The sequence below is a fragment of the Haliotis cracherodii genome, unplaced genomic scaffold, assembly GCF_022045235.1.
Source record: "Haliotis cracherodii isolate W230 unplaced genomic scaffold, xgHalCrac1.p SCAF_8, whole genome shotgun sequence".
Taxonomy (NCBI): domain Eukaryota; kingdom Metazoa; phylum Mollusca; class Gastropoda; order Lepetellida; family Haliotidae; genus Haliotis; species Haliotis cracherodii.
In genome coordinates, this window is record NW_027266341.1 from 6,665,710 (window position 1) to 6,737,798 (window position 72,089).

The 72,089-nt window shown below is 39.7% G+C and overlaps 2 protein-coding genes across 3 annotated transcripts; one reads left to right on the forward strand and one right to left on the reverse strand.

Moving 5' to 3' along the window:
* The first annotated feature begins 17,094 nt into the window (after positions 1-17,094).
* Positions 17,095-45,181, forward strand: LOC139450461 (protocadherin gamma-B4-like). Of its 2 annotated transcripts, none has more exons than XM_071232171.1 (5): positions 17,095-17,173; positions 30,754-33,581; positions 41,757-41,870; positions 42,149-42,272; positions 43,848-45,181. In XM_071232171.1, exons 2-5 carry the CDS (start codon positions 30,918-30,920, stop codon positions 44,261-44,263), a joined length of 3,318 nt encoding a protein of 1,105 aa, XP_071088272.1. In that variant the 5' UTR covers positions 17,095-17,173; positions 30,754-30,917; the 3' UTR covers positions 44,264-45,181. The 2 variants fall into 2 exon arrangements, with proteins under 2 accessions (XP_071088272.1, XP_071088273.1); XM_071232172.1 differs by lacking the exon at positions 17,095-17,173 and adding an exon at positions 30,537-30,619.
* Positions 45,182-60,471: 15,290 nt separating this feature from the next.
* LOC139450333 (protocadherin-11 X-linked-like) lies at positions 60,472-71,364 on the reverse strand. Its single transcript, XM_071232012.1, has 3 exons — positions 68,632-71,364; positions 62,375-62,483; positions 60,472-60,938 (listed from the first exon to the last, which is right to left on the reverse strand). The coding sequence occupies exons 1-3, from the start codon at positions 71,362-71,364 to the stop codon at positions 60,472-60,474; spliced, it is 3,309 nt and encodes a 1,102-aa protein (XP_071088113.1).
* Between the last annotated feature and the right edge of the window lie 725 nt (positions 71,365-72,089).

A 72,089-nucleotide genomic window follows, 5' to 3' on the forward strand; every position in this document is an offset into this window, starting at 1 on the left:
AACATGTTACGCCTCTGACATTCAATCATGTGACCAACTGTCCATTTACCTCAGCCCGATATTTAAAAATCAGAGTGTTATCCTCTTATCAAACATGTGGTAAATACTTTTATGCATGTTTATTTTGTGTTTGTTCATGCATTCCTTCACAAGAGAACTATTAATATTATTTTGAAGATAACAAATAAGAAGGATATTAGGAAGTATCTGCGAGTTCTAAAATCAAGAAAACAACATACCCATGCTGTTCTTTTTTTCTTTGTGTTTAGATTCAGATTCTCACGAATCAAATGTTCTATTGACCAAAGTTCCAGCCCACCCCAAATGTCCAGAGGTTACATCTCATCACATCCTGATGGACATTTGACCATCTGAGATTGAGCTATGAACATATTCTATATCTGTTAATCCTTACATATTTCGCCTGATTTAACCACCTGAATACTCATCCGTCTTGAAAAAATATTACAATCTCATTTACGTTCATTTCAAACGAAATACACCTTTGTGGGGAAAAAAATATCAAAGATCAAAGATTGTATTTCATCAACCCTCCCAATAATTAGCAGTATCGTACCTCCCCCGCCACTCAGCCTTTCACCCAAACACTCCTCCCACCCTCACCCTGTCACCTCTCACCAGTACCCTGGCCACAGGATCTTATTGATTCAATGACATTAACCATGTCCAATGTCCTATGGAACACCATAGTGAAATGGTTATACGGTGATTACCATGAGGAGCCATGTCATCCTTCACGGCTCCATGGTTCTATTGAGGTCCTTCTAAATTTCCAGAGGCCAAAAACAAGTCTGGATTTCCATCTCGAAGGAGCCCCCCTGCTAGTGTGTAAATTCAATTAACTCTCAAGGAGGCTTCGAGTGCCTCGGGTATTGTGCGAAGCTTCTAATAACGCCACTCATGGAATCTTACACCTCTTGAAGGGGACACAACAGTGCATTTCTTTACATGTCGACGGGTTCTTTAAGGATGGAGGACCCAACGCCTCACCGTGACCTCTTTGTGTTACCCCTTTACACCGTGCCAGACCCTGTAATCCAGCAATTGAAGCGAAAATTACATGATTAAGGGACTTCGAACATGGTGTATTGTGGAGTTAGATGTCAAAATAGAATGATTTCAAATTTCAAAGTTTAAGGGTTGAATTAGAGGGTAGAGCAGTTAAGACATTACTACAAGAAACACAAACAGGCATGGTTTGACTTTCTATGTCAGTGTCGGATAGAGGCTTATAAAGGAATGCTTGTGTTAGGTTTATGTAAGTGAGGCTGGTAGTCATAGAGGTTCGGAAAAAACAAGGATGTGATCCTAGCAAACATTGGTCACACTACTTTCAATGTAACACGGAAAAGATACTATTGGGATTTTAATTGTTTTAACAATTTATCAATACATGTATTATAAAATATGGTTGAATTTCTTTCCATTTCATAAGAAATTTGAATTTTAACACCAACTGTATGAGTGTTTTAATTTTTTTATTCATAAAAAGCTGAGGTTTTCGAAAAGTCATTGCAAATTTGTTCCAATGTATGATAAATACAATACAATAAAGATTGATTGATTGATAAATGTATAATATACATTTTGGTTCACAGCACCGATGAAAATACGGCCCTTATTGCGGAATTGTCAAGTTGTTCTCGTAAGTTAGGTCACATGTCCTGTTTGAAAGCAGCTTGAAAATTTAAAAAGATGTACACATAAACACACAAAAACGAGGGTTTAAACACTGCGCCTTGCAGTACACACCTCTCCGCAGAGTCAGTATTTGAGTCTCCGCAGTTCCATCTGCCTCCAGCAGTTTCCGGGCCTTTGCCATTGGTATTGACCTGGCTAAGTGGCAGTCCAGTTCCCTTAAACACAACTCCGTGAACTGAAACATAACGAGGTAGTTGCGTAAACGTGTTCGTAAGTGACATGTGTGGGCGCTGTTGACTTGAACTCATCAATGAAGAAGCTACCGGGACCAAACAGTATGTGTCTTCCTCGATGCAGTGGCAAATGTTTGGTCCGTCTTTCAATTGGAAAGGATAACTATAGAGAACTAGGGGACATTGGACAACATGGGAATGTTTACAATGGCCATTACTTTGTTTCGTAGAGATACGTGAAACGGTACAAGTTGATATTTACTCATACGCACTACACTCAGCTCCATAGTGGGCATTCTTTTACATAAATATAATTATAATTATAGTATTTGTTTGTTTGTTGTTTAACGCCGAATTCAGCAATATTCCAGCTATATGACGTCGTGGTGTAAATAATCGAATCTGGACCAGACAATCCAGTAATTGACATCATGAGCATCGTTCCACGCAATTGGGATACGATCTCATGCATCAACCAAGTCCGTGAGCCCGACCACCCTCTCCCGTTAGTCGCCTCTTACGACAATTATAATACTAATGTACACTTGTCAATGAAAAAGTATAGTGATCGTGGTTTGGTCATTGCCGATCCCTTACAAACGACAAAATCGAATGATACTATAGAATGTAGAGGGGTAGACTTGCGTCCATCTGTTTCTCTGTCTACAGCTACTCCGAGTGCTTCATGTTGCCAGGCCTGTAACGACTGATCCAACTATAGATGCATCGCAATTTTCCATGGCCCGATTAACAAGTTACGATATCAATCGTTCACGTACAAGCTTATAAATAGTATCGATAGGTGTTAGTAAAAGCAACAAAAATCATTTCCATAATCATAGTGAGTGAGTATGATTTTACGCCGCTTTTACAATATTCCAGCAATATCACGGCGGAAGTGACAGAAATGGGTTTCACACATTGTACCCATGTGGGCAATCCAACCCGGATCTTCGGCGTGACGAGCGAACGCTTTAACCACCAGGCTACCACACCGCCCCCTCCATAATAATAGGAAATCTCCCTGCTAAAAGCAGAGTCCATTGTACGATTCCGACTACATTCATTAGCATGTGTTTGTGAATCACTATAAGATAAAGGTGGCATCAGGTGTTCGCCAAACGGTGAGCGTAACCTGCGCCACTGGTGACACCCGTCATAAACACATGCAACGTCAATTGTTCACCTGAAACAAACGCGAGAACACATGTACAAGTAAGACTAGAGAATGACATCAGCATTATTTTTTGTCACTATTGGTCAAGTTTGGAAATGCCCTGCACATGTCGATCATAAAACAATTTGGGAGCTTTACTTGGGCCTTGAAAGTTGTAACCCTGATCAAATACCTTTGACCAACGGTCCTGTGAGGGGTTTTGTCAAATCTTGGGAAAAAGAAATATATTCTGTCATTTTGAAAATCATTATTTTCTCCATTCGTTTGTATCCGAAATATACCTTGTGTGAACAGACTTGTGGGTATGAAGGTTCATGATGTATATCAGGCACTGTTCCACCCCCCACCCCCCCCACCCCCACCCCCACCCACCCCGATTTTTTGTTAATCAAATTTTCTTTATATAACCCCTAGTTTATCCGTACCTACCCCCAAGCTAATCTTAAATCTAATCCTTAATTTCTCTGTATCTGATGGAAGTTTTTCTGCGTATGATCCAGTCTTCTCTGTCCATGATTCCAGCTTGTCTGAACCTATTCCTAGTTCCTTTGTATATGATTTAAATGTCTCTGAACCAAATCGCTAGTTTCTCTGTATCTGATCCTAACTTCTCTGTATCTTATTCAAGTTTCTCTGAACCAAGTCGCTCATTTCTCGGTGATTGAGCCTTGTTTCTCTGAAACAGATCGCTCATTTCTCTGTGATTGAGCCTGATTTCTCCGAAACAAGTCGCTCATTTCTAAGTGGTTGAGCCTAGTTTCTCAGAACCAAATCGCTCATTTCTCTGTGATTGTGCCTAGTTTATATGAACCAAATCGCTCCATTCTCAGTGATTGAGCCTAGTTTCTCTGAACCAAATCGCTCATTTCTCAGTGATTGAGCCTAGTTTCTCAGAACCAAATCGCTCATTTCTCAGTGATTGAGCCTTGTTTCTCAGAACCAAATCGCTCCATTCTCAGTGATTGAGCCTAGTTTCTCTGAACCAAATCGCCCATTTCTCAGTGGTTGAACCTAGTTTCTATGATCCAAATCGCTCCATTCTCAGTGATTGTGTCTAGTTTCTCTGAACCAAATCGCTAGTTTCTCTGTATCTGATCCAAGTGTCTATGTATCTGAACCTAGTTTCTCTATATCTTATCCAAGTTACTCTGAACCGAGTTCCTCGGTTCCCCACGTCTGATCCTCGAGGTTGTGTACAAACTGCCTCCTTTCTTCAGTTGGTGTAATCAGCTGTCAGCTTACATAATTCTAAGAACAAAATGTGTCGGCTCAAAGTTTAGCTTCTGACAGATTCAAGATTCAATGAAACCCCGGATAATTTGACGTTTTCATTTGTCAAATGACAGTTGTGTAATCTATATATAATATATGTGTATATATTTACTCGTTTCAAAACATTGAAACTCGAGTTTCTCATTGTGAGGAAAATATTTATCAAGTCAATGTTTTACTGGATGAGAGGAAGGGATGGAAGGTAGTGATAGCCTGAAGAGCCATGTTCAACATTTTGCAACTATACATCAAACCTATCTCGGATAAATGTATCACATTCTCACATGCAGGAATACTTACAATATTTACGCTATATAAAATAATTCATTTACTGTTTGCTATTTTGTAGAGACAATTTCCCAGGTTGAAGATCCTTGAACAAGGTGAACGTTCAATGTCTTTACCTCCTCAGAGTACTCGGGACCTAAATGGCCTCAAATACCCTCATCTCTGTCGCCATAGTGACACGTTGTTTACATGTATCAGTTTATTGTCCCGCATCTTTACTACAATGAAGCATTCATTACCACGTTTCCCGCCTTTTCGTAATTTAAACACTCTCGCATTTTCTCATCTTGATGTTGTTTCAATATTCTAATTCTGAACCGTTTGACAAGCGTGATGGTCAACTCTTTGTCGGGACAACAAGGTTTAAGCGGTGTTTACCGTTTTAGCTCCCGGATAAAATAAGGTCCTGGTATGTGATAGTGTGAACTTACAATTTTGGAAGTGCTAATCTATTACCGTGCGTGCCTCGTATTTCTGTGGATCAACCGGGCTTTATGTTTAGAGCGGTGTTCATACAAACAAGTGCATTGTCTTTTTGAAATCTTGTTTGTCACTAAATTTAAGGTCGCGGTGATTTGAATATTTATTCGCCAAAGAAAATGCATCGCGACATTAAGAAACATTTCTATGCAACTGATGGAGATTTTCAAAAAGTTACTTGTATTTCCCATTTCTTCGAAGACAATACATTCTATTTCAAAATAAGCCTGATTTGGAATACACACAGTTCATAAAATTGCCAAATATGTATCTCAATATTAATTTGAATAAAACAATTTAAGTCACACAACAAGGAATATTGTTTAGATTTGAATCATTTGTGATTTGCTGTAGCTTTCAAATCAAAATTGTTTGTGTATTTTATTACGAAATCGACTTATACGACACCAATATGTACTGTATACGACATGCCGGACAGGTACAGGGCCGTTTCATGTCACTTCGTCATAACCGTAGTTCACTATTGACTCGAACAATATCTGGGTCAGTATTAGTCTCATGTGTGTCGCACATTTCACGTTGTTCCACTTCGCATATCCGACAATTTACCTTGTCGTCCTGCTGACGTCCATAGATACGTCATGATTTCACCAGGAAGGTATTATGTGGCCACGGGTAGCCTAAAGGGCTAGGACGCCGCAATGCATTGTGAGTTACATCCCCTAGCTGATTGGGTCCGCTCCTCGTGGGTTTGAATCCCGGATTTGCTCAAAATCAGAACCTTTGTTTGTCAGCACAGTTGTAAACATCTACATCCACGTTGTCCCCTCATATTAATGAGTGAGTAGGGTTTTACGCCGCGTTTGGTGCTATTTCAGCTATACAAATGTATGGCCTTCATATATTATACATATTCATACGTCAAAAGTTGTCAAATGTCGACATCGATGGCAAGAGCTTCTTGAAGAATTCTCGACATGAAGGGAAACTCTACTACGAAGGACTGTATAGCGTACATACCAGATCACGGATAACCTTCAAATCCTGTTCCGCGTTAATAACAACCCAATACCGAACTTTTTAGATTAAAATAATGTTTTCAGATAAACATATACCACCCTCCACCCTCCACCCTCCACCCTCCCCCAACATAGCAAATTCCTGGTAACAAACTTCCCGCTTAACGTCATTCCATCGCTTCGGAATGGTTCATTGTTTCCTAATTACATCGCTATTCGTCAGCAGCGTGGTGCACATACTTCACGTGAATCGACATGGCAGTGTTGACTATTTACTACCCCCCTTTTTCCAACAGCCGCTGTGTTGTCTTGTCAGTGTTGCCCCGGCGTTGTTTACCCCCAAAGACAAACAACGCCGAGTCTCCATTCCCAAGAATTGAAACAAGGATTGCCTTTGTTACCTGTGACACACTTTAATGTTTTCCGAGGCCCTGGATTTGATCTAGTAAAGCCAAGAGTTCATGCCACTCCTCCACTGTTTTACAGGTGGTGGCGGCGTCTCACAAGCAGAACTCTTTTGAAAGGAAGTCAGAAAACATCGATGGGGCTCTTCAACGGGGAAGTTAGATAATCCAGGTTTGTGAAGAGTTACCAAAGGCGTCTGACGATCCAAGACTTCGGCGGAGTGATTTCTGCTTTTCGCTTTAGATGTTCTCTCGAGTGGTTTCAGACTGTGTTTACGACTTTTGACTTTAAACTTCTTGCCTTTGGATTTATGTGACGGGACTTCTGTGTTTCAAACGGATTCTTTCAAGAAGGTGTTCACTCGTTTCGTTGTGAAGAAAACATTCAAGGATTCAGGTAATTATGATGCATGTGTTAACATTTAAGCACCATGTACTTGTTATGGAATTTGTCTAAAGCATATGTTTTCGCGAACACTTGGTTTCATCGCTGATTTTCAGTGATTCAGTCATATCATTTTCATCAATTGTTTGCTTTTTACGCCCAGTGGATTTTGTTTCGTCGTATAATAGAGTCTGATTATTCTCTGTCCTTGATGTTATATGGGTAGAAAGTTTAAGGTCACATTTTCTTTAAGGGATTGCTAAAACTAAGAGCGACAAAAACCTTTTAAAAAGTCCTAAGAAATCTAACAGTCCATTGCACGATTCCGAGTGTATCATAAAGAGCATATGTTTATGACTCACTATTGAACAGTGATGATACCTGGTGTTACATATGCTGCCTGTCTCATTATTTCTGAGAACCAATTTATTCTACTGACAATATGCCAATAGTAGTCGTTCTGATCTTCAGAGAAGGTAATCTCCTGTATTGTCGCACTGTGTTCAACAGCACACATTTCCATCGGGTAGTTTAAGTTCGAGAGTGATTGTCATCATGCTGCCTGTCAGTTCGGGTAAGTAGCATAGAGGTGAAACGATTGCTCGAGCTTTCCATGGTCCGATGGCAATATGTCGATGACATTTGAAATATCATTAGTCGTCATCGATATCAACTAGTAACTAGAAGTATCGATATCTGTAGTGGCACATACCGATACGTACACTCCTCGCCTGTAGTAACGGATGCAATATTATTGCACTTATATAGCGACGTGATTGCACGTGTATGTGTGTGGGTGTGCCTACTTGTACTAGTCCGGACTGGTGCTGATTTATAGTGCTAGCACACTGAGATACCATGCCGCAGTTTAACATGAATGCCCCACTCAGACACAGGATACTGACTCCGAGCCGACCAGTCCTTGTTTTAGCCCCTTAATGCCGAGCGCCAGACAGCGTAACAAAAATTACCATCTGTTAACGTCTTTTGGTATGACGCGGCTGGGGATCGAACCTCGGACCTTCGGCACTCCGGGCGGACGCTCTACCACTAGACCACGGAGGCGGTCAAGAGTTAATATGAACTCATCAGTCAACCCTAGTTGTACACCTTGTCATGTATTTCCCGTAATCCCGATAAACATGTCATGGTACATGAGAATCTCCACTCTCTTAAACATCTGTACTCCCTTTGTCGGTTCCGGGTCGGTTTTGGTCCCTAGCAAGTAATGCTTGTTGTAAAATGGATTGGATGGTCAGACTGGTGACTCGCTTGACTACGTGTCATCGTATCCCAACGGCTGGTCCATACCTGCTTATTAACTGGTGGCTGTCATATGATTGGAATATTGATGAAGAAAATTTTGTTTTTAGATATTGAATTACGAATGAAACACGCTTGTGATTGTTAAGTCCTTGTGTTTATGCATACTTTACTGCGTTAAAGAAATTACTTCATATGACGAAAAGTAACCGGAATTTTAAGTTGCAATGAGGTAATGACAGGAAAATATAATTTAGTAGACAGTGACTTGTTGTTATGGTTGTTTTCTGAGAGGTTAAAAGTAAGCTACCATGTACCAAGATGAGGGTGATGTTATCGTTAATCTGACAGGACCGTTTGTATAACCTTATTAATGTTGACTTTTTTAAATGGACGACACCTCTTGTGACAACATTTTAATCTTAATGCGGATGTGCAAATATTGAAATGTTCAATAAACACAAATCAAAATTTAATCCAGTAAAACAGATAGTTGTTTACATGGGTTATTCAGATGGCAGCAGTAGTAACAAGGAATCATTTAATATTTGTTCTGGGGTAAAGGGTGTTGTTTGTTAGAAGTGAGGTAAAATGGGGTTGAACGTCGCGTTCAAGGATATTGCTTTTATCGCGAGGTGCATGCACGTGTGTGCGTGCGTGCGTGAATGTGCGTGCGTGCACATGTGTGTGTGTGTGCGTGTGTGCGTGTGTGTGTGTGTGTGTGTGTGTGTGTGTGTGTGTGTGTGTGTGTGTGTGTGTGTGTGTGTGTGTGCGCGTCTGTGTGTGTGTGTGCGTGTGCGTATGTGTGTGTATGCGTGTGAGTGGCTGCTTGTACAAGTCCGGACTTTAAAGTGCAAGTCCACTGATACACCATGCCGCAGTTTAACATGGATACCCCACTCAGACACAGTATACCGACTCCGAGCCGACCTGTCCTTGTTTTAGCCCCACAATGCCGAGCGCCAGACAGTGTAGCAAGTACCTTCTTTTAATGTCTTGTAGATTGACGCGGCGGCTCCCCGGCAGATGCTCCTCTGTCTGTTAGATTAGTGACTGTGTCACTGCCTCAACAACACGTACAGCTGACATACATCTCGGACAGGATAAACCAAACAATTCGGGGGGACCACAACACTTGTTCTGTTCAGAACTCCCATCATGTTCAGTGAACAATATTTAGAAACCCGACAACCCCTCAGTACATTAGTACAGACCCCTGCTAAAAAAACGCCCACCTTCAAATAACTTTTGGATTTAATTCGTTAATCCGGAAACTTGTTAATCCAGATGTGACTTTAAATGGTACGGTCAGATATAACAGGTTTCGCTGGAGATTTACGATGTGTAGCAGACACACTGAAGTCGGATGTACACGACCCCGCAGCAGTCAGTTAGTTTGTGTTAGTTTGAGTTAGTTTGTGTTAGTTTGTGTCAGGTGACTATAGTTCTCCCTGACCTCACTCTCAGCCAGGCGAGAAGAAACACGAGCTGACGTAAGGCGCTGGGAACCTGGACGCTATTGCCAAACACGGGTGTAGCGCTGAATGCGAAAAGAAGATTTGAGTTTATTGATGAAAAATGACTTAGGACCTCTGGTACATATTTTTCCATTCATCTTTGGGTACAGGTCACCATGTGTAACCGTGTATCGTTTCGTATCGATACATGACCTCTCGATACGATACACCTATCGAGGCACATGCTTCTGTTCACTGTCTTTGATAATGGTAACCTTACTATCGATATATGTGTCGTCGTCCCAGCTCAACTACTCCCACGAATTCTGTAACACTTACAATGATTTGCACTCAATATTGACCTGAAAAGAGAAAGGGGGTACGAATCTATTTTGAAGTATTTTGATGTCTATATCGGGTCTCGTTACGAATATTGAACCTTTGTGAATAATACAAGAACCAACACTAAGAGGGTGCTAAGACTTAAGTTTATGTATTGGGAGTTTCGTTTCCGATATTAGTGTTAAAACGATCGAAAGTTTATCATTGACATGCGAAAGTCATGGAGCGCTAACATCAGTTTGTGGAACCCGGACCAGTCTGTGCAATTTAAGGGCTCTTAAACATCTGCATCACTTCACGCTTTCCTCCCACATCAAGTGGACACGTCGTGATGGAACTGAAACATTATTCCAAGTAGGCGTTAAACCAAATTACCTCACCGAGAGTTCGAATTCGTCTTACTCCCTTAACAAACGTTGCCAGTTAGTGGTCTGTGGGGGCGGTGGGGTAGCCTTATGGTTAAAGCCTTCGCTCGTCACGCCGAAGGCCCGGGTTCGATTCCATTGGCTACAATGTGTGAAGCTCATTTCTGGTGTCCCCCGCTGTGATATTGCTGGAATATTGCTACAAGTGGCGTAAAACCATACTTACTTGTTCACTAATGTTCTGTGGCAATGCAATATGATCAACCAAATGAAAGGTTAAAACGACGGGGTTGAAATACAAATTATAAGTAAAAATGGGTCATTGGACATTATTTTGAAAGAGAACCTACATTGCAAAATAGCAATCATGATAAGTCTTTCTATAACAGATCTAAAATACCAACAACTTCAAAAGATAAAGAAAAACAAAGCGGTGTTGTAAAGAGACTTGAACAAGTTACCAGTGTAAATATTTAATACCCCAGGCACAAAATGCCTTAGGTAGATGTATATTTTATACCATTTGCCTCAAGTGATTTGATTCACAGCGTCAAATGAAGCGTGTCTCCTTTAGGAGTCCAATCATTCGATTCTAACACTATGGTGATTTATTCAGAATGTCAAAATCAATATCCTGTGATCATTTTCGGATGTACGGAATAACATGCTCCGTTTGGTTTCCTGAATGGGAACAGGGTGAGAGTGCACTGAACACCAGAGTGGCAACTCATGGACATAATAGGCATGTATTGTTTCTAACTTCAGAGAACGATAAACAGCGGAATATATTAACTGTTATAATTACCACGAGGATTTGTTTGTTTGTTTGTTGTTTAACGCCGCACTCAGCAATATTCCAGCTATATGACGGCGGTCTGTAAATAATCGAGTATGGACCTGAGAATCCAGTGATTGACATCATGAGCATCGATCCACACAATTGGGATACGATGACATGCATCAACCAAGTCAGCGAGCCTGACCACCCTCTCCCGTTAGTCGCTTCTTACGACAAGCACAGTCGCCTTTTACGGCAAGCATGAGTTGCTGAAGACCTATTCTACCCCGGATCTTCACGGGTCATAAGACGTTACAACTATTCAGAGAGCAGTATTGGAAGATTGAACATAAAAGTCAACACAAGAGAATAATCAATCATCTGTCAAAACAGATGCAAAATAGTGATGAAGATATAATTACGTTTAAATTAATTCTTCTAGAAAGAAATATGATTTTTATGTCTTATACACAAAAAGGAATGTATGAGTGTTATATAACATTTGCCATGACATCAAATAATATTTGTCTTATGCGCCATTTTCTGTTCTACTCAGTACAACACCGCGATATAAAATACGGTAACCTTAAATCGCACATTTATTCATCTCATATTCATACAGCTTTTACACACAAATGTTAAAATGTTTTTATGCAATTTCCTAAGATAATAAAAAGACCCTTACTCGACGCAAAAATTCTAAAATAATTTTAAGACTAACTGTAAAGGATTCTAAATATGAACCCACATTGTGCGTAATTCTTTTCATTGACATTGTCTTTACATTGTGTTAACATTGCGTTGACAATGTCAATAGACATATCAATATTGTGTCATCGTTGAATCCTCTACATGACTTAGGCACCATTTCAACAACCTGCAATACTCTCGCAGTGACAAACACGTCCTTGCAACAGGAGAACAATGGGGCTTTGGGGATTAAGCATTCCAATACGAAGTGTATTTATTATGCACTTTATCTTATTGTGTTTTGTGGTGTTTGTAAGTGCTTGGAATTTGAGAGGCGAAAGAAAGAAATCCACTAAATCCCTTTGATTTTTTCGTCGTAATATTATTAAGGAATCGGAAACTCTTCGCAGTATACACGTAATATTTGGAAGGGACAAAACTGACATGCATTGCAATTCTATGGTACCCAATTATATATCTGTTTGCACTTTGATGTCCGATTGTCTTCACAAAAAGTTTGGTTTCAAACATTGAAATCTACATTTATAATACGCACAAGGCCCATTTTCATGTATGGGGCCTCCAAATATATGGACTGAACATTCCAATAACTCACAAATAGACAAGGATTATGTTTTTAGTTAAGATTTTTTTGTTGTTGTTTTTTGCTTGCTATTTACGCCGTAAATTATGGATAAAAACTCTTTATTTACTGTTAAGCCTTACTTGACAACGATATAAGGAGTTATACCGAAACGTCGCGTTTACAGTAAATAAAGAAGTGATTATCCATAAATTGGTTTGGTTTGTTTGTTGTTTAACGCCACACTCAGCAATATTCCAGCTATATGACGGCGGTCTGTAAGTAATCGAGTCCGGACCAAACATTCCAGTGATTGACAGCATGAGCATCGATCCATGCAATTGGGATAAATGACATGCATCAACCAAGTCAGCGAGCCTGACCACCCGATCCCGTTAGTCGTCTCTTATGACAAGCATAGTCGCCTCTTACGGCAAGCAAGGGTATTTGGAGACCTATTCTATCCCGGATATTCACCGGTCTATTAGTTCAGATGTCAATCATCAACTTCGATGCTTATTGGTAGTTCCGATTGTTGGTTACATAAGAGCGACAAAACTATTTCCGGAATCATTAGAAATGTCTGCTAAAGGCAGAGTCCATTTACGATTCCGACTATATGATTAGTATGTATTTGTGAATCACCATCAAATAATGATGATACCAGGTGTTCGCAAGAAGGTCAGCGTATCCTGCCCCACCGGTGGCACCAAGAGATGTTTAAAATTAGTTTACATTAGTTCGAAATTTTGTATTAGTTCGAAACGTTCCTCGTGCAATTAAAGAACTTTTGTTTACATATTCTTGGTTGAAACGTAATTATCTCAACTCACAAATATGATCCTTTAGGATAGTTAAAATTCAAACATGGAAATATATTTTGGACGTTTAATATTGAATTATCATGAAATATCTGTTTTTAATAGTATTATTACAATTACAAGGATTTCTTTTTTCTCAGCTTTTACAACTGTCTCATCGTTACAATTGTCGAATTTAAAACAAATTGATTTTTCGGTGTTAGCCATTACTTTCTACGGACAATGTTTTATCGTCGGTTTTAGCGGGAGAAAACGCTTAATTAAATGTCGTTTTAGTCTTCTGTAAATCTAACCTTGAATGTTCAGTAGAATACACCACTATCTAAATGAGATTTGTTATATCCCCAAGTAGGGCCACACAACATTAAACAGGGTGATTTGTTTTCACTTGTGTGTGGCGGCCGCAATAAAGGGGGAGGTAACTCTTAACTAAACGTTCACCTGTGACTGTGAGATGCTACACCACGGCGGTCGCGCATACCGGAGATCGCTTCTCTGTCTCATCTATTTACACGTTTCATTGTCTTTTGTTGACTGGTGTCTTATCATGTATTAGCGATGTTTTATTTTCCTCGAATGTTTCACGTGACGATTCAAGGACAGAAAATAAAAAATAACATTTTTTCAACCGTTGTTCATTGTTGTGGAAAATACGGACGTGTTGCAAATTGATGTAATTTCTAGACGTGAAAAGAAACGAAACAGGACTTACCTGGAGAAAATCCAGAATATCGGAGTTCGAATTGGGTTGAATGTTTAGAACTCAAATAGACATATTTATTGTTCTCAACTTCAAGGATCGGAGATGAAGATGGTTGTCATTGACACCATATTGGCCGATTTGAGGGGGCACTGACAGGAAATAGAAATTCGTAAAATGTTCAACTGTTGCCGAGGTGCTTAAAACGGATATTTGAGGCACCGTTGGGCCAGTTGGTAACCAGTTAGTTCGTTTAAAGACTTGTGTCCTATTCTGATATGAATATAATACGTAAACCTCAATGTTGCGGGGTAAAATTACATGACTATTCTTATTTGTAAGTCAACCGACGCACTACGTTTAGTCTTTGATCTCCAAAATCAAAAGACCGTGGGTTCGAATCCCGGTTCGCCCCGATCTGTCACTAGGTTTGTCAGCACCATACCCGTGTTCGTGGGTTTCACCAAAGTGGTAAACGATCTGCATCACTTCGGACTTTCCGATCACATTAAGCCGACGCCGTGAAATAACTGAAATATTGTTCAAAGCCCGTTAAGCCAAACTCTGTTGCCATGTATTATTACAACATGCAGTAAACTAATGTTATGACGAACTAATAGGGACCATTAATTTTAGTTCATCATAACCGTAGTTCGTTATAGGCACATATACAACCTATATACACGAAATGGACGGGACCCCAAAACAGTTCTTTATATCCGTCAGTTAGGTATAAGCGTGTTCGTTATAAACGTAGTTTAATGTATAACCCTTCCATGAAACCTGGCCCCCCTATGTATATGTCCCGCAGGTTCTATGGGGACTTATTTACCCTCATAACAGGACTGTTTTCAGCATCGTGTGAGTGAATGTTGTATAACGCCGCAACATTAGAGCTACATGTATATCACGGCGGCCTGCAAAATATCAAGTCTGAAAGCATGAGTGACAGAACGCATGAGTAACAGTCGAAGCACTATGAGATAGATATAGGCAAGCCTGACCATCAGCTCGAACCCGTCTCCTCTTACACCAGCAATAGGCAAGGGAGTGCTAGAGACCAGTCTGACAAAGTAGACACAATTTATGGATCGATCCAAATTGCATGGATCGATGCTCAGGATATCAATTACTGGATTCTCTGGTCCAGACTCGATTATTTACAGACCGCCGTCATATAGCTGGAATATTGCTGAGTGTGGCGTTAAACAACAAACAAACCAAACCAAACCAATTTGTGGATAACAACTTCTTTATTTACTGTAAAGGCGACGTTTCGGTATAACTCTTTATATCGTAGTCAAGCAAGGCTTTACAGTAAATAAAGAGTTTTTATCCATAATTTGTGTCTACTTTGTCATCCGTCAATTTCTAAGTAATGCCTATCAAACAATTAGGGTCAGTTTGGTTAAGCGTCTTGCACCAGCATGGTCGTTGGATCGATCTGAAAGAAGTTGAATTCGGAACCATTAACATCGAGAGGGGGGTGGGTAGAAGTGGAAAATACCTCTTATCTTGAGGGTTGAAATTTATATGTAATAATCGACTTTAAGTGTTCCACAAGGTTCCGAGCTAACTCTGGTAATGAATTTTATTTCGTGATATGTCGCGAAAATCCCAGAGTAACAGAAAAGACCGAAAGCCGTGTCTCAGATCTATGTGTCGAAAAACGATCGTGAGGAGCATCGCTGGAACGCACTATCGTCGTGAGAAGAACTATTTTGAAAAAAGACTCTCTTTTACCTGAGTATTAAAATATTTAAGCAATCATCCTTTAATGTTTCAACTTCAAAAAGACTACTTCAAAGAAAGTGATTCTGACTCGGTTCGCGTTTGCAAAGGTTTAGTATTTAAGACAGTCTGTCAACAAGACAAGTTCATTTTAGCAACAACTTGTGAATTCTATTGAAAGAAAACACGTTGGTCAGTAGTATTCCATTGATGAGCAGGTGCGAGGCACGTACAACCGATGACTGTTGGTGTACTGCTGAGTGAGAGTGTTGTCCTACAATGTCACGTCGTGTAATCCTTTGTTTCGTGTGTTAATCTCTGGATCATATATTGAACTAATTAGAAGAGGTCGTATGCCTTTGATTCCAACACATCATTGTTCATCAAGTATTTGATGTTTTGACAGATGTAATTTATTAGTTAGCCCGCTTGATTTTTCAATTTACACACAATACTCAATTTTACGTATATTTTTGGAAGTCTGATATTCCGTATAAAATGTAACTGAAATGGTTACGATAATCGTACAATGGATAGATTCATTTTTAGCAGACATTTCTTTTGACAATTGAAATAGTTTTATCGCTTTTCTTATTAATCATGTAATCATTTCATGGGCTTAAATAATTAAATTACACAATTTAACCCAGGTTTCCTTAAATATTGATATAAATATAAACAATCGCCTCTAATTCTTAAACAGCTTGAAATTCACACAATAACACCAAAACTTCATTAAATATTTGAAATAAATACACGTGGTAACATTTTGGCATTAAAATCCCACTAAAGACATTGACAATTCTGTAAAAACAGAATTGCATAATAATTCACAGTTCAATGTTTCACCCCTCAAATACTTCACTACGACTTCAGCGACGTCTGAGCCACGTAAAACATATTTGCAGCTCTGCATCCCGACAACGACATCACATCGACCACGGTTCCAACGCGACATCCGTTGCAGAGGAACGTCGATTGTGTTGTTTTTCTTTCTCGAGGGCGAGCATCAAGTTTCCGAGCGTGCAATGGGAAAGCGGCCAACGGAAAGAGGTGATTCCTGATATTTACGCAAGACATTACCGCGACTTCTTTGCTGTCCTGTGAGCATTAATCAACAATGGATTGAAGAATTGACTGAATTACGACTCTGGCGAATCAATTAGCATCGAGTCTTGATCAATGCAGTTTAACGTTGTATTCGCGCGAGGCGACGATTTGTGACAAACCAGTTACTGATCGGGATAAGCTCGAATGCAAACACCGTATTATACCAATGCATATTTGTAAAGAATGTTTGAACGGACCGGATCAGTGTAATTGATTCGGGAGTGAAATGCCCAGCGGTCAGTCCTTGTTTTCTTATGTCCGAGCTCGGACAATCGTCCAGGCACAAGTAACAAGACGTTAATGAAAGGTTGTTTTTCTTGGCCACAGGTACAGGTATGTAATAGACCTGGGTGGACAGTTGGTCATACACGCTGACCAGTGGTCAAGGCGTACAGACTTTACCTCCTCTCCTCAGAACACTTGAAGTAGACGTACTCCATCCTAATTTCAAGGTAAGTGTTTTTAGGTGAAATTCTAGTGTAATATTTACCCATCATCACTTTTACAGTTACAGTTACGTACTTACCTCGAGTACCGCCTTTATCTGATCAATATAAGTACTGGAGTAGAGGCAGGATGTGTTTATATGTCGGTTAGCACATATTTATAGTGCTTGATGAAGTGTGAGAGGAGGTATGATAACGGTTCTATTTGGCCTGTTATGATAATGGTTCTATTTGGCCATGGTATGATAATGGTTCTATTTAGCCAAATGGAATTGTCAAATTTATACTTACGGAGAACATTGGCCATGGTGTGATAACGGTTCTAGTGACCCATGGTATGATAATGGTTCTATTTGGTCATGGTATGATAATGGTTCTATTTGGCCATGGTATGATAATGGTTCTATTTGGCCATGGTCTGATGACGGTCCTATTTGGCCATGGTATGATAACGGTCCTATTTGGCCATGGTATGATAATGGTTCTATTTGGCCATGGTATGATAATGGTTCTACGTAGCCAAATGGAAATGTCAAATTTAAACTTACGGAAAACATTGACATATTTGTATTATTATTATCAGACACGTTTTAATGGCTGAAAGTTGTTATTTTTACTTACTTACTTGTAAGATATGGACAAAGGACACAACCCAATACATAGGTATTGCTAAAATAAGTGGAAAAGTACGATTTTCCGAACATTTCAAGAAAAAATATTAATGCGAACAGATCCTTGGCTCAAGATGAATATAATTGCTATGTCAATGTGCTGTCTTAATCTACATCCCGCAAGATAACCAGCTTGAGTCAAAGACCTGGTCGTGTTCAAATAGTAATGAAGTGCGTCTTGGAAACTTTAAATCAGCCTCTTTGGCACAGTTTAACCTTACATAAAGATATAGCGTTGTTACAAGTAAAGATATTCACGTGTTGAAATAAACCAAGTCTATTCTCATCAATATGGTCACTGATGATTGGTTAAACGATCCTTAATTTTTAGATTATACATATCCCGTAAGCCTTATGGAACCGCGCTGTATACAATACATTTACTAGTATATCACAAGGACAATAGCGACTGAAATACTAGTTAAAAATCGAATAAGTAAAAACTAAAATGTGAGAATCAATAACACCAAGACATCGGTTAAACGTTGTGTACATTTAATAGAGGAGTCTTGCTATTTTTCTACAGGTATGTTCACTGGAGATACCTTATCTGGCCATTGAATTTAACCGTCATGGAATACATTCTTGCTTGTTCAGAAAGTTAACATAAATTATCACTTGACTCCGTCCGATATAGTCAATAGGTGGACCCAGTGTCTGCGGTCATTGAATACCTGTACACACTCGCCGGTATGTTTTAACAGAGATCAATTGTTCCAAGGACTCGCCAGGAAGTGGCTTCTGTGCATGCCGGGAATTGTCACTGACCTCTTCCGGTCAAATTATTTGCACGGCCAGCGGCGAGCCCGACGCCGGCGCTGATTCCATGTGTTTTGATTGATTGAAATATGTTCCGCCCGTGCCTGATAGCGGGTGAAATATGTCTAATATCCAATAGTACAAATAGAGACGGGTGTTGACATGGGCGCCTTTCTCAAATCTAACAGGTGTCAATAAACTCGTGTGGTATATTTATTTTGTAGGACAGAAGTATCAGTTGTGAAACATGAAGCATACACCTTTTAGACACACCTGTTCAGGTTGAGGTCACGTGATTCCCCTTTGACACCGCGCTAAGTTATTTTTCGCTAAACCGTTACTAGTTATTTTAAATTAAAACGTTACCTCTAAAGACTGTTTCCTGGTCGACGGGCAGATGCTGATAGAAACAAATGTCTTGAAACATTGAAATGTTATTACACGACTTGTTAATGAAAACCGTGTTTAATCCGGACATTTGTCAACCCGGATCATTCCCAAGGGAACGATAGCGGTAGGATTAACGCCGTTGACTGTACATGCCACGTTAATCCGCTGGTACCGTTCTCAGTGACAACGTCCGGATTAACGAATCATTGGAAGGTGGAAAGTTCCTTTAAATATCCCGGAAGCGAGGTTTCCGGATTATCGAGGCCCGAACTAGCGTTTCTCAATGTATTTACTTTGAATAACACAATGACCCCGATCAGATCAATTTGATATTAATTATATAAGGATATGTTGTACGTAATATAATCTTTCTCAAACATAATGATCGCATTACTTCATCTAAGTCCTGCAAATTTGATGACGCCATATGTAACTGTCCCGCAGCACAGAGCACGCGCGAACTGATACTGAGAATGTCCCTGAATTATTCACGGCGTCGGGTGACTGAGTTATGGTATGGGGAGCCAAGGTGTGAAGAAAGAGTAATTGTTTTGTTTAGGTCATAAATCATTGGCACATGTGTCGTCAATACTATGTGTTTTTGCACGTTCCTTAACACTAATGGCAAATACTGGTGCCACGTGCAATGAATGCTACAAAACCTAAAAACAAAAAAGATCACCTACCGAACCCACTTCAAGTAAGGAAGATGCGCTCGCTCACTTTTCGAGAAAGGTAGATAGATTGCTTTTAAGGTACTGAGTATGGGTGTCACAATAAATCGGAATATCGATATATTGCTATTGGTAAGCACTCAAAGTCAATAAATCGATTGTTAAATCAGTTTCCGATCAATAGTTTCGATTTCAGTTAGGAATATAGATAGTTTCGATTGTACATGCAATGCTGTTCAAATTTGGGGTTGTTTTTTTATCATGAGTGATAGTAATTTATACATGGTAATGTGGAAGTCTCTTTTTCTTAAATTATTAGGGTAAAGAAAATACAATTCAGTCATATCTCAAACTTTACCTTTTATTTGTTGTTATGGTGATCCATCTAAAATCCATCTAAAATGAAACACTGAAAACTATAGATATTTATCGCAATAGTTTCTTTCAATATCAGTAGTTATCGCAATAGTGATTTCCAGACCAATAGTCACCCCTATCTTACACCTTTGCCTATACTGCCAGGATCCGCTAGTCGTGGGTTCGAATCCCCAAGGTGATCAGCTTATGGTCTTCCTGTCCCTTGTCAGCCCCAGGCTCCCAGTTATTGAATTTGTTTCATCACAGAGATGAACGACAACAACCTGCATCGACATAGCCTGTCTCCCACGTTAACCTGACATGAGGTATATTTAAACTCACTCACTCACTCACTCACTCACTTACTGTAGAAGCACTTAACCAACCCACTCACAGCTCCTTGTTCTTCCTATCAGAAATAGAGATGAATAAATCTTGTCTTCGACTTGACTAGATAGCAACTAGATACAAGATAGAACAAAGTAGATGTTTTAACTGCTGTGATTTATGTAGGAAAAAACGTAATATTGACACACTGGCTGTGAAATAATTATTCCTTCTGAAACGCTGGACCACCTGGTCTTAAAGTAAAACACTTTTTTAAAGTTTTCCCATAGAACGAGGAGATTCCATGGTCTGAATCTGCGTACTGTCGAGGGACGGAAATAACAAAGTTATTTATTTATGTTCAATTGACACCAAGAGAATTCTAAGGGTTTGATTCAATAGATAACATATCCCACTGTGCAGCGACTCGGGGAAATTTTTCCATACGTTGTTGGGGAGCACTCATTGTTTTGCAATGTCTGTACATGAGGTTGATTACAGCTGGAAACACTTCACACGAAGACCTCCCTCTGTGCGCAGGTGCAGTAGCCAGGCTCTCGTGTCGCACGTTTTCCCGCCATGGGCTTTCGCGTGACACAAACTGTTGGTTTGGTTATCGTGGATAAATATCACGACTAAAAGCGATGTCAGGGTTTATAACTAACAGTTTGATTTGTCAGACAGGAGAAAACAGCGTATGATGTGATAAAATACGTATGTATTTCGTTGCTGTGTCTAGCGACAGGGGGGAGTAATGTTATCGCTAGATAGGGCGCTTGTAGGCTTTTAAGGATTTCCTTTACGTTTTTTCAGCCTCTTGTGCGTGAAAGGAATATTTGGAAACCAGCGATACGCATTTTGTTATCAAGTGTCATAATGGGATATTTATATACTTACGTGATATATACAACATATTTGCTTGAAACTAACTTAAAGGACGCCATTGACTGATATCCAAATGCTAGAAGATCTAAAGTAACACGTGATCTACAAAGGTCAAGGGAAATCCTTTTCTGCACATTCTGATTACTATTAATTGTCTTTGTATGGGGGAACCTTGGTATATAAGCGTTCTCCAAGTGACAAGTGAGTGGATGTTGTTTTGCGCCACTGGGTCAGATGAACCAGTGGTTGATATTATGAACAACGACCCACGTTGGCCGGATACGATGACACCAAATCAGGCAGGTCAAACACTCTTGTAAATGGTGACTTGATACAGCTGTTAGGGAAAGGAGGGATGCATTTTCTGATGTGGGAGTTCGCGTACAGTAATTGTGTAATTTTGTTGAAAAAGTATCACTACTTGAACCAGTCATCGTGATGTTTTGCCTCTACTTTAGTATACCCGATCACCTGTCAAATGTAGAGATGTTTCATACTGACCCATGAGGGAAATCTAACCCGGGGTTTCGGCATATCGGACAGGCGCTTTAACCGTTAGGCTACCTAGCCTCCTCGAATTGTTACAGCTGCAATAGATTTATGAGTTTCAATTAACACTAGTGTGAACGAAACTGTTCTATTTACTACCGCAATGAAATGTACATGAACACCAATGTCCACATTTACAACAATCAATATCATGTCTTTATGCACTCCATGACATTCACTCCTACTGAAATCGACAACGATGTACATTACATAACCCAGGTGTTGAGCAAATTACACGTTGTCGATAGCTGCCACCAACACACGACAATCGTCTCACCATTCCGACATCAATCATGAATATCTCGACAGCTGACGTGGAAATCGACATCCAAATCCAGCATCCATGTCCAAATCTACACGCTGGATCGTGGTGGCTGGTGACCTCTGACCCTCGACCCCGGGTCACTCACCGTATGTATGTAATCAGTTTCGCAAGGCGCATGACACAATCTGGTTCATTTCACTCCCAGCCACAACTGGGTGTGTTTATTGTCTGGTAAACATGTGATTTTCTTCAGCTGGGATAATGTCGGGGCGTGATAACTGCAGATACATACACGGTCCTGTTTCTACTGACTGTTTATCTCCGCGCTGAAACCGACAAGGGGGGTTAATAGGGTTAATTGGGTTTTGACATTTACTACTGGAAAAGTGTACATTTCTACTGATGCCATTTTGATTAGGTAATGTACATTGTGTGTACATCTGGAGCCGCTTGTCGTTAACATTCTCTGAATAACAAAAAGCTATTTCCTGATTCCTGGAAATGCCTGGTCAGACAAACTGGAAATGTGACAGAGATGTCCAATATCAACCCTGAGAATAATTACGTATTCCTTCATCAGTGATCCATTCATATATTTTCACCGCTGTTTTACCTTTACGCCTAATGGAATCTGTTTCGTCGGATAATCGAGACTGGTTAGTCTCTGGAGCTGACGCTTTAAAACATTTCCCTAAAAACGTTGCATTTAGCATCATCGAGCTATATTTATTTTTCCTAGCATGACTAATTCCTTGCTAAGGCGATTTTCGTTATATCTGTACGCGATTAAAGTTTCCTAACTGTTTCCATATAGTCCTGTAGATAAATTAAACCATAAACCGGTCGACATTACTTTCAAAGGTTTAGCGAATAACCCGTGTAGGGTTCCGACTGAAATATTTTAAAATTGCTAGGTCGTAAATTTGAGTGTGTTGTCGCCATCCCCATCCAACCCTTCTACTGATGCTAATCGCTCACCTTACCCCATCCCTACTGAACATTCATTCGGTGTATCGCTCCAACTCATCTTACCCCTTCATTAACCATTCCCATAAAACAGGGGCAGTGTATTCCTGTAACACCCCTTTTTTCCTCACCCCGGGGATTACGATAACAACGCGCTGGATGATGACCAACGCCCAAGGTCTCCCTCTTTCGCAGACCCCACCCTGAATGCCCCCTCCCCCTTTCTCTCAGACCCACACACGACCCCCGCGGTCACCCTCCCCTTCGGAATACCGGGTTGCGAATCAGCGTACAAACGGACTTCTGATGCAACCCTTGGCGATATTCTGACGTGCAACCACAACCCCAGCCCATCCGCCTAGCCTCTCCTTCCCCCATATCCATCCTCCCCTCCCCCCAACCACCCCGGATAAACTGTGCCTGGAGAGAGAGTCGTCGCGATGTATAGAAAGTGTCTATTATGAACCTATTATCTATACATGACGTCGGCTGGTTTCCAGAGCAGTTGTTTCCGCTTTTCTGCTTGCTTGTCTCCGGTTTTAAACTATTTCAATGTGTCGTTTAACCTTCCTGCTGTATAGTTTTGAGGTCCTTATTCTTGTTATAAAGGCGTCGTTGTACGACAGCGTGAGATGGCCCTGGGACATCGTTACTCCCTCTACACCCTAAACTGTTTATTAACAACAGCGGTAGACCGGATACCGGATGAACTTGAAATGTACACAGATCTACAACATGCATGCTTCATTTGAGTGACAGGGTGATTTGAGATTCTGCCACTTTCAGCAGTTCCGCAGCAATACCACACACCAACATCACCTAACAGCATCCCACATCACGTCAGTATGATACAACTGTATCAGAAGAGCATTCAGCGTCACACTATCACACAGCTAGTTTATACATCATCACACGTCAATATTTAACACTATCACACTGGAATATCACACATCACACATCACACATCACACATCAATATTAAAAAGTATCACACTGGAATATCACACAACACAATACGAAACAACATCACACATCAATATTTAACACTGTCACAATGGAATATCACACAACACAACATCACACATCAATATTAAGCAGTATTACACTGGAATAATCAAACTGTATCATCCGGGTATATCAAAGGAATATCAAACAGGAATATTCCACAATACCACACAGGAATATTTCACCAAACAGGATATTCCACAGCACCACACAGGAATATTCCACAATACCACACAGGAATATTCCACACTACCACACAGGAATAGCCCACAGTACCACACAGGAATATTCTACAATACCAAACAGGAATATTCTAAAATACTACACAGGAATATTCCACAATACCACACAGGAATATTCCACAATACCACACAAGATTATTCCACAATACCATATTCCACAACACCACACAGGAATATTCCACAATGCCATACAGGAATATCCCACAATACCATATTCCACAATACCACACAGGATTATTCCACAATACCACACAGGAATATTCCACAGAACCAAACAGGCATATTCCACAATACCACACAGGAATATCCCACAATACCACACAGGCATATTCCGCAATACCATTCAGGAATATCCCACAATACCATACAGGAATATCCCACAATACCATACAGGAATATCCCACAATACCACACAGGAATATTCCACAATACCACTCAGGAATATCCCACAATACCATACAGGAATATCCCACAATACCATACAGGAACATCCCACAATACCATACAGGAATATCCCACAATACCACTCAGGAATATCCCACAATACCATACAGGAATATCCCACAATACCATACAGGAACATCCCACAATACCATACAGGAATATCCCACAATACCACACAGGAATATCCCACAATACCACTCAGGAATATCCCACAATACCTCTCAGGAATATCCCACAATACCACTCAGGAATATCCCACAATACCACTCAGGAATATCCCACAACATCAAATTAACCATACCACTCAGCAACGTCATGCATCAATAACAATATCGATTCTTTCGATTTCACTTTTTTCAGGCACTAATTGATATGTTTAGTAAAGGTAAATTATCGATCTCGTCTGATATAGCTTTACGGATGCATTACTTTGTCCTCGTCTTCACACGCATTAAATAAAAGTTAAAACAGTGGAATGGTATTACAGCAAATATAAGGCCACATTCGACCATATGCCTCTTTCTATTCACAGACCGACCCGACAACTCATTTTTCTTTATATTTTCGAATCCCCATTAATGAAATGAAATCACGACTGTAAAAGCAGGAATTGTTGAAACAATAATGATATATCAAAAACAATTTCGATTTTTTTTTTTATAAAGTTATCAAATAAGAATTGTATATGGCCAAGCAAGAGTAGATCCCTGGGATTTAAGCGTCATCAAGAGCCAGACATCAATCACACAAACTGAACCCACATGTCGTTCCCCGAGACTACCTCTAAGACAGTATAATACTCCCAGCTACTTAATGCTATCTCCCAACACGCCACCCTATTTCTCTCAGTTTTAGTAAAACGCCGTGTGAACAGGGGCAGTCTATCTGTAGAACGTGCGGATGTTGCCACGACTCAGACACATGAAAGCAGCACTTTTCCCACCCCCGATGGGAAGACATTCAGTCGTATATCCTGACCAATACAATACCTGACCAACATCTCTAATCTGACAATCTGACAATCACCAGAACCACGCTGCCCCAATTCCCTATCCCAATTATTCCTGAAAGAACCTAGTGATGGTAAACCCCCCGTGTATACTATTTCATGAACCCTACCCTATTTCCCTACCCCGTGGACGAGTTTTACGTCGGTACTTGGACAGTACAGGTAAAACGCCTACCCCATTCCCTCACCCATCTCTGCCAAAAACCATTTCCCTTACCCTGTTGTTAAACATGGGACCTACTTTAGTTAAACACGTAGATATGAAATATACTAATGTTCCAACCAAAATATTACAGGCGGTGTTACACGAGTGAAGTCCCGTGTGTACGTTCACGTAACACCTCGCTAACTCGAAGTCCATTAACTCATTACGTCCTTTAAGGCGACGTAGCTATATGATCATGGCTTATTCCTTTATTTTATTGAACTTTTGTCTTATATCGTCATTCCGCGTGTCTCGAAGTACGGATAACTCGCACTGTTGACTTTGAGATAACGAAGAAGCATATCCACTGTGAGAAAACACAGACTTCAGACTTCTTGTTAAAGAGGTACCACAACTATTTTACCTCATTTGCCTCGGAACTACGTCGCCACAGAACAACGTGGCCCAATTCTCCCACCGTCATTTCATGCGTTGGTAAATCCCCGGTCTACATGATATCCCGACCCGCATATACATACCACCGGCAGTATGTTCACAAATCTCTTAACCCATCCCTATATTACCAACTGACCGTACCACAGACAACAGATAGCGATCTGTGACAGCCAATACCATAACGCGGCTGTAACAGATAACGTTAACCCATCTGTTATTGTTAACATTGAAACGTTCACGTTGTTTATTGCCGAATAATTGAAGGGTGTTCGTTAATCTGAAAGTAAAGAGAGGGGACATTTTCTGGCCACTGAACAGCGGCTTGGATGAAATCGTTGCAGTGTCTCAGGAAGAACAATCCGCCGTGGTCTTCCTCTTATCTGAGACACAGTGCTTGAAATTGTGCGTGCACAGAGTGATAAAAGTTTTTCAGCATTTTACGCATGGTGGATCGAGTTCCTCGGCTTCTGGGTTGGACAATACCAGCTAAGCTTTGATTTTTACCGTGAAATTAGCCTAATGTTCCATTGTGTTCTCGGTCACTGGAGACGAGTGTGCTGGCACTCAGGGGATAGAAGTCACGAGTGGCAGGTATAGACAGGGGTTTGCGGAAAGAGAGAAAGGGGTTTCCAAAAAAAATTAAAATTAAAAAATTTAAACGTAAATAATGTGTGAAAGTATCATATAATGTCGTCCTCTTTGTGTTGTGAAAGTGAATGTAAAGTATTCGTCACAAGTAAACAATGGATAGAATCGTAAAACTGAAGTAGTGGTGTCTAAGAGATCGCTAAGTTCTTGTACTATAGCAATATGAGCTGCCTAGTATCACGAATCATAGCAGGGGTGTTTAAAAAGTTGTTGACATGAACCATTACATAAAATAATCATTAATATTTATCAACAGTGGCTCTTATTTTCCCCAAATTTCATTTTCTAATCTCTTAATGTACCTGGCAAATATATGTCACATTTTCTTACTGATATGGAAGAGATATTTAATGTCTGAGTGTATATATTTAAATTGTATATCATAGAGTTTCAGTTTGTCGTATTTGAAAAACACGTGTACACGGCAAAGCGGCAAACGTTTCTGTTAGTGTGCGCATCTGATAACTTCATGGATAATTCGTCGTGTCATATATCGGCCACCAAGAGACCATTATCACTTCAAATGTTTCTGCAATATTAAAATGGAAAATGTGTTTATCAGCACATCTTAAGCTCAAATAATACAATGTGTCAAAACTGATCCGTAAGAAAGTAGCACAAAACATATTTAAGCTTGAGTTAACATTAAGCAACGACACAATAATTTGCTATTCATCCTTATCACACTGACCATCTAGAAGATAAGACCCTGAGTTCCAAATCCCCTGTCAAGTCCTAATGTTAGGGAGAAACTCTCATAGGGCAAGTGACGGGGGGCTAGACAGTGACAGAGGGGGTCCCTTTCAGCCCCAGTGCGCCCTTTTACCCACAGTAGTCCCTCAACAGATGCTGTGGTAATTTGACGGCCATTTGTTTCACGCGTATGGCATATCTCTATCTCTGCGACAGGGTTGTATTCTCTGCCCGGTCTTGTTTTCTATAGGCGCGGAGATCGTGATGTACCCGCATTAGCGTCTTATACAGGTAGTGTTATTATGTATATGTGAAACTCGTATCATTGTTCGCAGGGTCAGGTGACGTCTTTCTACAAATGACCACTCGGTTACGTCTGAGAGGGACAATTATGGGTAATTATCCGATATGGAAATCAGACTGGCTTAAACCTAGCCGCGAAAAAGGAAAATGTATAGGGTATAATGAGGCACTCGAGAACATGGGTAACTTGAGATGACATCTAGAGTAAACAACGATTTATGAAGCTTTGAATACACCAGTGAAGGGCTCACTGGGGTGTTCATTGTCGGAGATTCTCGGACATTGGCACTCGTTGCATCGTTATATGAGCTGGACTCTGCCTTACGTGGCATAGGATCAGTGCCACTTCACGTTATGAATATAGGCAATTACCGTTAGGCATAGCGAATGGCACATTAGGACACGTGCAAAGGTTATGTTACAGGATATCACACGCACCTTGAATAAAGAAACGTATGAAAACATGCTTTCTTTAACGGCACTCTTTTTTGGATACGTGGAGATTTACGTTACTGCAACATAACGTTTTCAAAGAATTTTTTAACTTGCAATATCTTGAATGATTTTGTACCAATTTTATCTTTTGTACTATGTAATACATCTCTTCTAGAGTGTATATGGAAATATTTATGTTTCCTTACTGAGAATTCGATAAAATCAGCAAGTGTCACATAGTCGAGGATAAGTGTCAACAGAAAGATATTTATGACCTCCCGTTTATGATGTTTTATTAAATTCAGCACGAGAGAATTACTCTGCTATATACAGATCTAATCCTTTAACTGCACTCAAGGGTCTAAAAGGTGTAAGATTCTCAGCAGACATGATGACATAATCCCCCTTAAACAAAAGGGGGACCTAGACTCTTCCGGGTATCCAGAGAGCCCTATAACTCTCGAGGGACGAGCGCGTGTCTTTGAGTGATAGTGAGAGGTGTATGTGTACATCTATCGCCTTTGATGACTAACGGTAATTTACAGCCGATAGATAAAGATTGACAGGCTTAGCGGATTAAAGGATTATCCCGACTAATGGTAATTGGTGTATCTTTTGTGTGAAGCTGTTTGATGAGTTTTAGCAGCTAGGTGAGTATGCGAGTCGACGTCTAAGACAATATATTACATATATACCACAGTGGCTGATGGGGTTAAAATAGCATGTGTTGTTGATCTCTGAAACGAATGAACGAACGATGTTGTTTGTTGTGTAACGCCGCACTTAATCCAGTCTTTTATTTACCCTAGGCCCTACAGGTTATCAGAATCTAAATAGTCTGTTGAAAAATACAGTATCAGTAGTATTTCGCCTTGTGCCACCCAGCCTGACAACACACTCCTCTTACAAAAGCGAACGAACGAACGAATACACACTCCCTCTACAAATGAATGAATGAATGAATGAATGAATGAATGAATGAATGAATAGAAATGGGGTTGTCCGCATTAATAAACAAATTATCACCGTCATCTTGTCTTTCATAGTCCAATCATCTACAGTTGTCTATTACACAATGTCGCAATGCTCTTACACACGTAACAATGATAGGTGATAGATGATGGATGATTATCACCACTAACAAGTGTACATCAATAATGTGAAAAAATATTGATGAAAGCCTGATATCATTGTTTGGCTTCACACCGCATGAACTGCCTGTCCTTATTATCAGTCCATAGTCCATACTTATCAACACATCAACACAGCAGGCCTTTGGGGAGGAGCCCCAGCTAATGACGAATAACATTACGTCATCACTGCAGTAGGAATCATAACTGACCGTGTGATACGTTAGTGGTTTGTTGGTCGGAATCTCTTTGACTCTTTGTCTTCGTTATCAGTGCCAGTATAAACTATGTATGAGTAGGCCTGATTTTAACAATAGGCCAGCAATATACAGAACTTGATTTCCCACATTGTACCCATCAGTAGCAGCAGCAAAGTCGATATTCTTATTCTTTTATTGTTAGTATTTTCATTATTATTGTTGTTGTTAATTCAATCAACATACCTTAACAAAATTGAATGCAAGGGCATTTCAAACATAGATTAGGTTTAGTATATTTTCAACTTGTCTATCTAAAATGATAAACTTTATATCATTTATCGTCAATGCCGCTTGGTCACATTAATTTAAGCATGTCTCATTCTTCCAAACAGTGATAACTTACATGTGGTAAGATCTCATGTTCATTGTTCAAGAAAACATTTGGATTATGGAAACACTTTCCCGACTAAACGAATTATATTTGTTTTCTCACTTGTCAAGACGATAACTGCTAGTCGTATGCAAATATTATGTTTATACAATGACATTCCTCTGCTAACAGCAAAAATAACAAATTTCATGCTTGATGAATTAACTTGAATAACACTGTTCAAGAACATCAATCTTTTGGCAAAGGGAAGTAACTGCTAAAGCAGAGAATCCATTCATTGTCAGAAAAGCGCGCTCCCTGCGGCGCGAGTCAGTAGCTGATAGGCTATGATTGGTTGATTGGCAAGGGGGCGTGGTTTGGGCTTTATACAGGAGCTGTAAACATGATCATGGCACATTGAAACACCGTGGTTGTGTTGATAGTAGCGCGAGGCGTGGGCAAGGAGAGATGAGTTTGTGACAGACACGGATACCCAGAGTCATAGAGGCATGTTTGGTAGTTGTTCGTTGTGAGTTTGGACAGAGATTTACAAACTGCATTAGATCCCTTTTCATGTTTAGAGGAGCTATAGAAAAACCCAATTATCGTGGAGTGATCTGGCAGCAAACACGGTTTCTCTAAAGTGTGTCTCTTGTGTTACAGGTTGAAATCGACAAGATCTCCAGGGAAATAGACCTTTGCTGTATATTGACACAAGGAAATACACAAGCTCCGGAGACGTCATCAGAGGGATATTAACAAGATTCTACCAGTGTTGTCCATTTCGTGGATTATGATTCAAGTGGGATAACTGTGAAGCGGTAAATATGGGTTTGAAGATGCATGTCGTGATATTGACAACTGTGTTCATATCTACATGTGTCAGTCAAGATTTGACATTTCGGATAGACGAGGAACAGAAGGCTGGAACGTATGTCGGAAGTATATCTGATGCCACTGATTTGCAATCAGCATTATCTGACGATGCAATGAGAACTCTTCGATACAGCTTCCTCACGCAGGGGTACCCGTACAGTGCCTTGTTTACAATTCACAACACGACAGGTGAAATCTACACGGCTGTGAAACTCGACAGGGAAGATATATGTGGATTCTCCTTTCAGTGTGTGTTGGATCTAGAAGTGGCAGTTCAGTCATCGACAAGTCAATACTTCCGAAAGATATGGACAAGTGTCTATCTACAAGATATTAATGACAATAAGCCAATTTTCCCGAAAACATCCATAGCTTTGGAAATATCTGAAGCGGTTTCCGTGAACTCATCTTTGGCTATTGATGGGGCAGTTGATAGAGACATTGGAAACAACTCGCTGCAGAGTTATGAACTAACCCCCTATGACAGCCCATTTACTCTACACGTGGTCAGCCGTTTGGATGGAGGAACTATCGTCAGCCTCGTTGTAAGGCGAACGCTGGACAGAGAAGCTGCTAGCAGTTATCAAATCATAATCTTTGCAAAAGACGGCGGAAACCCCACCTCCACCGGCAGTGTCAACGTGGAGGTCGACGTTATTGACGTCAACGACAACGCTCCCGTTTTCTCCCCCGCTTCTTACAACGTCACGGTGCGAGAAACGACTTTGGAACAAACGGCAATATTCAGGGTGACGGCAACGGACGTAGACATCCCCGAGAACGGCGTTGCCTACTACAGGTTCAGCCCATTACAAGCGGGTAACGTGAAACGCTACTTCGACGTCAACGCCACAACAGGGGAGGTAACTGTTGTCTCTTCTCTTGAAGGAGCCCAGGGAGAAAGGTTTAAGTTTTACGTCGAATGTGTAGATGGTGGGAGTCCGCCTTTAATATCTCAAGCTGCCGTTGAGATATATGTTGAAGACACTATCAATAGCCCACCATCCATCAACCTTAATCTGCTGTATGGGGGTTTGGTATCGGAATATGCTCAACCGGGCACCGTAGTCGCCCATATTGCTGTCCTTGACCTTGATTCTGGCAGGAATGGGATAATTCGGTGCGACATCATCAGCGAGATGTTCGAACTACAAGGACTGGACGTTAATGAATATAAGGTCATCGTCGTGAGGCCGTTGAACAGCGAGGTGATGAAGGAGCATTTCGTCACGGTGACGTGTCAGGACGCAGGAAATCCTCCCCTTAACACTACCATCAATTTCACGGTGCTTGTCAAGGACGAGAACGACAACTCGCCTGTGTTTAGTAAAGACGTGTACACCGCTTCTGTAGTCGAGAATGTCAAAGGGGTCGTAATAACAAGAGTTCGAGCCAGTGATAAAGATTCAGGCTCGAACGGGGAAATCGACTTTATTATACCCTACGCTGATAAAATGGGACTGAAAGTATTGCAAACTGGGGAAGTGATATCTGCTATCGAATTCGATAGGGAATTTATGCCCAAAATGGCTGTCCCAATTGTAGCTCGAGATAGAGGTTATCCTCCGAGAAACGCGACAGCGACGTTAATGATTACCGTGGATGACGTCAATGACGTGGCGCCAAGCTTTCAGTCCAATCTGTACAAGTTCAAGGTTATGGAGAACCGCGCACCTGGGACTGAAATTGACAAAGTTCATGCTTTAGATCTTGATACCGGGGTGAATGGCGAAGTTATGTACAGCATTGATGACAATTCTGATGACCCTCCGATTGAAATCTTACCCGGTGGTCAGCTGCGTACTACCCGGCGTTTGGACCGCGAGATGGTCAAGGAATTTCAGGTTAAGGTATGGGCAAAGGACAATGGAGTGCCCGTTCTAAGTAGCTCAACTACCGTCATAGTAGAAGTCGGTGATGAAAATGACAATCCGCCGAAGATACAATCTCCCAATCCTGCCAACTCGTCAATCGCGATCCCCTACCACACAAGCCCCGGATCACCTCTTCTATCCGTTGTTGCTAATGATTCTGATGAAGGGATCAACGCTCGTTTTCAGTTCTACGTCGCCAGGGGGCAACGCCGGGTCCCCCCAACTTGGGAGGGTCAGAAGACAAACGCTGGGGAGGAGACGGACACGTTTGGTATCAATAGCAACACGGGGGAGTTGCTTCTGAAAAGAAAATTAACAGAGGAAGATGTCGGAAAATACCGAATGGTTATCATCGTCACTGATCAAGGGATTCCACAGTTAAGCTCGAATGCTACGCTTGAGGTGCACATTTTTGCCAGCAATGAAACTTATTACGAAAGCACCGGTATGACGGAGGAAAACGCCATCGTTGTCGTCATCCTTGGCAGCCTCACTGGCATCGTCACCGTCGTGGTCATTGTCACGATCCTCATTATAAAGCGGGCGGACCGGGCAAGGAAGACTCCCCGGGGGGACTCCATACCGCAGCTCCCCACCCCTGCTGAAAACGACGAGGTGAAGGTGAAGACGCTCGACGCCATCGTCATCCGCAACGACGTCTCCTTCGACTCCCAAGTGTCCAGTCACATGTCGATAGACAGCCATGGCAAGCTGATACTGGGACCCGGAGATGGCACTCAGGTAAATATATTTATATATCTATAAATCTATTATATAAATATCTGTCAGATTAGATGTAAAACATGTCAATATCAAATTACGCTTCTTCGACATGACCTAAGTATTAAACAGTTGAAAATGCGACAATGCGCATTTTGACATTATTGGTGGATTGACAGATATACACTCTCATTGTCTCGAACAATGTTGACGGGATATATTCTTATCTTGAAGATCGGCCACATCTCTAACTATACATTCCAAATTACATACCTGTGGGGTATAATATAATCATGAGATAAGTAACATTGCTTATGCCAAAGGGTAAGGGGTGAGTTTTAACAAAATCACAAGACAATACAATCACGTGATCATATCATAAGACTTCAAGTTTGCGGAATGACAAAAGTGTTGACAGAGAGTCCTAGTTTCTAATATTCATCTCATTTTCCAACGGCAGACCATCACATTTCTTGAGATTAAATTATCATTTGTCAAATATTCATCTATTTAACCGTTCTCGTAATTATGTACTCCTAAGTCCTTATTGAAAACGAGTTTGATGATTCGCTAACTTAGGTATTTACAAAACTAACATAATTATTTCTATATAAAATATTATTTGCCACCATCCACACAACTAATTCTATTCTATTACTTCATGCCGATCCTATGTATTACCTGCGTATATCACGTATTAGGAAATCTACACCTTGGTGTCAATCAAGCTCCAACGTAGGCGTTATGCAGCGACGTTGATTACATTGTCGATATCAGAATATAGATATGTCTCTGACCCCTGCGGACATGTGGGATATAACTAGTCTGGCTCTTTGTAATTAGTACCGCAGTCTAGGTCACGTGACATAGAAGCGTGACCTTATGAAGTCCCAATATGTTCCATAAGTAAATATACCATATACATTTCATGAATAAATTACATATTTTTTTATTGTTCACAGTATGGCATTTTTATATGAATAGGTAATCTGAATGCAATCATATACATGCATTCACATTATTTCTTCATGGGAAGTGCTGTTGAATTGGATCTATACTCTGCATGGGTGAAGGTTCTGTGATGAGAAATGTGGCATCTGTTAAACTTCACCCGCTCTAGAAAAGATAAAAACGTGTATATTTCATTCAATCATTTGTCAGTGTATCTTAATAGCCTCGTCTCTATCTGTAAGATAAACAACATCTCGGCATGAAATATATATATTTCCCTCCTAGGCGTATCAATCAACTTAATCAATCCAACAAATCCAAATAGCGACAACACACTGCCGTCCATTTCAACAATATTACCCCCCGACTGTTTTATGGCAGCTTAATCTATTCCATTGTCCAGTAGCAAATGCATTAATATTGCATCAGGCCAGGGCTAATCTACCATATAAACACCTCATTCTTTCCCAATCCTCAAAGTCCATTCTTCTGTAACTACAAACACCTTTTAGTGCAATACTTAATGACAAGCCCTTTCATCTCTACCGCGGGAGCAGATTGACACAGCGAAAGAAAACATACTGTGAATTCTCCATCAACCCTACTTCAGCTTGTGCGCTATGTTACACAAGTTTAGCATAAATGAGGGCTAGAGCAGTTTGCCCACTTAAAGATTACCCAATTGTTGTGTGCTTCACGGGACCGAGCAAACAGGCTCAGGCGTTTGACTTTCAAAGTAACAATTTTTCGATGAGGCAATGAATTGGTCATCGTGGTGGTCAGCGGTGGTCAAATAAAGGCCCTTAGGGGGAGGAAATGGTCCTTCAATAGCTATATATTCCTGTGGTTGACCTTTAAAATATTTGCACATACCTCAAGAACTTTTCCTTCAAAGGTTTCATTATCTGTGACTTCGCATCCAATATCGACCCTCTATATTACGCACGGTGTTTGTTTTGGCCTTGGTTTTACGATCTGTCGGTAATAAAACTTTAACTTTGAATAGATTCGTACAAAATAAAACAAACACATTTTCCTCAATTTAAGATTGAACACTCGGTCATCGTATTCGCTTGATTTCGTTACTTAATGTATGTGGACTAAATTACATCACATTCAAACTGATAGTAAAATCCTATTTTCAGCATAATGTCAGTAAATGTTAACAAGTGAAAATAAGTATTTGTTAGTTCTGCTGTAGAATAGCCATGGGTATTCTCTGTAAGTATTGGTCGTTCAGTTTCTATTCTAGTAATTCAAAGTTTTATTGAAAGGATCATAAAGTCCTAGAGCAATGATCATATTCGTTTGAATAATATGTCATAAACCTTCAACAATCCTCTGGATTAAACGAGTCCATGAAGCTTATGATATATCGACGGGGGTGAAACTTTAATTTCTGCAAAAACATTAACATTCAAAACATCGCTTCATTGACCCAATGTAAAACGCATATCTTTATTACGATCTCTTAACAAGAATATATTTTTCCATAAAATTCTCTTAAGATCACACTTTATGAAATGTTTATTGACAAAGAACTAGGTCGAGGGTGTAATTCTATTGTGGAAAATTTATTGTTATATTTCACGCTTCGAGATCACTTTCATTCTCGGGTAAAAGATGTCATTGACAAGAATCTCATAATCCAGCCACTGCATAAAACTACAACAGTAAATAACCAAGGACCGTCTTCCCGATCATAAAACCAATAAAACATGTTCTTTCATTTCCTCTTGTGGGGAAGGGTGATTAAAACCCGAATATACAGACACTGTGTAAGCCATCGCTGTCTGTCACATGTTATGTGGTGTTTCTTTCAGTGAAATTGACGCTTGTTCATTTCATGTGAAAGGGGGTATTTTAATGGCCAGGACGACAAATACTCGTGTTCGTTTCGACAAGAACAGACTTTTCACCCGCTGCTTGTCCATCCTTGTGCATGTCTCTTTCATTTCATCTCCTCGACACCCCAAATATTTGACATTCAGCGCTCTGAACGGGGTAAGAGGCGTCGCTTCACAAAGCACTGCCCAGGGGTCTTTGTCGAGCTCTGATAGTAGGGGAATACAAGATTTTGAAGGGGATATTGATGATAAGAGCGTCTTAGGGGGAAGGAAAAGTCACCGAGACGAAGCGTATTGTCAAATTTTATCTCCCCTCTCGGCACTTTAGGCCCTGAGAAAGTAAGCTGATAGATATAAATTATCAACTATAAATTTCGAGCGATATCCCACTGACATCGTGCTTTAATAAAAACATGTGTAGACTGTAAATAAAAAAAAAGTCTTCTCGGCGAGTGACGCTTCTTGTGATATTAAATGTAATCTGAAACTGAATTGAAAAATACCAAAAATTTGATCTTCTCTAATCTACAAAATAATGTTAAATCACACTTCTGTCATACTGTTTTTATAAAAACATGGTTTGACATGTTGTCAAAAAATGGCATGTGCTGTTAAGGTAAACATAATGATAAGCAGGTAAACAGTCGACCTGAGTTGTCAATAGCACATGCCTGGGGCGATTATCTAAACAGATTTATTCTTTGTCTCAACGAGCATTCAGTGCATGTAAACAATAACATAATGCCAGCGAACCATGTTAATTGCGAAACAAATTAAACTTGATTGACAACTAATAATACTTACAACAACACCGAGCGAGATATACCGAGTATATGTTATTGTAAAGAATTAAAATAATAACTGTCCACACGCGATGTTGAAATAAAACCCAGTCCTTATTTTTTATAGAAGATCTTTATTTCCATATATTACTATAGTTGTATTTAGAAAAGTTGTTGTAGTTTCACAATTTTCAATTCTATTTTTTATTTACAAAATGGAAATAAAACCTAAAAAATATTAAATATTATCGACGAAAGGACACTATCAGACGAAGGTATCAGCTGCTTGTGATTAAAGTAATTCGATATATCTTATCATGGAACCAGCATGTTCGACAATCTCTTACCTCAGCGTTCCGCGCTTTAAAATAAACAAAATTGTCGTTAACAAATGCTGATGGGATATCGCAGATTACATCTAATGCATTTGCGACCACCCAGGGCTTCAGTATTGATATTAACATCATCTTACACAACCGACGAGTCTGTTTCTGCAATTAATTACATAGATACACGACATTGCCTGTGTTTCGTTAACGTCCCCCCTTCCACCACCCCCTGCCTCGTACCCGCACCCCCGGGCGGAAAACCAGACCCTCTTACCTACAGTGTTGACGACACGGGAGCTGAGAGCATAGGTGTTCGATTTCGTAGATCAAACATTTTGATTGACGCTCGTTACGACATTTCTAGGTTAATTACGCAGATAGATGAAATTGACAAGCATTGTCAGCAATAGACATCTCGAGTGTCGGCGTGATGCAAGAGACATGGCTTCTTGTAGATTGCACAGCTGATGTTGCGATCGTTAGCTGGGATTTTGTTGTTGATTGTGTAACGATTTTCAGATATTTGAAACAAACATTTTGGAGAATATATGTATAGAATTTGAAACCAGTAAGTTGCGTGTGAAAAGCATTATACAAAACAGCAAAATGAAATAAACCATCCAGATAATACATACAACAAAAATAATGTTGTTTACTGTTATTACTATTACGGTGCGTGCGCTACGCCATCTGATGGATTGTATTTCTAAATTTTACAATATTGTCATGCGCTTGATAATATCCTTCTTCAAAATTACCCTTACTTATTAAGCGAATAGCTTCGTATATGAAATCACTGAAACGTTTCTTAAATCTCAAACGTTTCTGGTGACAAGACCCGTATAGCTTCTGTACATGCTAAGACTTACCACCCACTGACCGCCCCGGCCTAAACAAGCGTTAATGATATGGCACCGCACGCCTCATTTAACCCTTGCATCTTTGAATAAGCAAGTTGGGAGCGACAAGAATATATTAAAGACACCTCGCTATCTTCATCAGACAACGTGTAATAACTTGATAGGTGTATTGAGATAAACTGTATTAATCATAATATATCTTGTCAGTTTCTTTAAACATTGACACATTATATCCAAATTAAACACGTAAAGGAATACGTCTTCATAAAATGGCTAGCATCTAAGATAAGGATTATCATAAATTACCATAACCTAACGACATGCACTATACTGTGTTACTTCAGCACACGGTTGTTAGCAGTCTGTCTTACAGACCCTGATACAAATATATATCAAATGTCCATGCAAGTCTATAATGTTTGGCAAGTCTAGATTACTGCAGTATCTGAAAATGAAGAGAGTCACTGGGCTCCCTTTTATTATATTTTTATTAAGATAACCGAACAACTGTTTTTTTCTGTACGATATGTTCATTTCAGAGACTAGATGTTAGTCTACCACATGCTTAAATTTTAAATTGTACAACTTTACTCCCATGTTAGTTTCTCAATATACTTTTGAAACGTTCTTCAGTGAACCATTCATATTATTTTACTACTATTTTTTACTTCAACACCCAGTGGAATCTGTTTCGTCGGATAACTGAGACTGGTTAATTTCTGGCGTTGTTCTATATATCTTTTAGACGTGTACTATTATGAGTATGTGTTTTCATGTTGTATTACTTTACTTTCACATGTTTAAATCTTCGTGGAAACCGTTTTGCTCAAGAAGTGTACTATTATGTACATGTGGGTATAGTGTCAAATATTATTTATGTAACTTACAGGGTAATTTCATATGTTTCATATTACCTTGAAGTTGAAAATATCTTCCTTTATCCCATTTTATAAGGAATATTAATTGTTAATTAAATAATTCAAAATTGAATCTGGACGTGGGAGTAATATAGATTTGGAAGATGCGCCAGGCTGTGTCGATATACTGTCAAGTCCCGTTAATCCGTAGATCTTACCACTACGGATAATACCACTTTGTATTCACGTACCCTCTAAGTGAAGATTCCATCATTTGCCAAAATATTATCGTGAAAAATCACCAGTTTACAAGTTCATTGAGTTCTATTCGTGTTATAAAAGAAATGCACAAAGTTCGTTTAGTAAATATGAAGTATTCATTATTAGAAGCCAATAATGATATATATAAATATACATAGCCCATAACTGTTTTTAGATAACATATGTTTAATACCAAGCTGCCAGGCAAAATAAAGTATGCACCCATGTTTGATAGTGGTTAAAAAGTGCAGTCAAGACATGGTTATGTATTTACGGGTGTTATGGTTGTGCTTTGGACAGTGTTTCGGCGACTGTTTTCAGCCTAGTAAAGTTTTGATAACTTTTGTAATTTTTTCGTCAATTCCAATTTTCAAGTTATGCTTTCTTTTACTCGTCAGTTCTAATAATAGGTAAAGAAACCTATGCATGATTCTAAATTGAACATCTTCGTCATCGAGGCATAGGGTAATAGAAGTTATTGTTTCTTGTGTCAAAAACTCTGTTTAATAAGATCAATGTATATTTAACATGCACAACAGTGATACAAAAACCTCAGGCATGAATGAGACAGAATGTTCACAGATTTAAGAAATTAATTTTGTTTTAAGATGATCTCAGCTGACCATGTCTGTTATAAACAAATAATTTACAAACTTACTCAAAACTCAACATTTAAGTATTTCAATAACACATAGACAAAAAGTTCCATTAGTCTGAGAGACTAAATGTTACGAAACAGATCGGACGTTGCCCATTCCATGACATTTTCACACGGATCAAGTATCATTTTACCGTTACGCAAAGTTTAACAAAGACTAGTTTCACAGGGATAGGTCAAAGTAAACATATTACACGATGAAGGTGTATGAGTATATCACACGATTACACCCCAATAGGGTGTGTGGATATTTGGGATATTTCGTGACCTTCCCTCGGGTGGGATACGGGGCAATCTTATCTTCAACAGCGCCCATTCTTCCGACAAATCAACCCCCTAATGACATAATTTCCGATAGCGACACGAAAAGGAAATTGAGTACATACCAACACTATGCTAAGACATCTATTCGGCCTTGTATTTCAATTTCACGGTTAATGAACACTTTGTAAGGACTAAATCTTAGCACTGGCTTGACAAATTGGATTTTTGTTCTTGACGAATGTAGAATTCGAATCGCCTATGGGAGCGGGTTGACGGGTGTATTACGTTGTGTAAATTTCCAACGCTTTGCTCGTATTATTAGACAAATCCTGGCTTGTGATAATATTTTCTCCCTTTCACAAACTTTATCTGTAGGATAAACATCACATGTCTTGAAATTGACTCTCGGAAGTTTCAAACAGTTGCGCTAAATAGTCGAGATGTTAGGCAAGATGCGATTGCTCGGGCTGATTGCCCGGCGTTGACATTTGAGTCAGAATGGAGGCATGCATAGCCAAAAAAAGCAAAACCGATTTTAATTACACGAGACGAAAGCAGTTGGGGAAAAACGTACCCAACCAACCCCCACATATACTGTATATATGCCTAAATTCCGGTACGTAATATATAGTTGTTTTATGGTTTTATTTCCGGTACTAATTTTGCACTGAAGGCATCTTTTATGTCCACGTGAGACTCCCTGCTTATGAAATCTATATTATACATATGCAATAAAAACCCGTTAATCCGAAATGATAAATATACTACCGGATTAACACATTTCCGGATGTACCTATCTTTGTTACGGATTAATGTATTTTGTATGTAAGTCGGCGTTTATCAACATATCGACCGGAATGTCGGGGCTGGATGGGTCTCGCTGTTCGCTCGGAGTTTCAGTGACATCAGTCGATGTGTCTTCAAAACAAATATTTCTGAGTTTTAATTGATGCTTCAAAAACCTATGGATGTACATATATATAAAGGGATGTGTATTAGGAACAAACTGACTACGACTGTATTACCATTGTGTGATGGGCCTATGGCTTACAATACTGAATGAATAAAGTTCATATTTGATGGGGTTTTCCAGTCAGAAAGAATTTAGCTATTTACAGAATCTCCTGGTATTAATGGCATGTGAACTGCCTTAACCCTTAACGGTTGTTCGTATACGTCTGTCGATCTGAACTGGAGGAGTAATCACACACACACACACACACACACACACACACACACACACACACACACCACCACCACCACCACCACCACCAATCCCCGCCTTTTTGTTTCAGCTTGACAGTATTTATTACAACCCTAATAGTGTTATGTTATTGATCAAATCTACATCTATCCGGTTCTTGATTTACCGTTTTTTTGTTTACAGAGCACCCAGCCTGGCGATGACGGCATGTATCCGGGAAACACCACGGCAGACGAGTGGTCGACGGCACTCAAGATTCACAAGGATCTCCTTAGAATGCATGGCGTCGATTCTAATGTAAGTACACACTTTCTTTATTTCTTTGTCTGTAAATTGACCGTTTTATTGAAATTGATTTAACGCATATCTTTATTATCTAAAACGTGTCCAATGGTCACACTGTTTTCTGAATTTTAACAATAAAGACAGCGTTTCAAAATTCCTTTCCTGTCCCCTGGTATACGTTTCGTGAAACTATTGAACCTTAAATGTTAAGCAACACTTTCTACCCCTTCTGTATTTTGGGTATATATCATTTATGTAAAAATAATGATGTTATTTTCGTTTGTGTTTAGATGCCAAGACGCAGCAGCGACGATGCCAATAGCGACACTTCAGGGGAGACAACTACTAGTGACAGTGGCCGAGGCGGAAGTGACGAGGATAGTCACGGACGCGTATCTCCAGTCACTCAGAAAGGTGTGTACTCCTTAAAATCGCCACCATGGTCCCTGGAATGAGTGAGCGGTTACGCCGCTTTAAGAGTGAGTGAGTGAGGTTTTACGCCGCTTTCAGCAATATTCCAGCAATATCACGGCGGGGGACACCACAAATGGGCTTCACACATTGTACCCATGTCGGGAATCAAACCCGGATCTTCGGCGTGACGAGCGAACGCTTTAACCACTAGGCTACCCGACCGCCTCCGCCGCTTTAAGAATATTCCAGCAATATCACGTCGGGGGATTCTAAAATGGGATCAAAACATATACCCACTGGAATCGAACCTGGACTTTCGGTGTGACGAGCGAACGCTTTAACCTCTAGGCTACCACATCGAACCTTTATCTGTCAAAGAAAACCATTATGGCGCGGATAAAATGTGTCTTGAATGTATTATATTCTAAAATCATTTTGTGGCTCGCACAATCATGATTCACTCCCACTGTTCATAACATGTGGCATTTATTAGTAGAGAAACAAAAATACTCTTTTACTTCAATAATTAACCAGAAGTAACCGAATCGCTCAGGCAATTCCCATTAGCCTAATCCCAACTAAACAAGCGTTAACGACAACAATATATTCCCGACCACGTCAACCGCAAGTCCAGTTTTGACTTCCACTTTCCTTGACTGACCGCACTGAGTGACCATTATGATCGATCAATAACAGCATGTAGATTGCATGTCTTACAGTGGTCATTATCACGAAAAGGTCAGATTTGACTGAAGCGTTGTCACTGTCGTTAACGACATATCCCCGTGCTAATCATCACGTCGGTGTCCCATTCAAGCCCCACCAGAGCAGCACAATCCAATAGGGATTAACAGCGAGACACTTAATGGAGGCAGGCAATTAGGCATGTGCTGTGTGAATACTGTCATTAGAAGGACGGCTTCTTCAGCCATTGGTCAGCCACAGGTCAAATTAATGTTTTTTGGGGAGTTTGGATTTTGTGGACAATATTGATCTTTTCACTATTTTTTTCTTCACTTGGTAATGATTTAATCGTACTATAATATTTTTTTACGCAATTAGGAGTAGTAGTAGTAGTAGTAGTAGTAGTACACCCGGGAATAAGCCTCCATATATAGGTTTAAAAATAATCAAGTCTATATGTCAATTCATGGGTAACACACAGTTAAAAATAGTCTAGGACAGATATATGGGAGATGCACGGACATTCGGTAGAAATAAATACTCTGTTGTATGATGAAGTTAAAAACCTTAAAAACCTAAAAGTGAAAAATCGTCACCTGTTTCTCACTTTGGCAAAAAGATGTTCACAGCGGCATTATACTCCACTGACTCACTCACTCACTAATTCACTTTGGAAAAAATATCAAAAGAACTAATAAACAGTAGAGTTGAAATCTAATCAGCAATGAAAAAGAAAAAAACTGAACATAGATGGGAAATGAACGGTCATATTCCTGCACCAAACTGTCAGTCTGGTAGGGTTAAATGGGTTCAATTGTGTTTGTCTCCTCGTGAAAGGAAAAATGTTTTCTGTGCTTGTTTTTTTAAGTTGTATATTTTTGTTGTTTTCAGTGTCAACAACCATGTCTTCCCGCCAAATGTACCGTCAAAAGAAAGCATCGGACTATGTGAAAGGACTTGGTAAATTGTCCACCAATTCATTCGGAGGAACTTTCGGTAACAGTTTCGACAAAACTCCGAATGCTAGTCAGTCCAGTATTCGATCATCAAGTCAAAGACCTGCCAAGCACGTGACATTCCAATCGGATCTTCCCGTTGATCGAAATTTTACGGAAAGTGACAATTTCAACGATGGCCCTTTCTATGTGAACGGTCATGCCAAGAATTCCCAAGTAATGTTCCCTGACGATGGAAACCTCAGTTTCGACGCCAACGATGACGACACGACGACGTCGGGAAGTTATACCGTCGATGACCACTTGTCCAATGATATTATAATTCCCAGGATGAATGACGTCCTTGTGTAATGCTTCGACTTTTCGACCAAATGGATGAAAGTGCAATTTTGTGTTTCTGGTGATATGTTCGTATTAAAACACATCATGCATAAGTTTGTGTTGACAAAGGTGCTAGATCGCAGCTATCGTTTCACGGGCGCCATACTGCATGCATCATGCATACAGTTATGCATGTCATGATGAAATTGAAAAATGAACTGCAATACCGACCAAGGATATTTATTTCATGCAATATGACACTGATATTATTACCCTGTGAATATTCTTGTGTACTTAAAAGACAATATATTGCATATAAGTAAGTAATCAATTAGTATTTTCGGTCGTGCCTTATATATGAGAATACCCCAAGCTGTGATCGTCACATATGCAAGAATTTAGTGCTTTTAGTATTCCGTAGTTGACAATGAAACTTTGATAAAGTGACAGTCCAAACAAACAGAGTTCTTCATAGCCGAGGAGTTGCAGCCACCGGAGATAAAAAAAAATCTCCGACCACCAGGTCGGTAATTTCCGGAAACTTTCGACATTCTTCGGTGCGAACAATCTGTCAGGACGAGTTAGAATATTGAAAGTTGCGATACGAAATGTGTAAATTGTTCCAAATCAGGATTTTAATGTTTAGACAATCTTAAAATGGTTCGCAACATACACGACATTACATTAGTCGTTAAAACTCTCGATGCTTACACCATCGAAAGTTTGACAAATAAGACATAGTATTGATACTTTTGCTTCTAGTATGAATACTGTCGTGTAAGTTGCCCAGTGTGAGGTTTTTGTACATGTGTTGATAATTGTTGAGTTTGTCTGTTGTTTCAGAGTTGTTGATATATTGGTTAGCTGTGTCATTAAAATACATTCTTGTACATAGACATTCGTCATTCACAAATGATCCAAGTAATAAAATACTTCAATTTATGAAAATGTCTTGATTGTATTTTTTTCAAATCGAACGACCTAGATTCTCCGTGCGCCGCCTAAAACGAACATGTAACTTGGCAACGCTCAACAAAAACCTCTACAGAACGTTCAAGTCACGTATTTTCCATGCTCTGCGTGACTCAGATATACACATGGACGTTTCTTGCAGACACCTCATGCAAACTCGTTTAATGTTTATTTCATTTTATTTCACTTTTGCTAATCATATCCATAAATTATTTACTTAAGATGTCCAATATCATATTATCAAATTTTAATTTAATTCTCAAAATAATCTTATTTCCTTCAAAGATCAAAGATATGGTAATCTATAAATCTCATTCCATCACTTCAATGTATAGACCTCAAAGGTTCTTTGGAAATAAAATAAATTATTTTACAAATAATTGGTCATAACAATATCTTTAAATATAGAAACGGCAATGAAAGATGACAAATAAATATATCTATACCCTGTGGTACGTTTCACACATGCGTGGTGTGTTTTCCAACCAAATGTAAAATATATTGCGTCCAATGCTTGACCAAACAATTATTCCGCGTATCATATTCAGCTGCGAAACATTTATGTGTTGATATGGAATTATAGTAATGACGTTGTAACATTTTTGTTCCTCATGACATTTTAAAACTGACTGGGTAGGAAAATACGCTAGTCGCTTCTTAAAAATGGTTAAAAAGGATTATAAAAAACATAAGATAGAGGTAGGCGGGGCGTGAAAACAGATTCAGTTATGTTCTTATTTGCATTATGAATTATATAAGGCTGGACAGAGAATCAACGTGTACATGCATATTTTAAACATTTGCATAGCTTTATGATATTGAGTGGGGAGGTACTAGATATCAACTAATTTAAACATGTAAGGCTTTGCCAATAGTATTTAGGAATGGGTTTTAAACGTAATGCGTAATATTTTCCACAAATTAAAATATAAGTGATATTCGATTTTGTTAACTTTATTTACCTTGCAAAATTCACAATATCTCACAAAACATCTATTTCAACAATCCTTATAACTGGTATGGTGCCTGTAACTGACATATGTATATATGAACATATATACATATTCGCCATGTAAATATATTTGGATACTCAATAACTCTATTTGTCAACAAAATCGTTTGCAATGTACAGTTGATCAATGACACATATTTACAAAGTTGTCAACCGTAAAGGACAGTAGGAAATACACACCGACATACCAGCTAATAAAGCAAGGCTTGGGACGATACCTGTCAATCTGATTTATAATTATGTATTCAATAAGCTATAGTGTTGAGTCAAAATCGATAAGAGATCAAGCACAATCTTTAATACATGCCGGTGATTACACATTTTATCTTTTAACAAACAACCACGCTCGCAGCTGGCGAGAGATTATGTCAATCACGCACGCGGAAGACCTCAGTTCCAGAGAGCGGTTATTGTGAATAAGTCCAAACTTTATCAACAGTTATTAAGCATAAATTAGGAAAATATGATTTATTAACAGTCGAGATGGCAAGTCCATGTTTTGTTCCTAAAGCTAATATCCATTTTGTCACACGACTCCCCTTGAAAAAAGTCCGCCGTTCTTAGCGAGGTGAATATTTTGGCAATAAAATTTGAATAAGATGTCCAACGGTAATGGGGGCCTGGGATATGCTCGTGTGATCTTTTGTTGGGAATTCGTGTGAGCTTTTTGTTAGGAACTCATTTAATGATGTATATTTTCTGAGTTAGGACAGGATACTTAGAGTGTAATGTGCTGTGTATGTTGTGTCAGCTATATAATGGTTTAAGCGGTGTCATCATCATACACGCCGAGACGAGCAATTTTATCATAAATATTGCAACGGGGAACATAAACCATGGCATTATGTATGCATGCTAGTACAGTTACTCGACGCCCTGTTTGTTGCTGTCTCTGAGAAGATGCTATAAATAACTACAACATATTCAGAATATTTCAGCAGCATGAACAAGCTCCATACTTTGTCAGTATGAGTTGGGGTGTGGTCTTACGCCGATTTAAGCAATTTTCTGGGAACACTAGGTTTTGTTTGTTGTTTACCACCGCACTCGCAATATTCCAGCTATATGACGGCGGTCTGTAAATAATCGGGTTTGGATCAGACAATCCAGTGATTGACATCACGAGCACGATCTACGCAATTGGAATACGATGACATGCATGAACTAAGTTAGCGAGCTTGACCACCCGATCCCGTTAATCGCTTGTTAGACAAGCATCGGTTGCTGAAGACACATTCTATCCAGGACATCCACGGGGTATGAACACTAGTAGCGTACCACTGTGTAGAATAGAACCCGGGTCTTGAAATGACGAACGGGCGCTTTAACCACTTGCTAAACCTCACTCCGTTAAGATAACGAGTGAATGAATTCATCTTAATATCACTTTGCACAGTATTTCAGTTATATAGCCGCGTGCCGTTTGGGTAGCCTGATGGTTAAAGTTTTCGCCGAAGGCCCGGGTTCGATTCCCCGCGAGGATACAATGTATGGAGCCCATTTCTGGTGTTCCCCGTTATGTTATTAAACAGTACAACAGTACTCCTCAGTAGAAGCGTGGAGTATGTGGGGTCGGGGACTCAAAGTCTTATGTTTACTACTCTGGTGAGGCCAGTAGCAAGTTGCTGACAGACCAAGGTTCATACACAGATCGAACCTGGGATTCGAACCCAAGATTACAGGATCGAGGCTCACATAAGAGAAGGATTATTGTACAACAAGAAGCTGGGTAAGAACTGGTCCTCGACAACTTATGCTTGTAGTAAGACATATAGGTCGAGTGATCGATGACTTAGTTAATGCATGTTATCTGACCCAATAGCGTTGATCGTTGCTTATAACATTAATCACTGTTTTTTCTGACCCAGACTCCATTATTTACAGGCCGTCATATAGTAGGGCTATTGTTGAAATAACATGAGAGAGCTCATTAACTTTAAATTAAATTAAAGTTAAATTTGTCATACCTATGTGTAATATGGACCCTTGAAGATCCGGGGAATCGGTCTTCAGCAAGTCATGCCTGCCGTAAGGGGCGACTATGCTGTTTCAAGAGGCGACTAACGGGATCGGGTGGTCAGGCTCGCTGACTTGGTTGATGCAAGTCAGTCATCATATCCCGATTGCGTATCCCGATGCTCATGATGTATGTCTGGATTGTCTGGTCCATACTCGATCATTTACAGACCGCCGCCATATAGCTGGAATATTGCTGAGTGCGGCGTTAAACAACAAACAACAAATCAGTGACATATTGTCTTGTGCAAGGCTTGGAAAAACGTTCCTTTGGAGAAATATTTTTGAACCATTGTAATTTATTTTTAATGCGAATGTACACGTGTATCCTAAATATACATGCATATACACATTCCTGTGCCTCGAACCACAGAGACAGCACCCTGAGTATGTCTAATATACCAATTAGTTATTTTCGGGTCATAATGCGGAAATTCTTTCCTTTTCAAAACACCGAGTCTGAGTCATTCCTGTTTACCAGAGTATTGCCGGAAGACAGGTCGACATGTAACACTACACCGGCCCAGCGCGATGTTATCAATGTACAGGCCGAAATATAACAGATTTTATGATGATATTGACCATGTGATGACAAGATAACATTCAATTTCGAGATTACTTCTGGCCATGCATCGGCCGCACAATCAGGGTAGAATGCGACACATTTGCTCGACTGGGGCCAGGTTTTGTTCATTTAAGCCTCGATCCTGTATATTTTGCCAATTTAGTTAAGTTGTTTATGGTTGACGTCAAAGCGTTGGGGTGAGGAAATTGACAGTGATGATATGACAAGTCCACTCCCTGGCTGATGAAGAACCTACGGACCTTGAAATTAACACGCTATTGACAACGAAATGTACAAGCTGAATAGGTGTCTTCCGAGATTAAGTGATAGCATTATTCGGACTAAAAGTGAAGCCGCTTCCTACGCCGAGTGACGCGTAGACAGGTTCCGATAACATCTCGTGACCATTTCTGGTGAAGGTGTTGTCACGTGATTGATTTCTTTCCACTGCACGGTGTCACGTGATACCCCCCATGATGACGGTGAATGGGATCGCAACATGTGTTGCTGGAATCGTTGGCAAGGTGTCAAGTTTGAGTAATGGTGATTTCAAATGGACCAGTGGTCGTTAGAACAATGAGATAGAAGGACAATGTTGTCAATAGGGAAATCGACATCGTGATTAATATTACATTCCGTTCTGCAAATTGTACACATTATCACGAAGTTGAAGAGTGCCCGCATATGTGTAAAATTATAGACCCTTCATAGAGTATAAAATAATACCAACAATCGCCATCGAGTTATAAGAACCAGTTAATATGCATACGAAAAATATAATGCCCCTTTAAAAAATATCAAAACATTTTGGATGCTCTCTGCAAATATAAAAGTCAAAGCAAGGGAATAACCAGTCTCGATTATTCACCGAAACAGATAAAAGGCAAAATAGAGGTGAAAGTTATATGAATGGATCACTGAAAATCAGTGCCGACACAAGATATTCTGAAAGGGTAAGTATGTCCTGCAAATACATTTAACCCTGTTACTCGCTATTTAACTGAGGGGCGGTATGGTAGCCTAGTAGTTAAAGCGTTCGCTCGTCACGCCGAAGACCCGGGTTCGATTCCCGACATTACTCACTCAAGTATTGATATGTATGTGAAACATGTGGGAATCAGTTATGAATATATTGTATGTTTTATTTGCCCATGAAGGTACAAGTATATACTCATGATGACTCTCTCACTCACTCACTCTATGTTCAAGGCTACATTAAACCCAACCTTCCATAAACTCTGTCTCTTTTGTTCGCCATTACGACACGACAAACGTTTGGTATCGAAATGCGATTCCTCTTCATCAAAAGTACAATCAATGAACAACATGATGATTCAATGAAATAGACACCTACCAGCTGATAATGACATGCTGATGCGTGACATGGGCTTTAATTATTTCCAACGTACATTGAAGGCTAACTCCTCCTGAACTGACCAAGGAATCAGATACAGCTGACCGATCAGTGGCTCAGCCCCTCCCTGGGTCCCCCTAATCCCTACCATTAAACCCCGACCCTCACGCCCTCTCCCCTCCCCAACCCCCGTCATCAATAACACTGACGCTAACTTCGTTTTAATAACAGACCACGGCCCAAACTTCATTAAACACCAGAAGAAGGTGTTAAATTTCACAGACGTCTCTTCACGACTGTAATCGCCCAAATATAACTCCACCATTGACGCGACCCGCCGCGTATATCCTACAGACACGTTCAAAGCCTCTGGGGATGTCACTCCGTATTCAATAGTCGTGACGTAACACGTATGACGTCACAACGCCGGTCTTTACCGATCGGCTGTAATGACCACTTAAGACCAGCTCCTGATTCATGGGTGTTGAAAATTACTGGTTCGACTTAATGCGGTTTGAGGGTACAAATTTAGAGCTAATCTAATCGCAACCTAATCGCCCCTATCTGTGAGGCAGCTATTCCATGCGATGCTTTAGCTATGACTTAGATAACGAAACACGTTCTAAATAGGAACAGTACGTGATTGAGTGAAATTTACATATTGACTTGATGGTTTGTAACAGTGTTGATGCAATGCGTGACTTTGATTGAGTGACCACTTGTGTGTTAGATAACTGGATGGGATGGACACTGTAATATGTGTACATAAGGGTCATTTCTGTCCGTGACCAGCTTCTGTTTGCACAGCTTGTGTCTAACAGTAACACGTGGAATTACGTGGTGTCTTCTCACAAGCTGTGCACTTAACTACGTCCATATTGAAATTTGGTTCACACGGACTGTATTTGTCCAAGTAGATGGACTCGCGGTATAGTAGCAGCTGGTACAAGCTAACTATGACAATATGACATTAAAGTTTGTATTTGTAGGTGTTAGGTAGGTCTTTGGATAGGTCTCTGAGAAGTCCTGCACCATGACTGTGGAATATATTTTTTTATGAAAAACAAAAAATCTAGATATGTATGCAAAGGCAAATCTAGCCAGCTCTAGCCAGCTCTATGATACCAGCATAAGGAATAGTCTGTCTTACAGACCCTGGTACAAATATATCAACTACAGCCCATGCAAGTCTATAATGTTTGGCAAATCTAGATTACTGCAGTATCTGAAAATGAAGAGAATCACTGGGCTCCCTTTTTAGTATATTTTTATCAAGATAACTGAACAACTTTTTTTTCTGTACGATATGTTCATTTCAGAGACTATATGTTAGTCTACATAAGGAACAGCATATTGGTTTAATTTAAGAGTATTGTGTATTATACGATTTCATACTAAATGTTAGTCTAGTCTCTGGGGCTTTTGACTTTTGAATTTACTATTCTCCTGGCATTTTTGTGTTCTGTTCAAATTTTGTGGTCCAAGTTAAGTCAAGTTCCCATCAACGATGTCCGGCTGCAGTTTCACGGGGAAAGAAACTTTGAGGTGTGACCTACTTTTTCACCCCTGCAAATGACAAAATGTTCTGTGCTTGGTTTTATGACCGACCAATTTTTCAAACTTTCCACTGTGTCTTCGCAATGGAACTTCATAAATCCGAATGGCATATCCATGTTTAGGGAATCGAACTGGGTTGCTCGGCATGACGAGCAAACACTTCAACCACCCGACTACCCGTTCTACCCCATAACAACGCATGATACGGAGGGGGTATTAATTTGATTTCGCTCAATCCGAGTCAAAGGTTGACAATTAATCTGGAAATATATCCCCATTGTTTAATCAAGAGAATGAAGTGTTGAATCCACGTTGTACAAATGGTGATGGTGACAACAACGAAGATCTCTGATACACGTGGCTTCCTTCACGAGGAGGGGCGGTCGGGTAGCCTAGTGGTTAAAGCGTTCGCTCCTCACGCCGAAGACCCGGGTTCGATTCCCGACATGGGTACAATGTGTGAAGCCCATTGCTGGTGTCCCCCGCCGTGATATTGCTGGAATATTGCTAAAAGCGGCGTAAAACCATACTCACTCACTCACTCCTTCACGAGGAGTCCTACATTTGGCTTCCTACGTAAGACTTCGTATTCAATCTTGTCGAATAAACAAGTCTAAGATTTAACCAGTGTATCACGCCGTTCTTGGCAATAGACCAGTGTCGTGGACCCAAGTCGGGAATCGAACACGGATCAATGGTATGACGGTCCACCGTTTGAACCACCGGTACCCCACTGCCTAGATATAACGGGAAGACACATAAAATCAAGTAAAATTCTAAATAATTCAAGATTTATCGCTCTTGTTGATCTGTATGCTGTGAAAATTCACATTTTAATGTATAGTTAAAGCACGGACCTATATAACAATATATACAAGTCCGTGGTTAAAGCGCGTGTAGACAAAGAAACTGTACTTTGACTCCGGTGCGCGACCCTGACATTGCGAGTACAAGAGCAGATAATTCTTGTTTCGTCTAGAGGCACTCGCTAGTGATCATATCGTCAGATACACCGACATGCTCTCAGCTGATAACCATCTCCACAGGACGTATCCTGTACATGTGCGTTAATTACCGCTGTGCATAATTCAGAGTTACGTAGGCACATGGAGATTGTGTTGTGACAGATGGATGATTGACAGGGTAGTTTCAACTACACTTCGTGTAGAAACATTCCACCATTTCTCACCCCCTGACAGGCTGTCGTATCAATAGCACTTTACAGAGAACCCTGTTAATCTGGACGATTCGTTTTCAGCGACATAGTAACGGTCATTTTAATAAACGTTGCCGCTCACAATGGTGATCGTGCGAATATGGGGCGTCCGGATTAAGGGGGTTTCAATGTTTATTGTGTTTCATCTATAATTGCCATCAGGGGTTGCGGGATAGCATAACGGTTAGCTTGTCACGTCTAAGACCCGGGTTCGATTCCTTAAATGGGTACAGGGGTTGGGGTCCATTATTGGTGTCTTCGTCGTTATTTGACAAGAATAATACAAAAATAATTTTAAAAACTCAGATAGCAACCCATGATCAATTTAAGCGAAAGGTATTTGTATATGATATGACTAAAGACTATCAAAACCTATATGTTCACTTTAAAACACCTACATAGATTAGAATCATTGTGCAGTAAAACCTCATTGACACGAGGTCTGCGGAAATGTATCGAATTATCAGTAGTTCGAGAGAAGCAGCATTTCGATTTCAACTTCATGTTTGATATCTTCTGAGACCATAAAGATACATCATCTAAAACAATATATAGAGTGATTATGGTCGATGTTCTGTTGTTTTTGACGTAACATCTATTTGTATAATTAAAAACCTTTTTAAAAATAAAGTTACAAGTATATTTGCGTGAACAATTAACGTACATTTAAACACAATCTTGATTTATCATCATACATCATCAAGACTGACCTGCTAAAACGTTGAAAAAAAGGTCACTTGAGATCCAAATTAAACTTTGTTTATTTGATTTGCAACATGTTTAAATTCCAAAGAAAAACCTGTTTCTTTGGTTCGGAAACAAGATGTCTGTCGATTCCCGTGAAACATACCAGACCAGTCCCTCCTGTACATGATGATTGATGTTTCCGGGGTTGTCTATTTCACCACGACATTCAATTTACACGTTGGAAAGAACTGGCTGGGCCAGTAAACAAATTTGCCCATTCAAAGTAATTAATTCAGTATTGTTTATCCGCCCCGCCATTTTTCAAAATGGCGGCCCTCGTTTCCATTTCTTCTGCCAAAGAGATCTGAGACGCACGTGTTGACAGTAACTGCTGAAGTGGGAACAGCTGCTTGGCTAAGAGAGGGAGATTGAACCGATTTGGAAAATATTTATGTTGAACAACACTTAACAGTAGATATGTACATGAGATTGGGCCAGTAAACCGCCAAATGAAATACTTGGAATATGAAAATTCGTTTTATCTTTGCGACTCGAAGCCAGTTAACAACTTGAGTGGTTTAAAATCCGTTCAAGTGCAAACGTACGTGAAGATAAGCTGCTGTAAAATGATGATAGGTTGTCTTGAAGAAAGACCTTGGACTGGTATAATGCATTTTAAACGAAATAATCAGACTGTGTTACACAACAAATTGAAACTTGTCAGGGCGAAACATGCTCTTGATGATAACAATGACTGGAAGATAAAACACGATAGAAAGCGTCTCTTCCACTGGGAGGACGAAACATGTTTCCCATTTGTTTTAACAAACTTATCTTTAATTACGGATATTTTTTTGTTTGTCAGGATTTGTCATTTCTGTCTTGACGAGGCAGCAGTTTTAAACCGGGGGAATATGCTCTTGGGCGTAACTATAGAATATGAAAGTTTTCCAACGTACGTGACACTTGGAATCACGTGAACGAGCAGTGAATAAAAAACAAAAATAACTTATGTCACCACCAATACTGGTCATATCTAGAGTAGAGTAGAGTTGAAGTTAAACTTGGTTAATACGGCTACATATATCATTGGTATACACATGTCTGCAGTCTTTCGCTTTCAAATTTCATTTACATTAAAACCATTTGATTTACTTCCGTTGCAATTTTGGTATGAGTGAGTGACTTTCACGCCACTTTTAGCAATATTCCAGCAATATCAAGGAAATGGGCTTCACACAATGTACCCATGTCGGGAATTGAACCCGGGTCTTCGGCGTAACGAGCGAACGCCTTAACCACTAGGCTACCCGACCGCCCCAATTTTGGTATTCACAATCCAAGGTGAATATATATTAAGTGGTGATCAACCTCTAAAAGATTGGTCTTCAATGTCAGTGAAACAAGTATAGATTTATATTATATGTCTGGTATGTTATTGAAAATGCAACTTCTTGGTAAACCGTGTTTATTGACATAGGTACAGAAAGGTCTACTCTATGACAGTAATGACGTGATACATGCACTGGCAGTGTCGTTACGTAATGCTATTGTAGTATGTACTCCACAGAAACATTAAACATCTCTCACACATGTTTCCATTTAGTTACACGATATACTTTCCCCAAAGGCTTGTCAATATACTTTCAACTCCGGATGACACAACATCGGTTATGTGACCCGCCAGGAGAAAAAGGGACCTTATGTTGCTAGGATACAATTGTGCTGTGACCTCATATAGAAAGACGTTGGACGACATCCTACTTCCGTCAAAATGTAGATCTATGCGGACTGTACTAAACTATTTTATTTTTCTCTTGTTAAGTAGCAATGTAATAAAAGCATGATTTCAAAACATTTCCGCATGCATATCTACTTTCGAATAATCAGTCACTATAGCTAAATTATTACAATTATTATTTCAAGTCTGAAAATGGGATTTTGCAGAAATTTGGTCCAATTGTTTGATGCCAAGCATATCTCAAATAAATAATAATTGAATTGTGCATTGTGTTCCAGTGTTCCTAAGATACCTTAGTTTTAAAAATAACGAGAAGTCAAAATGTGTTTTTTCACCCATATCTCACGGTTGGACACATATACATGTAGTGAATGCTCTTTTACAACGAAGTTGGGAGGGACAAGGATCTAAGTTTAGGATTCTGCAAAACCTCATGAAAAAGTATACACCCAGTATGTTGGTGGCTTGAATGAAACAAACAAGAAGTGGCTATTCGATTCTGATGTATATGATACGGGTATCATAGTTGTGCATTGTGCCTTAACTTGCTAATTGTTTGGTCAAATCCAGTTTCCAAGTGTCTACTTTCTTTTGCTCGACAGTGTATTATCTTATATTTTAAATTCACTTTGTTTTTCTAAATGACTTGGTTCTTATTAGGACTATCGACATATTATGGAACAATCCATATCTCGAGAACAGCGGAATGTTTAAACATTTGTCGATTACAGTTATGCAAAGACCATCAGTTTCACCGTACGAAATATTTAATAACGGGGGTTAAGTTTAACGAGGTTTTGTGGTGTGGACAGCGGCGTAACTGTGTATAATAATGGTGATCTTGTCGGACCAGTACGTATTCCAGTGCACAATTCCTGAATTTTGAGTATGCAGACTTCTAGGCCGACCATTTTGCTTCATATACACGCTAATATTTTATTACACGTGACATACACATGACGGTGTTGTCTAAAATTCTGACAAGGTTCACAAACGAACAACACATGAAGTAAATAATATCATCTAAATATCAAACGTCAACACCACAGAATAACCACTCCTGATTATCCGCCGAAACGGATCCCATTTGGTCCAAAGAGTTAAATATAGTGAAAAGTATAAGATAAGATAAGATAAGATTTTTTGCAGAAACGTTCCATTACGGTACATTATGATTCATATATACATATATACAGACATACATAATTTACATTTCTGTAGACACATACAAAAACAAAACAATCAATAGTACATATTTGATGATATTATTATACATAAAATGTCAATGTTGATTATAAAGGGGTATTTATTGTTTGAAATGATAGACATGGAAACAAATGCAGTTGCTATTGACGGCTTCATTATTTGACAGGATGTAGTGAAATAATTTGTCTTCATGACTGTGGACATTTACATTTACATTTTGTATGTCCTACGTTTGTTCCTGTGCCTCTTGTTGCATTTACTTCTTATATGAATGGATCACTGAATCTCCGTGATGACGCCAGATTCAAACAAAAAGAATATCAACTATCAGGTCTCACACAAGATTGATGTTGACACAAATCAAAACATTATCCCCGTATCATAAAATGGCATGCCATGTTGGATCACACACACAAAAAATATGAAAAAGTTGATATCGTTTGAAGCCATCTCACATTATCCCCCTTGGCGTTCCGAGTCATATGGATATCAGCTGTCTCGTCACAATCAGCGCCCCCTGCCGGCGGAGCAGCAGCTCGAGGGGCCAAAACATCCCACGTTTGGAAGGGCAGATAAAATTGGTTGACATACATGGGGTGGCAAGCCACTTATACTTATCTCGATTTACATAAATATACATCAAGTGATCCCTGATAATGTGGTGTTAATGTTGATTTATCGTTGGACTATCAAAAAACATACGCAGTGACACGGCAACTATACATTTTTGTGAATGTGCGTTCAGATTACGGAGGTGGTAGGCGTGTAGAGATAATTTTTGATGTAAGGTTTTCATTCCATTGAGATAACTTTGCATGTTGTTTAATTGAGACTTCGTCAAAATGACTAATCTGATAATCTATAAACAAGGAACATGAGAACTAATAAAAACAAATTTCGATTTTAAAAATAAGATAAATTCAATATATATTTGTTTTGTTAGAGGATTAAGAAACCGTGCGTGTTTCCGTTCCACTACAAAGGTGACTAGGTGCGTGGTATATTCAGTTGTATTTTGTATGCTAGCCAGGATACAGATATAAATGGATGGAGTCCCTTGTTCGAATCCAAGATTCCTCCCGATTGTGATGTAAGGTTGTTCCCCGAGCGCCATACCAAAAGACGCTACACTATAAAATCAGTATTAATTCGGACCAGTACAATATATCACACACACACACACAAACACACACACACACACACACACACACACACACACACACACACACACACACACGTCGCTGGTGCCACGTCAGTGCCATAATCTTGATTGCGACTTTAAACCAATTTCATTTCACCTCTATGGTTAATGAGCACCAAGACCGTGTTTATGAGTGAGTGAGTGAGTTTGGTTTAACGCCGCTTTTAACAGTATTCCAGTTATGTCACGGCGTGTCAGCTTAATGTGGGAGGAATGCCCGAAGTGATGCAGGTCTCAGACGTTTACCATTTCGGTGAAACCCACGAGCACGGGTATGGTGCTGACAAACCTAAAAACATAATCGAGGCGAACCGGGATTCGAACCCACAATCATAGGTTTCTGGCGCGCCCAAGGGACGCAACTGTGCACAGCGAATCGCGGCGCCTTAGACGACTGGGCCACCCGTGCCCCCCGTGCACCTCGCGTTTATGAGATACACTAAGTGGAAGACGTCTAAGACCTGCTTCACTTTGGGCTTTACACGCTGTGGTATTACTGCAAGTGTGTTCAAAGCAGCGTCACTACTCATTGTACTCTCTCAACAACCAGATTACAGACTGGTCTGCAAGTGTCAAAGTGTTGATAGTTATGTGAAACTTAACAAACGCATACAACTATCCTTTAAAAGAATATTCAACAATCATTGAACATACTATATGCTTTATTCACATATGAAGTTACATCTATATGCATGTTTGTATATACATTAGTATGTACAGCTGACTGAACATATATTCTGCCCGTTCCTCGTCTCAGGGTAACATTCAATTGAAGGCTTCAGGAGAGCATTCAAAATGTTTTATGGCAGAGAGCATTTCTCATTTTGAAGCATCAGTGGCAGCAATGATGTCTCATGTAATTTTGACTTGGTCATATATTGCCGTTTGGTTCAGAGGAACACTTGCCTTGCCCCTGCATGTGTTTGTGATAGGTGCTACCGTTGGTAGATGATACGGTCGCCCTTTAGTGAACACCTGGTATCATTTATCAATAAATAAAATATATAGATATACACATCCCTATGAAATAATCGGAATCGTACAATGGCGACTTCTTCTGATTATGTACAGCTTGTGTAACTTTTATTGTCGGTATTTCTCGTTGACTACGTATATTTAATAACCGTTAAAAACGGTATTATAGTATCTTGACAATACATATATGTGTAGCGATATGTATACAAAAACATAAGATGTCTCATTTACAAATATCTCCGGTAATATAAGTAGCAAAATAAAAATAAATATGAGAAACAAATCTATACCAATCCTATCCGTGTAATCCAATTTAAAATACACAATCGTGAAAAGGTATTCGGGGTGGATCAAGACAAAAGACAAGAGCATTGAGAATTTTTAACAAATATTTTCCTTCGTCCTTCTTACGAACACATATTCTTAATAATACATTGAAACCAACCCCAGGCTGCGGTTACCCAAACACAGACCTATTACGCACTCAGCGTTTACTACATATCTTTACAGTGTTTATTTTAATCGTTGGTATTTAGAAGAAAATGATGAGAAGCGTATGTACAGTGTAGCAATAATGAAGGATGAGTTCGAGTCTATCGAATCTATAACAGGTGTTAATATAAAAATATAAGCGACAAAATGCTTTCCATAATCATAAGAAATCTCTGCTAAAACGTCGATATATTCATAATCGCATTCGAGTCAACGAGAGTCGAGCATATACAAATTGGGAAAAAAATAAATCACAAGCAATGTATTGAAACAATTAAAACATTGTTTTTGATATATGTACATCATACATGTGTACAAACTGATCATATTATTTATGATATTCGGCATCAATCAAACCTGGTGATGTAATATATACACTTTGCCGCATCGTAGTACCGGACTGTAGAAAACTTATTTCTTATTTAGAGCAAAAATATATATCCTGAGGAGAAACGGTTAATTTGTTCGGGACTAGAAATTCTCTGGTAACCTATTTCACTGGTGTTTATTTTTTTCACTTCAAGTGAGTGAACCGCAATGATTGTGTTCTACAAACATGCTGAATCCTGTCAATACATGTCTGTACAGTAACAATGAGGATCTTCAGATCATTTCAGGTGCATATGGCACAGAGAAAATACTCAGAAAACAAAAACAATAATACAGAAAATGTTCAACTGCACGTAAACGTGCTCAGTCTCGGTGACCTGGCCCCACAAAGCGATCTTAGCGGTACGACTATTGTAAGCCTATGTTAAAGAATGGGAGTTACGATCATCTTAGGACAAAGATCGCTTTGTGCAAGTGGGCCCTGGTTGGTAAAGTGTCAACGTACCCCGCTGTCGTGAATCTGTCTCTTAATATCAATCACTGGATTTTCTGGTCCATATTTACAGGCCGTCGTCGTATAGCGAGAATATTGCTGAGTGCGACGTTAAACAAAAAAGACGAAAATCAAAAGATGATTGGGTTGTCACAATTCTTGCAGAGTAAGAATAGTAATATCATGTCAATGATGTTGTTCACACTATCAACCCTCGGTTTGTCACATCCAGGCCCGACACTTGTACTCATATATAGCTACAATATATTGCAAGCTAAAACGTAATTCCAAATCCACTCACTCACTCACTCTGTTTAGATGATTGTCTATTTACATATGTACATGAATGAAAATATATTGCCAATAAATTATCATAAATATGTGATATTTACAATGCATATAAACAACAATTGTAGCAACATTAGACGAAGATATCGTCAACCTTTTGCAGATCTAAATCAAATATAACAGAATCGCCACATTTTAAGTTGACTCCATCCACGCTTGCCCTCTTCAGAGTCTCTTCATCCGAACTATCACCAGACATGCGCAGATCGCTACGACTTTTAGCCCTTATGAGTCCTTGGCCATCATTGTCCTTCAAGACGTTCCTTGGAAGTTTTTTCGGTTGTCGCAGTTTTGGAACAGGGGGCTCAAAATGAAAACCGATCTCTTTGTAGGGGCTTTCCGGTTCTTCCTTGATCGTATCCAAGCTGCAGTAATCAGCATACAGCTCGTCTCCGGGCAGAGAAATCTCGTCGAGTTTCGGCAAGAGTCGTCTGCTCTGCATGCAGTCGTATTTCTCCTTATTTGGGCGAATGACTACACTGTATTCAGGTTCCGGTGGGCAGTCGTCAGTTGCTAAGAGCTTCCGGTCTGTTGAATGGCCTGAAAATGATTATTACAACGCTATATTCACAAAATATATGACGTCAACGCCAGAGCATAACCAGTCTCGATTCTCCAACGAAACGGATTCCACAGTGTTTAAAAGACTAAATAATGGTGAAAATTATATTTTTGGGATCACTGAAAATCACTGACACCTAGTGTCCACGAAAACAATATTATCTACCAGGTCTCACACAAAATAAGTTGACAAAACCTTATACTCACTATCCTAGCATCATGGCATGGATCATACATAAAAATTTATAAGTTGATATCGTTTGATGTCAAACAAAGTAAAAGGCAAAATAGCGGTGAAAAATATATGAATGGATCACTGAAAATCAGTGATGTCACAAGGTGTTCGTGAAAAAGGTATGCATGTCCTGCTCTATCGGCAGCACCCGTCACTCACACAATCTGCATAAAAGAAGACTACAAGAATATGATTAATTCTTGTTATTTGAGAACATCATAAGTCGACTAATAAATGGTAAACAAATTCTGAGAGCTTTGCACGACGACTTGGCAGCCGTGTGTTAAACACGTGCAGGGGAGAGTAAATTACAGAACGCAGTGGTATATATCCGGCGCGGAACAATTGTTAATGCATATGCTACTTTCAGCACGTGCACGCCGCCCCTGTTCGATCCCATGACGACCATCACGCCAAACCAAACATATACAAAACCAGAGCGAGATATCTGTATCTCTGTCTCACACTAGAGACACAGTCAACAATGCTTACGTCACATTGTCATTCAAAGAACACGTACGAGTCACGAGGTGTCAAATATGATATATTATATAATTACAATTAACAAAGAGCAATTAAAGGCACAATATGTCTGATATTTTAAATTTGCATAATAAAACATTTGCATTTAAATCATTACATATGACTGTTACGAAATGTTTCTTTGTTGTTTAACGCCGCACTCAGCAATACTCCAGCTATATGACGGCGGTCTGTAAATAATCGAATCTGGACCAGACAATCCAGTGATTGACAATATGAGCATCAATCCACGCAATTGGGATCGATGACATGCATCAACCATGTCAGCGAGCCAGAACACCCGATACCGTTAGTCGCCTCTTACGACAAGCATAGTCGTCTTTTACGGCAAGCAGTGGTTGCTGAAGACCTATTCTACCCCGGATCTTCACGGGCCGATACGAAATGAATCTCATATCGGTATCTGACTCAAGGAGAACATGTTCAACCAAGTCAATAACAGTGATAACAAGTACCGTTATAGCTATTACGGGATGCAAACATCATCTCATATTCTTCACCTCATCGGAATATTCAGCCAACGTATTACGTCATGTCTTTTGTATTGAATTTCATCGGGGGCAATGTACTATGACTAATATCAACTTGTATTCGTTCCCCTTTATTAAAATAACAATATTGATACCATGATTGTCACCTTGCAAGGACGAAGTCTCGTTGCTATGGTTATCGTCGTCACTTCCGCCTTTGCCACTGTCGCTTCCGCTGGTACCACTGTCGTTGCTGTCGGCGGATACCTTCCTTGTCTGGGGTTGGGAGGAAGTGCGGGGAGAGAAAAATGGACAAACGTGAACATACTAAATGGGTACATGATCAATGAATATGATTGCCCTGTTTTATAATAATCGGATCTCCGACCTATAAACATTGCGGTCACACCGTTAATTATACTGTTCTAAATAGGAGAGGCGGTATGGTAGCCTAGTGGTTGAAGCGTTCGCTCGTCACGCCGAAGACCCGGGTTCGATTCCCGACATGGGTACAATGTGTGAAGCCCATTTCTGGTTTCCCCCGCCGTGATATTGCTGGAATATTGCTAAAAGCGGCGTAAAACCATACTCACTCACTCTAAATAGAAATATTGAAAGTTATTAACATGGCTTAGACCAGATATTTGGAGTAGAGTTTGAAAAAGGAATTGTGAGAAAATCAGAATTAAAAATATTTTTCAAAGATTTATATACGGAAAGGTCTGGGGTTTTGTCTCTCTAAAATTGAGAAGTTTGCCATCACCACGTATTGGCCAGCTGACATTCAACTCCAGGGGCGATGAGATAGCCAAATGGCTTTAGTGTTTGCTCGTCACACCTAAAACCCGGGTTCGATTCCGTTAATAGGTAAGAAACCCATGCTTGGTGCCCCCTGCCGTTATTCGACTGAGGCGGCATAAAACTAAACCCAAATTTTAATCAGTAAGTTAATCAATGATCAATAAATCTTAAAAACTGAGCGTAACAAAGTTCCCCTAGCTTGACGTGGAGCACTAGCCAGTAAATCACACGATTCCGTGAACTTTTGACCGCGTACGAGATGCAATGTTATCACTCAAGCTAGTCTTTCATAGATAAAACCTTCATATTTGACATACATTTCTATGTCCACTTCAGAATTCAGCTAATCTAGTAACTCTCACAAGCGGACTACATTGAACGCGGAGTAATAACCTTGCGATTAGCCCCATACTGTCAGAGCGTCATTGTCCCTTGTCTGATAGCCATTTCCAGACTAAATAAAACATTACTATAGAAACTATCACATCGCGTGGTACTCTGCACTAATTTCACGGGATTACCGTGAATCCATTTACTGCAGGTTTAGCTAAATGTGTATTGTGTTGCACGTGCCGGCAAGTGCTCTGCGATCGCGTGAGAAAGCCTGTAGATAGCCAAAACATTTAAAGTGTCAGACGTAAACAATATCCTTGTCACAGACCACGTGGGCTTTCTGTTAATTAGGATTTGTTTTGTAAGCTGGTTCACCACAAACGAAGTTTTAATGAAAGTTAACGATAAATGTCGCATGGCGTTTGTATAGGCGAAACAGGTGGTCATATTGGCTTTGTGTGTTAAAACTATTATGGGAAAGAGAACTAAATTACGGTCAAATTACACCTACTGTATCACTAATTTACAAAAATCACTTAACTTACATGCAAACTTGCTTGTCTGAAAACTCGTTCACCTATTTGTCAAACCGTTACTAGCCACAAACAAAGACCAATTTGTTGATTGAATATCTTTGGGCAGTTTAATTGCATTACATATCACTGATTCTGGTTAACTTTGCAAATACAATTTTTTTAAATGTAATCCCAATATTGTTTGATGCTTCTGTCAGTTGTGTTTAAGATATATCTCAGGATGAGTGTCTGACTATCAAATATTTAGGTAGAGTGGAGTAGGTGCATGGACTTAAGTCAAAAAACATTTTTCTTCCACTGCCTCAAAACATACAATAAACGGTGAGCCGAACAACTTTCCTTTTTTCACATCTAGTCCAGCAAACCATTTTGAGGGGAAAGTAAAATTTGAAGATAAATAATCACCCACCCCTCCCCCGCCCAACACCGAAATCTTGAGTTGTAGAGATTTCACTGTATTCAAAATAACCAATACGCCTGGTTGAATGAGTATATATAAGTTAATATATCCATATAGGGTGCCAATCAAGAACATCAGACCAACATACGTATATTTCCCCCGACAGACCACCACGACATCAGGTGATCATGGGGGTTATATGGGGGTTATGTTTCACTTCTTCGTGAATTCTTCACTAACAGATTTCTCAGTCCTACCACTCCAAGTGACAGATCCTATCTCTAGCCTGAAGGAGATAAAGTTCAAAGTGAACTGAAGGTCCTGATACAGGACTCAAAGTAATTCATCACACTCGGATCTGAGAGTTGCATTCTCCCACAGAAAAATCACTAAATCTTCTTGTGATTTGTAAAAAGAGAAAAAAACACACGCATTGTCCACAGCCCCTTAACTTCTCTTTTGACCATCTCATTTTCAAATCCGCTTGTCCCCAAAATACAAATACCTTTCTTTTTCGGCTCCTTTTTTCAAAACTAAAGCCCGAATCCCTATAATGGTCATTCGTAAATTAGCCATCATTATTTTTGCCAACAAAAACTTATCGGGACAAAGGATCTCCTGAAAGGAGATCTTCCCTTGAAAGGATTAAGGGGTTTCCCTATAAAAGGTGAATTATTTCCAGGCGAGTAGAGAACCCATAAAGATTTAGGGGATAAAACAGGGAGGCCAGCGCTGATAACGAGACATGAGATGTGAGTTCGACCTTCTCGGGGGCTATTATACCCCCTGAAGCTAGGAGGGTGTATTGTGGGATAGGGAGAATGGGGGACAAATGGAGGCTCGACAGCCTGTTGTGTCTTGTAATGTTTGAGGAAATAAGTTGTTATAATCATGACAGATTTGGTAATGTATGGGTGTGTTTGTCTCATGAAGTTCTTCAACATGGTCACATATGTTCATAAATCACTCGAAGGGTGTTTTTTTACTTGAAGATGATACTTGGGAACAGTTTGTTGACAACATTGTAGAATGTCTTTCTGAGATAGCCTATGGTTTTATTATTAATTGTTGACATACCTGAATTTAGATCTAGTCATGCTACGTAGATAAGGTTGCGCTGCTATGTCCATGATTCTATTCATTTGAGAAATCAAGTCATGCTAACATGCAATGTATTCCTTTCAATGGCAAGATAGTACAACTTACTAAATTAGAAGCAAGATTCTTTTGAACGGAAAATAGAAATAGTAACGTGTGATGGGATTCGAAGTATATATAAATATAAAGATATATGCATTGAAAACGGACTGATGTCATGTGAAGAACTGAAACTAAAATATAAAAGGTACAATATTAGACTATAGATATGTAATCTTCAATATACCAGAATCATGGAAAATAACAATCAAGAAAACTAGAAAAATTATTTTACAGAATTTGTATATAAACAGTTGCTTAAGTGATCTGACGAAGCCTGTAAAAGGCGCTAGAATCTTTTATGATAAATTAATATCAAATGAAAATAATCTTAAAGTTTGTAATAAATGGCAATCAATTTTTCACTGTGATTTTAATTGGAAAATGATATTTACTGTTTATAGATATAAACTGAAGGATGTAAAACTTTAAGATTTTCAATACAGATTTCTACATGGAATGTTTCTACACAAAGAAGTAACTATTAGCAATGAATCTTGTAGACAACAGTGTTTGTAGCTTTTGTAATGCTGTCAATGAGGACGTCAGCCATGTCTTTTGGGAATGTAATGAAACTAAACAATTTTGGAATGATCTCGAACTTTGGCTTAACAATTACCTTCCACAAAAAATTGACAAAATATCTTATTTGGTTTGGTTTGGTTCTAACTACTCTAATACTTTAATCAATCATATAGATTTATTGGGAAAAAGGGATATTCATGTATGTGGAATTAAAGGAACCAAACCGAAATTAGATATACTTTTAAAATTGTTTAAAAACATATATTCAATCGAGAAATTTATTGCTATAAAAAAGGATGACAAAAGTAACTTTAATAAAAAATGGTTACCTTTATTCTCAGCATTTGATTCATAGCTCTCTGTTGATACATAATATGTTTTAGTCTGACTGTGTGTTGCAACCGTGTTGGTTTGAAATAGGACAATGTTTGTTTCCAACCCTTTAATTTTCTAAAGAATGTAGTGTGCCATTCTATGCAATCCGAAATATGTCTTTGACGGAATACTGTATTAATCTACAACTCTGGGAACGGAACAATTAAAACCTTTAGAAAAAAAAAGTATATATAAATATAAATAAAATATATAACTTATTTTAAAATCAACATATATATATATATAATATTCATTCAAAGTCAATCGTAACTGTGATCATATATTCAGCTACTCGATTGTGTGATTCACATAACTACGACCTGCATATTTTGATTAATAATCCACTGATACCTATGCGTATTCCCTAAATCCTAATTTACTTATTCTACTGAACAGTTATTGAGAGACTGACATGCACCAAACTGCTGTTTTTATGGAAATTAACACATGCGCTGATAGTATCACTAATCGCATCTCAAATAAAATGTCTAGTATGTTTTTAAACGCACATAATACACAATAATTGAAACAATCTGAAATCTGTAAACATATTCTGCTTTAGTGTTAAATCATTGTTGCCCTGAACCCGTACGTATGTTTGAAAACAGTTCTTCAGCTTCAGTTTTGAATCAATGATGCTTTAAACAAATTTGGTACGTATGTTTTTTTCATGAAAAACAATAATTGTTCAAAAGCTATAAAACTTGTTCTGCTACAGCGCTGGATCAATTATTCTCCAAGAAAATATGCGTCGTATGTTTTATTGCATTATTTTTTTCATTCATGTCTATAATAATGAACATCACCTGTTGTAATACAATAAATTCGCCAAATCGTGAGGTCTTCCAGACTATAAACTCCACCTGTCCGACTTAAATGCATCTCAGAGATACAATACAGGATGTTCTTTTTCTCCAACTTGACATTAAGAACACTGATGAGCATTATGTCTGTACATCTGTCAGACAAACTCACTTTATAATGACCACCTTCATTTCTAATGTATACGTTAATATCTAACTCTTCCTGCTAGTTAAACATTACCATGGCAACAGGCGCATATTGCAACAAAAACCCGGGATGCACGAGCAGATCGTGAATGTTTTCTTCGGTTGCATAGCAACGCTTCCCCATACCGTCCCAAAACAGTGCATGTCTCCGAATTCCTGCCTCACCCCGATCCACACTTGGAGACTACATTCAATACGTTTGGGGCTCTGAATGCGTTTTCAGATGCACGAGATAGCAAAAAGTAATATGTCACCTGACCAAGTCAAGTGGTCTGGTCAGAGTAATGGCTTTTTTCTAATCCCGTATAAAGGGTTGACGAGGGGTGGTTTACTGGGGCTGCCCTTGTGGGGATAGTATTCTAGTACTGCCTCATAACCACATGCCTGAGTGAACAGACAATGGGATCTCACAGACAGTGGAATTGAAGGAAAACCCCTAGCCTCATGTCAACTTCTAGACAACGGGATTCCCAGGAAACGGATCATCTGAATGGTTTTTTTCTTCCATGTGTTTTGATGATTTATATATTTAGTTTCTTTTTTCAGGTTTCCGTTTCAGAACGGAAATGTTCAGATTACTTTACTTTACATATGAAAATAAATACTTGATAGTTAGAAATGGTCCTCCCAATAACGTGAAACCTATTTTCATGGATGATTGACCGAAAAACACTAAGAGTCAAACAATACGCCTGAAGTAAATTAAAATGCGTAGTTTAAGGATTTAATTTCACTTTGTGAACTGTGTGTGTTCATTGGAGTCTGAACCTTCGCAAAGTGAGGATCACGCTGTATGAACGTCGGCGCCTGCGACATACAATGTTAGACTCGCGATACTACTAGAAACATTATTCGGTTGACTCTCTGATTCTGAGGGGTGGTCGGGTAGGTTAAAGCTTTAAGTGGTCACGCCGAAGACCCGGGTTCGACTCCTGACATGGATACAATGTGTGATGCCAATTTCTGGTGTCCACCGCAGTGATATTCCGGAAATATTGCTAAAAGCGGTGTAAAACCACACTCACTCACTCACTAGAATTTTTAAGCAATTATGGTGCCTTCGGCGACTGGACCTTCCATGTGTATGTATATATTAACATAAAGTGCAAAATCTTATATATACATAATATTTATTAACTACTCTTACCAATGATACACATACATTAAATTGTGGATTGGTTTGTTATAAATTAAACGCTTGCCAAATTAATCCATTTGAAAAACTAATATTTCCGTGCAATTCTCACCTTATTCCTCGCCCAGTTGTGAGCCGCCGTCAACTTGCTGCTGTCACCGGACCCGAGATGCCACGCTGACAGGAACTTCCAGCCGTGAGACACGTGACTTGACAGCCTCGGCGACGACAGCGAACGTTTCAGCTTGTGCCCACTGTCAAGCATCTCGCCATCGTACTTCACGTCGACGTCGCGCGGTTCCACCTTCACGTGCAGCTGACGTTCACGTTTCAGAGTTCTCTCCCTGTCAATCATCCTGATGGTAAAGATTATCACGATTACTACAACGATGACGAGGCCTGTCAGACATCCCAATGCCGTTACTATCGTCGTGTTGTTGTTGCTTTCTGCAGTGCCGGTTAACAGAGCTACTATCGTCTCATTACTAGCAACCACTTCTACGATCAACGTTGTGTTCGTCGATAACGACACCATCCCTTGGTCTCGAACCATGATATCCAGGGAATAAACACCTAAATCATCTAGGGTAGGATATCTGGTTAGAGTTATCGTTCCTGTTTCGGAATCGAGGCTGAAAAGTTCGTCCTTCGTTTGATCGTCAAAATCAACGTCTTCAAGCCTGATTTCGACCCTCTCAATAGATACCAGTATGTACTCAAGCTTGCCGTTATCACCCGCATCCTTGTCGATAGCATCAATTGTCACCAATCCAGTACCAGGATCAGTGTTGTAAGTTACGAAAATGGTGTCGTTCATTTCAGATGGGAAGAAAAGAACAGGAGCATTATCGTTCCTGTCATCAACATCAACAAAGATCTTAGCCGTGCTTGTGATGGGTTCTCTCCCTTTATCTGTTGCGAGTACCACAAATTCAAAATGGCTTTCCATTTCCCTGTCCAAGGGCCGAGTTGTCTTCAATTCCCCTGTTTGGGTGACTGAGATCGGGAAACTTTCAATATCCTCAAATAATAGCTCAATACTTAAAAACAGTTCTCCGTTTCGTCCATCATCAAGGTCATAAACCGACACTTTACCGACTTGAGTTCCCCGGGGGAGGTTTTCAGGAGTTTCAAATGAGTATATACTCTGGCTGAACGTCGGAGCCACGTCATTTACATCTTGAAGATTAATCAACACAGTTGCTGTAGAATTATGACATGGAGTGCCGTTATCTCGAGCCATGATAGTCAATACAATCTGTGCCTTATCTTCTCGATCGAATGAAAGTAGAGCAGTTATCTCCCCTTGTTGAGAAATCTTCACGCCGGAGTCCCGACCCTCTGTGATTGAGTAATGGATTTTCCCATTATCACCAAAGTCTGGGTCGAATGCCGTTACTTGCAGCAGTATAAGGTCGGGTTTGTTATTTTCTTCTACAGTAACCTCATACACTTCTTGTGTGAAGGTGGGTATGTTATCATTCTCATCAAATATTGTCATTACAAAAGATGTAGTGGTGTTCAGGGGAGGTTCAGCTTCATCCTGACACGTGATGGTTCCGCCGACTTCGCTCTCCGTCTCTCTATCCACGAAGCGCTTCAACGTGACCTTGTATTCATTGACGTCAAGATTCTGGATCTCAAACGTCGAGCTGTCAATGGAACATTTAACGTAGCCGTTTCTTCCCGAGTCAAGGTCACTCGCGGCCAGGTGAGCTACGACTGTGCCAAGCCTGTAGGACTCTGATACCACTCCGCCGTTCAGGAGATTGAGGTTTATCACGGGTTCTGTATTTTCTGTGTCTTGAACGAATATTTCTACCTCGCTTTGGCCAACCAATGGTGGAGTGTCGCCGTCGACACATTCAACTACGAACTTGAGTTTTCTCCCTTGGATCTCTGACAGCGGGGATATGACGGTTATCTCCCCTGTTCCTGGATTCATGTTGAAATACTTTCTTGCCTCACCTGACTGAAGAGGGCTGAGTCTGTAAAATGGTCTCCAATTGACATTAGCGTCAGCGTCAGATGCGGTAATGCTCAGTACAACGTGGCCAACAGAAACCACTTCCTCGACTGTGACGTTATACTGTGCAAATGGGAATACTGGTGCATTGTCATTAATATCTGTGATTGTTATATTAACCATCAGTAGACTAGACTTCCTTGGAATTCCACCATCTTTTGCCATGAGATATATTCGATAGAAATCCTTCCGCTCTCTATCTAAGGTTTCTCTAACGATCAGATTGACAACGCTGCCGCCATCGAGATTCTTCTTTATGTCAAGGTCAAACACCCCATCGGCTCTAAGAATATCATATGTCTGAAGGGCATTGCGTCCAGTGTCCGGATCAATCGCTCCTTCAACAGCAAACGACGAGTTAACAGACACGGATTCCGAGATGTCCAGAGATACAGACTTCGACGGGAACGTAGGAGCGTTGTCGTTGACGTCAACGACTACAATATTGACCCGAACCTTCTTGAACAGCTGGAACGTTGACGACTGCACCACCAACTCCAGGTTGAGGTTACATGACTTTGCAAAGCCACATATCTCTTCCCTGTCGATTTTTTCCACGGCGAAGATCTCCCCCTTCCCATCCGTGATCCGGAACAGGGAACTGTCGGGGTAACCTTGGGGCAGTAAGCTGTACCGGAGAGAGGTCAAGAGCTCATCCGTCTTCTCTTCTTCCAGTTCCAGAGAGTCCGTTACAGATCCTACCGCAACGTTGACCCCTTGCTCCTCTACAAGGTCAAATGAGATGACCTGAACTAGGTGGGCAGGGTCAGGTAGTAAGGTCAAGGTCACTAGGAGGATGAGCACAGAGGGAAGGGGCATGTCTGGCTACTTCTAGGTAGTGTGGACAGTGTGTCAATGTGTTGGTCTGAAACAGTAAAAAAGGCTTTCAGTAATACATGGTTTCAAGAAATGTGGGATTGAAACCATGAGTATATTGCTCAGGTCAGTTGACAGCACTAGAAAGGTTGATTGAAGTGCCCCGAACGCCAATGTGTATGCTACTTCAATATGCATTATGTATACCAGTCACCAAGCTGCTGCACACACTAAACTCACTCAGACAAGGCCTACGTTTCATACAGAGAACAGCCAATGGTGTAGGATAGGAATATATACTGCACAAAGAAGGTTTGGGATCGTGAATATGATGGGGGACTTAAAAATAATGTGTGCCCTAGGGCTGGGACGAGTCCAAATTTACCCACCCCCTATTACCCGATGCTACCCGGGTACCAAATGTAGGTCTCAGGAGATGTGTCAAAATCTCCGATTTGGAACATTTTTTGCATAGCCCTGGCAAAACGTATTTAGATACATGTATTAAACAATCCGGTCATTCATACACTGAAGTTAAATTAAATTATATCTTTATTAAACCATATGTAAAAGGAATGGGTGCCCAGTCAGAAAGAAATGCGAACATGACTTGTACTGTAACCATAGGGTTCCAGATAATTTTTGTCATTAAACATTATATCACGTGAATAACCACAGGTCCGGGTAGTCCTGTGGGTACCCGGGTCCTACTCAGTACCCACCCGACC

Coding starts and splice junctions, on each gene's coding strand:
- LOC139450333 (XM_071232012.1), bottom strand. CDS start 71,364: ATGCCCCTTCCCTCTGTGCTCATCCTCCTAGTGACCTTGACCTTACTA. Junction 62,484..68,631: donor ACAACTGGGCGAGGAATAAG/GTGAGAATTGCA, acceptor TCCCAACCCCAG/ACAAGGAAGGTATCCGCCGA. Junction 60,939..62,374: donor CGAGACTTCGTCCTTGCAAG/GTGACAATCATG, acceptor AATCATTTTCAG/GCCATTCAACAGACCGGAAG.
- LOC139450461 (XM_071232171.1), top strand. CDS start 30,918: ATGGGTTTGAAGATGCATGTCGTGATATTGACAACTGTGTTCATATCT. Junction 33,582..41,756: donor GACCCGGAGATGGCACTCAG/GTAAATATATTT, acceptor TTTTGTTTACAG/AGCACCCAGCCTGGCGATGA. Junction 41,871..42,148: donor TGCATGGCGTCGATTCTAAT/GTAAGTACACAC, acceptor GTTTGTGTTTAG/ATGCCAAGACGCAGCAGCGA.